We start from the raw sequence: 69822 nt of genomic DNA on the forward strand, positions 1-69822 counted from the left end.
TAGTGGTGTAGCTAAGGGGGTGCAGGGAGTAGCAGTTGCACCAGGCACCAAGCTTTGGGGGGGGGGCAACAAGCTGAGCTTGAAACTAGTGACCAAAATTGTGAAAATCTTGGTATGTATGAATAATACCATCATATTATATGTCATTGGAAAGGTAATTTGAGGCAGACTGCAATGAAACAAACTGCAGTGGAATATCTGTTTTCTATCAAAAGTTATGGCCAATTAATCAGAAAATAAAAAATACAACTGCTGTGGAACAAAAAGTGGATTTTCTTAACCCCAAACTGACCCATGAGACTGTTTGTTCTAAGTGCCAATGAGATGTTGTTATGATACAGCATGGAACCAATAACTTTTTATTTATTTACTTAATTAAATTTGATTTTTTTCATGCGGGGGGGGGTACAAAATCTTCTTTGACCCCACGTAGCAGATAGATGCTTTATCTGTGTCACTGACTGGGGGGAGGCAGCAGAGCAAGTTGGGGGTGAGCTGCTGGGGAGGAGTTGGGTTCCTCCCAATTTTCACTTTTTGAAAAGCCTGGGTGTGATGTCACTACCGGTGCAACATTTTGAACTGGGCACTGGGCTACACAATCATTAGCTACGCCACTGGCTCCAGGGGTCCTGGATGAGAAGGACTCTCGACCCCTCTCAGCCCGGCTCTGGCCCAGGTGGTGGGACAGACGCAGCTGTGCTCTGCTCCCTCTGCGAAGCAGAACAGGCACCACTGACTGTGTCTGTTGCACCGAAGTTGGTGCTCTTGCTGCGCTCTGCAGCTGCCGCTTCTTTCCTGCAGAAGGAGTTTCTCTCTGGGTTGGTGGCGTAGCTGGAGGGGGGCGGGGGAGCCATCCTGGCAGGGAGCCTCAGTGCGGAGGCCCTATGGCTCTGTTTTGCTCCGCCCCCTCCAGCTATGCCACCGCTCTGGGTGCCTGGCGTGGCCGCTCTCCCTGCGGGTCTGCAGTGCAGGTGACTTCGAGGTCTCCCATGTGCCCGTGGGCGGCTTCCTCCCTCTGGAGCCGGGTCCCCCAAGGGCGGGGGAGGCACAGGAGGCAGCTGCCTCACTTGGAGAAACGCCTGAGCGCTTGGAGCCCAAGCCTGTGCGTGTCTACTCAGAAGTAAGTCCCGTTAGAATGAATGGGGCTTGCTCCCGGGAAAGTGTGGACAGGATGGGGCTGTCAGACTCTGGGCGGGCGGCTCCCTCGAGGGGTCCCTCTGAGCTCTGCCTCCAGGGCTGCTCCAGGGAAAGAGGCGTGGCCGGGAGAAGCGGTCCGCCTCCCCCCGTGGCCAGGGGCGCTTCTGCTCTCGCGCGAGCCTTCCCGCGGAGGGGCGGAGCCTCGGACGACCACCGGCCAATGGGAGCGCGCCGTTCGCGGCCGGCCAATGAGGAGGCCCGGCTGAGCGGGACGGAATTTGGCGCGGAGGAGGCGGACGGAGGCTTGGAGATGAGGGGCGCGCGCGAGCGGGAGCTGCGCCGTGAGTGGCGGGGGCGCGGGCGCGGGCGCGGGCGGATCGGGGGTCCAGGGGCGGCTGGGCCGGGCCGAGCCGAGCCACGAGCGCAGGGTCGAGGTCAGCCCGGCCCGGCAGCTGTGGCTTGTGCGCTCCCTCAGGCCTCTGGTGGGCCCCCTTTGGCCTGATCCTATGTGATCGGCCTGTGGAACTCCCTGCCACTGGACGCGGCGTCTGGCCTGGGTGCCTTTGAGAGGGGACTGGACCAGGGGCCTGGGTGGGGAGGCAGAGCCTCCCACCGGAGCCCTTCGGAGAGCGCCGCCGCGTGGGAGGCCCCCAAGCACCCACCACCCTCGCGCAACGCAGAGAGAAGGCTGGCAAGGCGCGTGGCTGGTGGGTGCTTGGGGGCCTCCCACGGCAGCGGCGCTCTCCGAAGGGCTCCGGTGGGAGGCTCTGCCAAACCTGTCTCCCCACCCAACACAAGTCCCTGGACTGGGCAGATTTACCCAGCTTGTGGTTGGTCTGTGGAACTCCTTGCCACAGGATGTGGTGACAGCATCTGGCCTGGATGCCCTTAAAAGGGGATTGGACAAGTTTCTGGAGGAAACATCCATTACGGGTTACAAGCCATGATGTGTATGCGCAACCTCCTGATTTTAGAAATGGGTTATGTCAGAATGCCAGATGCAAGGGAGGGCACCAGGATGCAAGTCTCTTGTTATCTGGTGTGCTCCCTGGGGCATTTAGTGGGCCGCTGTGAGATACAGGAAGCAGGACTAAATGGTCCTATGGCCTGATCCAGCGGGGCTCTTATTATGTCCTCACGGGCAACCGAGGCAGTCCCTGCACCATTAAGCAAAGAGGCCCCCCCATCAGTGCTGACACACAGGGGGCACTTTGTCACTCGGAGTGCAGAATCCTCAGCATCTGTGATCTCGAGGTTCTGGCAACAGATCTGTAAGAGGAGGAAATGGAAACCTTCCCACTTGCATTTAGAGAAATGGAGCTATGCAACCCTCTCCCGTTCCTATGGTAAACCAAGAAAAGGTGCAGGGTGGCCAACCTGTCAGCTCTTGGGCTCCTAGGCCTTTAACAGCTGCACATAGGGAATTTCAGCAGGTGCTGCTTGGCATCTGCCATCTGTGCAACTTGACATCCATCTCACAGATGACCATCTGCTCCTGCTGAAATTCCCTCCTCTGCACAATTGTTAAAGGACCTTGAGCCCTAAAGTTGAAAGATTGATGAGCTAGGATTTTGTAGTGGTTTGGGACTTAGATCAAGGTTCAAATCCCCACTCAGTCATGAAGCTTCCTGGCTGAGCTTGGACCAGGCACTATCTCTCAGTCTCACCACTTTGAGCTCTTTGGAGGGAGGTTGGTATGAAAATGCAAAAAATAAAATTAAGTTGACAGGTGTGCCACCCCTGTATTGGGCTAGGCCTTTGTACAGGTTTTCATGAGTATATGAGAAACAGACTTGCAGAAAATCATCCAGTGGCACAAGTAAGGAAAGCCTGGGGTATCTGGTCTTCATCATGTTGGAGATGAACATGTGAAACACCTTGTTGGATCAGACCAGAGTGCCAACATCTTGCTTCTCACAGTGAGAAACCCATAAGCAGGACAGGAAAGTCAAGAACCTTGCTTCAGCACCTGGGAATCTGTAACGTGTTTCCTCTGAGCTTTGAGATTCCATATAGCTCTTAATAGCCTTGTCATCCAGGAACTTGGCTACTCCCCTTTAAAGTCACCCACACCTGTGGTCATTACAAGATCTTGTAACAAACTCTTACTTTTCAAGGATAAAGATGCCTGTTCTGTCAGCCAGTTCTTTTCCCCAGAACTGGGGAATTGGGGGCACACACGTGTTCTTTTGGGGTGTTGGCTAATGTACATGGCATCCTATCTTGTGCTGGAACAGGTAGGCCTGTGCTGTATCCAGCGCAAGATTGGGGCCAGAATTGGCTCAACTGGAGGCAAGAGGAAACTCTTCCCTTTACCCCGGGTAAGCAACCACAGCCCCAATGGGTCTCCTTGGACCTGTGCCACTTCAAGAAGTGATGCAAGTCTGAGGAGAATGGAGCAGCTTGGAGCTGCTCCATGGTGCTCAGGAAACGGCGTTGGGATCCAGCATAACTGCCAGGTCCCAGCCCTGCCTTCCTCTCCCCACCTGCCCACCTCCTGGAATGGCCCCTGCTCCCCAACCTGGAATGCCTCCCTCCTGCCTCCTCCCCGTCCTTCCCAGGCCCCTGCGTCGGCCAAGCTCGGCTGACACAGCCTTCCCTCCCTGCGTCAGCGCAGAGGCTGGATGCAACCTCCATGGGCCAGTGCACGTCCCTGCGCTGGCCCAGCCAACACAAGGAGGCGCAAATGTGCTTTACAGCATGCTTGCAATCCTCCTGGGGCAGCACAAGTGCCAACCTAACTGATAGTTAGGATTGCAGTCTTATTTATTTAAGAAATTTCTATCCTTCTTTTCCAGTCTGTATGTGCCACTAGGACAGGCTATAAGCAGGTTACTGATTTTAGAAGTGGGCTACATCAGAATGCCAGATGCACCAGGATGCAGGCCTCTTGTTTTGTGTGCTCCCTGAGGCGTTTGGTGGGTCACTGTGAGATACAGGAAGCTGAGCTAGATGGACCTTAGGCTTAATCCAGTGGGGCTCTTCTTCTGCATACCAGATACAAAAGCTCCAAAATGGTATGATGCTAAATCTTCCATATAAATAAAAAGCAACAATATCAAACCGTATAAGATCCCTGATACCCAACCAGATGCCCTTCATTGAGAGACAGGACCCAGAACCAGGAATGGTGCATGGGTATGTGTAGGAGAAAGTGCTGAGCTGTATGGGACTTTGAAAGCCTTTACCAGCACCTTGAGTTAGGCCCAGAAACACATTGGCAAGCAGTCCAAATGAGTTTAATCAGTGAAGCCCCGTAAGTTGGAAGATATGGTACCATTTGTGTGTTGAAGATCTTATGTGTATCACAGCTGTGAGCTCTAGAGTTGGAAGGGATCCCTCAGGGGAATCTAGTCCTACCCCCTGCTTGAATGACAAAACATCCCCACCATCATAAGTGACCTCCTTGTTCTTATCTGTTAGTTATTCTAAAAAATGTTTATAGCTACTTTTTGGTCCCAAGGAAGCTGTCACCAGGGTAGCATGCAGTTTAAAGTTCACAGCATTGAAAATAGGTAAATATAAACAATGTATGATAAAGCAAGTGCAGGGAATAGAATGAAAATCAAATTGGAGAACTTCTGACAATGATCATGGTGTGCAGGCAGGTTCATGCCAGAGAAGAGGATCCTGCAGGTACTTTGGTCCCAAGCCAAGTAGGACTTTATAGGTAATTAGCAGCGCCTTAAGCTGTGCCTAGAAACCAGCTGGGAGTCAATGCAGGTCAAAGAGCACAGATGTGATGTGCTCTTATCACCAGGAAGCACCCGAAAGCATCTTGGCTGCTGCTTCCATACTAGTTGAAGTTACTAGAAAATCTTCAAGAACAGTCTCAAGTTGAGTGTTTTGCAGCTGAATAAAAGTGCTCCTCTCCACAGCCACCACCTGTTCCTCCAGGAGCAAGGCTAGGCTTCAGAGACTCCCAGTCTGCAAACTTGTTCCATCAAGGGGAGCGTGACCCTGACCAGAACAGGTTGCAAACTCATTCCAGAAATAGTGTTACTTCTGAGTGCTGGCACCTCTGTTTGACCTAGATTAAACTTCAGCTTGTTAGCCCACATTTAGTCCTTCATAGAGCCATGTATGGTTCAGGATCTGCACAACCTTCTTGATGTCTGTGGAAATGAGAGGTAGAGTTGGGTGTCTGGCCCTGTGTCGTCTTCTTGGGGTCCTGGTGCTCTCCCGACACACACCTGCAATTGTGAGCTTCAGCCAGCTCACTGGAGAGGTGCTGCTAGCCTCTTGGAATGTTTATTTCTGGCTGTCATGTGTTTAGTAAAGGGGTGGCTTTGTACCCCTCTCCTGGGCTGCAATTAATTGTTCTGCTCCTCCTGCTCTACAGAGCTCCAGAGGGATAAGGAGAAAGCCCAGCAGAAGGGGGACCTGAAGGAGGAAGCTGCCATCTGCAACCAGCTGGGTGAGGTCTTGGCTCGCCATGGTGAGTGTTTACCTGAAGGTCTGAAGCTTCCAGTCACACATCCAGCTCAAGCATTTTGTGGGGAGGAAGCTGTGATGCAGGCTCCACAAGGACCCTGTTGCTGCAGGGTGAGCCACAGTTGTCTGACGCACGGGGCTTGCCATGTGAGAAAAGCCTCTCTGTGCGGCCCTTCCTCTGTGTGGGAAAGCTGATGAGAGCTGGCACCCAACTGGAGTCAGGGTCCTGTTGAGTGGCAGAGGCCAGTCCCACCATGTGACTTCAGCACGACTTTGGAAGTACTAAACTGGATGTTAGCCAGCCATTATGTGTCAGTCTCCTGGGGGTGGTTTGGTTTGGGGGGGTGTTTAAACTGACCGTGTGGTTGTGGTGGGAAACAGCCCGTGGGAAGAAGAGAAGTGGGGCCACTTGCTTTTCTTGCTGGCTTGTCCTCACTCAGAACTGTCCCTCTCCTTCAGGTCACTGATCCCCCAGCAGTCCTCTGCTTCTATTGATCGCTTTCTGCACTCAGTCATTCAAAAGCTAGACAGACAAAGTGCCTGGTGACTGTTGGCGCATCTATGATATTATGTTTTGTTTGGCCTGATTCTCACTCCCTAGGCCAGGGAGATTGTGACTTTTTGAAAGCCACCCAGAAATGCCACAGTCTAGCTGAGCTCTGCCCCCTGTCCAACTGGCATATCCTGTTTTTGGATGGAGAGTGCCTTGGCATCTTGGTTTGGTGCCTCCTGTTCAGTTTATTGGCTTCCTTGGCTGAGAATTCCCTAGTCAGCCAGAATCTGTCTGCGCTACAGGAAGCTCAAAAGTGAAATAAGATAAGTGGATGATTGTTTGAGAGGGAGTTGGCTTGCATATTGAAACCACCATGAGAAATGAGTCGGGCCAAACTTCAGTTTACTCTGATTAGCTGCAGCTTTCCACTAGTTCAAGCCTTTTCCAGCCCTCTTACTTGAGATCCTGCTAATTGGAGAAAGAGGGGGACGGACCAAAGTTGGGTCTTACAGATGCAAAGCATGTGCTCTACCATTGAGCAGTGACCCTGCTGTTATTGACCAAACTACCCACCCATAAGCTCTTATTGACCAATAAGCTGTTATTGACCAAACTACCCACCCATAAGCTCTTCAACCTCTCCAGACTGAGAGCAAAATCCAAAGTCCAGCTGAAATGTCTGCGTGACTTCCTCTTTGCCGACGATGCAGCTGTCACTACCCACTCTGCCAAAGATCTCCAGCAGCTCATGGATCATTTTAGCAAGGCCTGCCAAGATTTTGGACTGATAATCAGCCTGAAGAAAACACAGGTCATGGTTCAGGATGTGGACTCACCTCCCTGCATTACAATCTCTGAGCATGAACTGGAGGTTGTCCATGACTTTGTGTACCTTGGCTCAACGATCTCCGACACTCATTCTCTCGATACCGAGCTAAACAAGCGCATCGGTAAAGCAGCTACCACGTTTTCCAGACTCACAAAGAGAGTCTGGTCCAACAAGAAGCTGACGGAACATACCAAGATCCAGGTCTACAGAGCTTGCGTCCTGAGTACACTTCTGTACTGCAGCGAGTCATGGACTCTTCGCTCACAACAGGAGAGGAAACTGAGCGCTTTCCACATGCGCTGCCTCCGACGCATCCTCGGCATCACCTGGCAGGACAAAGTTCCAAACAACACAGTCCTGGAACGTGCTGGAATCCCTAGCATGTATTCACTGCTGAAACAGAGACGCCTGCGTTGGCTTGGTCATGTCGTGAGAATGGATGATGGCCGGATCCCAAAGGATCTCCTCTATGGAGAACTCGTGCAAGGAAAGCGCCCTACAGGTAGACCACAGCTGCGATACAAGGACATCTGCAAGAGGGATCTGAAGGCCTTAGGGATGGACCTCAACAAGTGGGAAACCCTGGCCTCTGAGCAGCCCGCTTGGAGGCAGGCTGTGCAGCATGGCCTTTCCCAGCTTGAAGAGACACTTTGCCAACAGTCTGAGGCTAAGAGGCAAAGAAGGAAGGCCCATAGCCAGGGAGACAGACCAGGGACAGACTGCACTTGCTCCCGGTGTGGAAGGGATTGTCACTCCCGGATTGGCCTTTTCAGCCACACTAGACGCTGTGCCAGAACCACCTTTCAGAGCGCAATACCATAGTCTTTCGAGACTGAAGGTTGCCAATACAAATACCCACCCATGGTTCTTCTCTCCATGACAAAGAAGGGAACTATTAGAAAATGCTGCATAAGCAGATATGGAGGTTGAAGCTATAGTTATAGATGGATGTTCATTGGATGAGGTTCTTCAGGGTGGGGTCTCTGACCTGTTTTGTCTTCAAGAAATGGTGAAGAATTTGGTTGGTACCAAAATGTGTGGTGCAGGAGGGTCAGCCTGAAACCTGGTAGGGTTGGAGGCTTTGTTTGGCGGCTGATGGCTCCCCACTCTGTCCCGAGCAGGCTGCTTCCAAGAGGCTTTGGAGGAGCACCGGCAGGAGCTGCGCCTCCTCGAGAGTGTCAATGATGTCATTGGCTGTGCTGTGGCCCACCGGAAAATTGGGGAGTGTCTGGCGGAGCTGGAGAGCTTTGAAGCAGCTCTGAAGGTATGAGGGCTGGGGGGTGCTTAGATCTTATGTCACACGGGAGTGGAAGGCGGCAGCTCTGTTGAGAGAGCATGAGCCTGCTCTGAGGCCCAAGTGGGTGATGCCTCCTCTCCTGTATCCCATCTCCAAGATCAGCAGTGCAACAAGAGTAGGTGGCCAAGCTCCCTCCCAATCAGAACTCCCCTCCTTTTGCTTTGTGTGTCAGCCTCCCTGGAGACAGTGTGAAACTTTAGAAACGGGATGAACATCTGAGAGCTGAGAATGTGCCTCAGTGTGCCTTGCTAGCATCCTGCAAGGGTTTCCCACGCTCATTCTCTTAGATTTATTCACTGGTTATAGATAGATGTTGATCCCAGAAAGTTCGTTAGCATAGAGGCAGCTTAGCAATGTAAATGAGTCCCCACAGATGTGGGGGGGGGAATAGGAGTGGGGGTGTAGATGAGGGAATGACAAGTGTGGGGCTTCTAAAGGTTCTGTTACAACATGAGGTCTGATGTCACTTATAGAATCTCATTTTTTTTTTGGAGTTTTTGTGTTTATGCAAAAGTTCAGGTGACTGGTTCTCAGTGTGAAATGTGTGCCTGGAAAAGGGGCCCCCTGTGATGGGACAGCACGTGTCCTTTGTCCATAGACTTGCCCCTCCCCCAAGAGAGCCTGCCCTTGATTCCTCTGCATGTGTGTGTCTCTTGCGCAGCACCAGCACCGCCATTTGGAGCTGGCTCAGTCCCTCTCCAATCACATCGAGCAGCAGAGAGCCTGGGCCACCATTGGCCGCACTCACATGTTCAGAGCTGAGAGCGACCAATCCAGGACAGCTCTGCAGGAGGCAGAAAAAGCCTTCATGAAGAGCCTGGCAATTTTGGAGGAAACACTGGAAGGTACAACTTGTGGCTGGGGTGTGTGGAGGGCAGGTGTGCCGTCTCCTCTTTCCCTCCCTGTACCCCTGTTTTCACCGTGGTTTGGGCTTTGCTCTATCTAAATATTCTGCTTCCTTCCCTGGAATGTTGCTTGTCATGCTTGCAAATGGGCTCATTTCTACAGAGTCCCAGGACCCCTTGGCCTTTTGAAACCAAGACCTCAAAGGCTGTCAGTGGTTTCTGACCAAGGGGATTTCCATGATTGGAAGACCTCCTTTTGATGGAGCACAAAGGCCTTCCCTGTTGGTTCCAGAGTTTGCCTCTCCCTACTGATGACCCCCCCTTCCTCCCTGCCATGTTCCAGGTGTCTGCTTGGCATTAAAACAAACAGAATTCCAGTCTCTGCCAAAAACTCAAATTTAAGACCCAATTTTAACACAGTTTACAGTCTCTGAGGTCTAAAATGACAGAGGCTGATTGGTTGCTGGGGAGGGAGGGCAACTGAGGGCCAAAATCTTGCATGAGCCATGAATCTTAATTCCTGAATCAACTTACCCAAGATCTCTCCTACCTCTTGCCTAATCCTCTGCTGCTTGAATCTCTTAGCAAGGGAGAGAGCAGGGAGGCGTGCACCTCTGTATGCTCTGTGTTTCTGAGCCAGGTCAGCATCATCTTGGGACCACTGAGGCATTGTCCTTGCCCAGTCTAATCCCACATGCAGCATTGTATGCTCCTTAACCATTTCTGCCCAGCCCACAAGTGTATGCCTTTGATCCTTGTTGCATATATGCAACATTGGCCAGAAATGGTTTCAGGTATGCTGGCTGTAATCTCAGGTGGGCAGCAGCATTTTACATTGCTTAAGCACATATGTTATGCAGGGCAGGCACAAAACCTGCCAGCACCCTTGCCACCTCAGTCCTGCCCCAAATGCTCGCATCTCCATGAATGTGGGAGAGGGCAGGCAAGCAAGTGGGCATTCCCCTGTTCCACCTCGAAGCCTTCCCTGCTCCACATTGCTGCTGTTTGGTGTGAATAGAAGCAGAGCAGTCTGGATTCCCAGCCTTCCATTCCTATGAAATGGAAGCAGCGTGGAATAGGGAGGTTGTGCTTCCGGAAACAAGATGAAAGTGAAAAGAGGGTGAGCTCCAGCTTGCTCAGAGGAACTGCTGCGCCCCAGATCACTTCTCCCTACCCATGCTGTAAGCACCAAGCAGGCAGTGCTCAGCAGTCTTCCCCACCCTTCCTCCTCCTCTGTGCTCTGTCCTCAGAAGGAATGTCAAAGGAATGCGTCCCTTTAAGTGCTGCCCAAGTATGGAGCAGGAGTGGGATAGCAGAGTGCTCCTTCCTTGCAAATTCCCTGTGGGGACAGAGTAGGGGGAGGGAGGGGGATGATCTGATTCCTGTTCATGTTTAGTGAGCAGGTCAATGTGGCTTGTGTCTGCAGTGGGTGGGAAGGAGGCATCCTGTATCTGCCACCCCTCCCACCACCCGCCCTGATACAAGCCTCCTCACCTTGCTCATAAGAACATAAGAACAGCCCCACTGGATCAGGCCATAGGCCCATCTAGTCCAGCTTCCTGTATCTCACAGCGGCCCACCAAATGCCCCAGGGAGCACACCAGATAACAAGAGACCTGCAAGGCTTCCTGGGAATTGTAGTTTAAGAACATAAGAACAGCCCCACTGGATCAGGCCATAGGCTCATCTAGTCCAACTTCCTGTATCTCACAGTGCCCCACCAAATGCCCCAGGGAGCACACCAGATAACAAGAGACCTCAGGCGTCTCTTTTCTAGGCTGAAGTGGCCCAAACGCCGTAGCCTTTCCTCATAAGGAAGGTGCCCCAGGCCCGTAATCATCTTCGTCGCTCTCTTTTGCACCTTTTCCATTTCCACTATGTCTTTTTTGAGATGCGGCGACCAGAACTGGACACAATACTCCAGGTGTGGCCTTACCATAGATTTGTACAACGGCATTATAATACTAACCGTTTTGTTCTCAATACCTTTCCTAATGATCCCAAGCATAGAATTGGCCTTCTTCACTGCCACCGCACATTGGGTCGACACTTTCATCGACCTGTCCACCACCACCCCAAGATCTCTCTCCTGATCTGTCACAGACAGCTCAGAACCCATCAGCCTATATCTAAAGTTTTGATTTTTTGCCCCAATGTGCATGACTTTACACTTACTGACATTGAAGCGCATCTGCCATTTTGCTGCCCATTCTGCCAGTCTGGAGAGATCCTTCTGGAGCTCCTCACAATCACTTCTGGTCTTTACCACTCGGAAAAGTTTGGTGTCGCCTGCAAGCTTAGCCACCTCACTGCTCAACCCTGTCTCCAGATCATTTATGAAGAGGTTGAAAAGCACCGGTCCCAGGACAGATCCTTGGGGCACACCGCTTTTCACCTCTCTCCATTGTGAAAATTGCCCATTGACACCCACTCTCTGCTTCCTGGCCTCCAACCAGTTCTCAATCCACGAGAGCTCACCACAGTTGGGCTCACCACAGTTGGGCTGCCCGTGACCTTAAGGTGTTCTCTGTGTGGGCATAGAACTGCCACAGCCTGGGGGCTTTGCATCCTGTCCTGCCGTGGAATTGGGTGGTCCTGCTGAAGCTAGGCCTGCAAGGACTGGGGCTGAGGCTTAGGTCTGAGAGGCGCTCCTTGAACTCCAGGCATTCATTCTTACCCAGACCTGTTCCGGCCCAGGCAAGGAGAGTGGGTTGGATGGAGGCACTCGTTCATCCTCTCTACCTGGGAGAGGTTTGGGTGTGGATCAGCACCCGCTGGGTGAGAGTGAACTGCCTGCTTCTCTCAGGGGAAGTGCCACTGCGGGAGCTGAGTGAGATGCGGGCGAGACTCTACCTGAACCTGGGCTTGGTTTATGACGGCTTGATGGACCCCGCCAAGCACAGCTACTACATCAAGAAGAGCATCTACATTTCTGAGTAAGTGCTGCACTACGCTTTGGGGGGGGAGTTCTCCTCAAGCCCTCCCTGCATGGACCTGCTTTCCTCCTCAGCTGGAGTTTGCAAAGCCAGCAGTTAGCCTCTGGCATGGTTCTTCTGTGCAACTCTCCTGGACTAGCTGCCTGGGACTGAGCCCCACGTGTTTCACAACTGCGGACAGAACTGCTGACCAGGCAACCCCACTTCTCTGTCCCTCCCTCCCCACCCCCCCCACATCCTCCTTTTAAAAGACTGGCTGTTCAAGCTAGAAGAAAGTATCACCTCTGGGGCCCTCTGCAAGGAACCGGTGCGCCGTATCCTGAGAGACAGGACTGACCCCTCTGCACAACTTCCATGGCTTAGCCCTGATTATGGTGCACAGGGAGAGGCTACAGGGTGCAGTGTAGGGAGGCCTTGTGGAGTGAGTTTCTGCCCTACCCACCCAGGATAAGCCCTCTCTCCCATCTTGCGCTGGGCAAGGGTCTCTGGACACGCTTTTCCTGTTGGTTGGGACAGACAGTGGTGTGCACAGAGTTAGGCCCCTATTTCCTGTCCTCCCCTTGAGGCTGCCCAGAATGCCTCAGCACGGTCTGCAGTGCCCGGGTGTCCAGTCTGTCTTGAGCCAGGAGAGATGGGAGATGGGTGGATGGAGGGTGACAGCTTCCCCCTGCTGGGCAAGTAGGTTGCTGGGGCAGAATTGCCAGTTAGTCTTGTGCTGGCTGCTTCTAACTGCCTTTGCTTCCTGTCCAGGACAAATGGCCGATTAGGTGGTGTCCTGCTCATATAGTCTGGTCCTTGGCAGCCGTCTGAGTCCCTAGAGCCCTGCTTACCAATTTCTGATGCTTGGCGATCCATTGTGGCCCCCCACTGTGTGCACTCAAGGCATCATTAAGCCAGCCTGCAAGGGTGGCGCAAGGACGTTAGTGGAATGTCCAACAGCTGTTGGTGATGGGAACTGCAAAGCGCAGCTCCACTTATTCCCTGACTGTCAGCGGGGAGAAGGTCCAGGTTTGTGAGGGGCAGCTGAGCTTGGATGGACCTACCAGGAAGTGCTTTGTGCTGATCCAAGGCTGCCTCTTCTCCCCTGCATCCAGGCAGACTCATCTGCACGAAGACCTCTACCGGGCCTATTTCAACTTGGGCCACATTCACCAGCGGGAGGGAGAGCATTCTCAGGCTATGCGCTGCTTTGAGAGGGCCCGGGAATGTGCCTGCAAGATGAAGGAGAAGTTCCTGGAGAGTGAGTGCTATGCAAGCATTGCCCAGGTGAGGAGACAGGCAGCCCCCAGCGCCTTTGTAGTGCAGCACGTGCCTGTGCCCCTTCTCAGCTGTTGCTGCCTGGGCAGAGGCTAGAGGTGGGGGTATGGGTCTGTGCATGCTTGCCTGGCTGAGGGGATGCTGTATGCTCCTACCCGTCCCTGAATAGAGGCACCTGGGTGTGGATTGCATCCTTGTGGTTCAGCTGTGGATTTTGCAGTCCAAAACCTGCCTGGGTTTTCCCAACACTTGAGTTAACTGGGTCCCCATTCAAGGCAGTATCTGGTATTTTCTTCAAGAACAGAGTCATGCCCAATTAAGGGCCCCTCCTCTTCTTTGTTGTTCGCTCCCCCCTCCCTCTTATTAACCACCTTGGGCAGCACACAAAGAGAAGCTGGAAGAGGGAAGAGCAGGTGTGGGAGAGAGCATCATAGCCTTTGCTGCCAGGCATGTGCCTGGGGAGGCCCAGAACACAACAGCTCTCTTTGCCACTAAGTGGGGGCTCCACAAAAGCTGCCATGGGCTCACTTCAGGCACTCCCCCCATCCTAGCAGCTCAAGTGGAACTTGAAGCAGCTTAGAAATTGAATTCCAGAAATCCAGAGCTGCGTGGAGTGTTAAGAACCCTGGTCTCCATGTCATGGAGTTTTTGAAACTCAGCTTCTGAACTGTCTGGAGTTCTGTGGTGCCCAAAAGGAGTCTCCCAGGAGGGCCCTGGATGCCACCCCCATTCATCTCTAGCTTCTTTTTTCCCTCAGGTGCCAGTATGGTGCTAGCCCACTCTGCCCAGAGGGTGGGGGGACGAGAGGAACCTGGGGTGGTTTGGGAGACAAGCAGGATTGCTTTCTGTACACCATAGAAAATGAGGCCAAGTCGAAGGAAAGAAGGATGACTTAGAGACTGCATTGTCCTGGCCATCAGGAGCTGCTTCCAGCCTCTCTAGGTGGTAAGGGGGCCCTGCTTTGTTGGGCCCCCCCTTTCTGATGCTTGGTGCATGTTCTCTCTTTAGGTGCTGCTGAACCTCGGGGATTTTGTGGCAGCCAAGCGATCTCTGAAGAAGGCCTACATTCTGGGTTCCCAGCAGCCTCGGCAGCGGGAGAGCATCCTTCACAGTCTGCGCTATGGTGAGCGGGGCAGCTTGTTTTGCTTGGCCCCGTGCTGGTGGCATGTGAGTAGTGCACCCCACACCTCCGAGCATTTCCAGGATGCCTCTTCTCTCTCTGGCAGCCACCAAGGTGAGTCGCCTGCAGCAGGCCTTGGATGAGGCAGAGACAGCTGGCAACCAGCAAGTGGCTTTGGGCCTGTGTGAGCAACTGGGAGACCTCTTCTCCAAGGGAGCAGATTACCAGCGGTCTGTGGAGGCCTACAAAAAGCAGGTGAGGTGAGATGGCAGGGCTGGGAGCACTGATCACTTTGGAAGAATTAAGGCTTGGAAATGAAGGTGGTGATGATGTCAGCTGAGTGGGCCTGGCTGTTTTGGCTGAAAGTTTGAGAAATCCACTTTTTAAAAAAAGATTTTCCTAACTCTGCTTTTGGAGCAAATTGTTCTGGGAACACCTAATCTTGTGTCTGGAGTGGAACTGATTGGCCCCACAGTGGGAGACACTGGAAGAAGCCAAGTTGGGCTTCATCACATCCCCCTGTTGGACAAGTCCCATCCAGCAATCCTTTCAGCTCCCTCAGCCAAGAAGCCAGGGCAGAGGCTGAGGTGAGGCTGAGTGTTCATGCTGAACTGAGTGCCAGGTGCAAGAGTAATGGCAGTGGGAGGTGGCAACCTTGCTTTCTAGTGTGCTCCCAGAGGCATCTGCTGGAGGTGGAAGAAGCTGGCCTGATCCAGCAGGACACTGTTCTGATGACTGTGGGCAGTCTGAGTGAGCTTGTGTTGGGTTCACCTGAACAGCAGTAGTTTGCCAGGGTCTCAGCTGGAGCATTTTCTTTGTGAAGTGGTAGCCAGGCTTGGTGAAATGACAGGCATGAGTCAGGGTCTGTGGATTGGCAGAATGTGTGCACTGAACTTTGAGTGCTCATCTAATGATGACAAAGGAGAAATCAGTTGGAGAGCGATGGCTGGGATTTTTAAGAAGGGCTTTGCTGAAAGAATGGGTCACCGTGAAAGGGCTGTGCCTACCCAGTGATGCAGGAAGATATGGGGGGGGACAGGCTCCCCCTTTAATTCCCCATTCTGTTTTGCTAAGCAGCCCAGTCAGCACATTCTCCATCCAAGCAGAGGTCTCTGCCCATCTTGCTGTAAGTTCCAGAGGCAGTAAGGCAGGTGTCTCTTTCTTACTGGTGGTCTTGTTCCAGTTGTGCCATGCAGAGTTCTTGAAGCGCCCCGAGCAAGAGCTGGCTGTGATCCATGTCTCTTTGGCTACCACTTTTGGGGACCTGAAGGACTATGCACAGGCAGTGCAGCACTATCGGGCAGAACTGGCCTTGCGGCAGGGCAACCCCTTGGAGGTGAGTGAGACCCTGGTGTGAGTGGCAAGGCGATGCACTTATGCCCACACCTGTGCTAAAGAGATGCATGTGTGCACTGAGCAATTCCAAATTATCCACAGTGAGGGGCTTGTGGGCCTCATGGTTGGGTGAAGGTGGGATGAGGACAAGCCCTTAAACTCTGCCTATCCTTTACTGAACAGGAGGGGAAGACATGGCTGAACATTGCCCTGGCCAAAGAGGAGGCCAGGGAGAGCTACGAGGATCTGCAGCAGTGCTTCCAGACCGCTCTGCAGTGTGCTGAGAGAGCCCACAGCCCCAAACTGCAGGTGAACAATGGAAAGAGATCAAGGGTGTGTGTGATAGGATGAGATGCCTAAAGGTAGATGAGCAGTGTTACCCCAAGATTGCAGTTTGCGAAGTCCAGGCCTCACACCACTCAATGAAGGTCATGGCTGAGGCAAAGCAGAGATTGGTTCAAACTCGCACTCTTTGCCACAATTCCAGCCTTGGTTTTAAATACCTGTTGGAACTTAAGAACATAGGCTGCAATGCATTGGGTGTTTCTGTACATGGAGATCTTCATTTTGCAAACGTTCTGTTTGTCATTTGGGTGAGACTTTGAGACGTCAAAGGAGCTCTCTTGTCTCTGTTGGTCTCTTAGAGCTTGCTGTTTAACTGCTGGCAGACATCTTTTTGTGCCATTTATGTCCGGAGGCCTGGACACAGTATGTCCCACAGCTACTCTGGGTATTGCCCTTTGACCTTTCCTGAAGGAATCTGACTCTCCTAAATAACCTCTTTGCTTCTTTTAAACTCATCCCTTTCCTCTGCTCTTTGAAATGAATGGTAACCACATTGGACATGAGCAGATGATGCACCCAGTCTAGTGGCTGTCCTTTATTTTGAAGCTTTTATCTGTTTGGACCATTAACAATAGCCAATAGATGCCATGTTATAAATCTGTGTGCTGTATGATAGCGAGTTGTGCCTTCCTTTGCTGAAAATTTAAAAAATGGGGTGATCACCAGGCAGCCTCCACAGTATATTGTGATTCTCAGCATCTCTACAACTATTTATACACTGAACTGTATCCAGGTACAATCGTCATCATTCCGTTCCTGGGCAGTTTTTCATGTGTTGCATTCAATGCCAGTACAGTCTGTGTGCAATGTACCTGAATTGCTCACCTGGTTATAGTCATTTGCATGGAAATGTGCACCTGGGTACGGATATTCTGTACCTGAGTGCAGCATAACATGCAAACAGCCCTTCTGGCTAGCAGGGATGCCTGTGCCTGCTCGTTTCAGGGAAGGAAATAATGCAAAGGCACTGGTCTGGCAGATAGTGTGGTGGGAGGGGGGCTCTACTTCTCCCCCAGGCATGTAGCACTTTCTAGCACAGGGGTTTTCCCTGTGTTGACCACCTGCTTTGACAGAACAGTCAGTGTTTTCCAGAGAGGATACTTGGCAAGGTCTTGGGGGAGTTCTCAGGCCTGGTGGTGTGTGGCTGGGCCAAAAAAATGGAGAGCAGGCAGAAATCGGGGCACAAATTTGCAGCATTCAGGAGGTGGGAGTTGAGCCAGTGAGGACAAGACGTCCAGTTCAGGGAAAGCGAGCAAGAGGAGGTGCAGGTCTTCTGATGTGTGAAGAGTAGGCTGAAATGTAAGCTAGGTCTTGGGGGTCTTCTGTCTGTCTAAACTGGACTGTTTGCCTCAGTGTCGGATTCTGCAGCACTTCCATGCCTCACAGAAGCGCTGTGGGCGCCCCGAGGCTGCGGATGTTCTGGCCAAGCTGCAGAGTCTCCGTCAATCCCAAGGCTGGTGTTCAGATGGGGAGATAAGCGAGGAGGAGGAAGAGGAGTCTCAGAGCACTGGGCCCTTAAACGAGAGCGACCTGGAGCTCTCCGAGAGCGGTGAGTGCAGGATGTTGGCAGTGCCTCAGGATCGTCCCCTGGGGGAGTGGCGCTGGGGTCTGGCTCAAGGGAGCTGGCCGGCAGATTGCTCTGGACCCTTCTGGGGGGTGGGAAGAGTTTGGGGTTGGCATGCGAGGCCCTGCTCTGTGCCCAGGACCTTCCTCACAGTCAGCCCAGAGCTGGCAGAAGTGCAGCACAGGGTGGAGACAACGACTGAGAATGGCAGTGTTTGTTTTATTTATGTACCATGTTTTCAGAGTGAGGATCTTCCTTGCAGAGGAAGCATGAAGCATTGCACTCTCAGTACTTTGACTCTAGAAGCATTTGGGGGCAGGAAGGAGTGGCGGGGGCTGGGGCGACAGGTTCCCATCCGGTGAGGGCCAAATGCATGCATGAACACAAGATGTGTGTGTGTGTGTTGCGGCAGCATTGAAATTATTTGTATAGTATGTGGCGTGGATGGTTCTGTTTTGTGCGTCTGGAGGGTGTGCGGTGGAGAACCACGGCAGGGAGGGATGAAGCGCAGTGTTGATTTGTGGAAGGGGCAGCTGACTTCCTTGGCGACTGTTTCTTTAGACTTAACCCAATGGGACAGTTTCACAGTTTGTCACTGGACATGGATAACATTTTCTTTAAGAGGTTAAAACTTGACAGAGTAAGTAGAGAAGGCTAGCAATTCAAAGGGTGTATTTCTGAGCATAGTTTTATTTTGCCCTGTCTGTCCCTGCTATAAGATGTCCCATAATTAGCCTCTTGTATTATAAAATCTGAGGTCATCCACTGAAATAAACATACAGCAGCTTAAAGGCTAGGAATGAATCTGTAGAACTCACTGCCACTGGATTTTATGGGGAGAAATTACTTTTATACAGCTTTGGATGACTGCATATATAAATAGGCGGTGGTTGGCCATGTCACAGAAATCAGTGGCTGTTCTGGCTGAGACAGTAGGCAGTGTTCCTTGTAATTTTGATAGAGCTTGCAGAGTCCATGTAGGTCTGTGCAGAGGCAGCTCTGGAATGTTCATCGATGACATCATCACCAACGCGGAGCTCCAAAATGCTGTAAATAGAAGCTATGTGGGACTCTGCTTTGAGTGGTGCAGCTGCGCAGCTTAGAGGGAACCCTGACAGTTGGCTTCTGCCTACCTGGGGTGTAGACTGTGTGCTGGACTTCTCTGGGGCCCTGCTGGTTGAAGGAACCCTTAGCTGCTGGGTGTATGGTCTGAAGTAGCCTAGCTGTCCTCACGTTGTTGTCTCTCTTCCAGATGGAGAGGACGCTGCAGAGGAGTATGGGAAAAGTGTCTCTGGTCGGCGCAGGCTCACCAAGGTAAGGCAAGCCTACGGTTTCCTCAGCTCTGCTGGGCTAGTGAGTTTGGTGCTTCCAGGTCAGGAAGCAGGAGTGATCTGTCAAGTACCTTAGCTGGAAGGTGTGGCTGCTGATCCAGAGGCATTTGGCTGTGGATGGGGGGCTGGTCTGGAAGGCAGGCAGGGCTCCATTGGCATCCCTGCACAGCATCCTGTTGTGTCATGGGAGAAACAGAGGCAAAGAGAATCTAGGGAGAGTTAAGCATGGGGATGGCCCATCCTCCACACCACCTGTGCTGCCTCTGGAGCATGCGTGTGCCCATAGGTGGGTAAAGTGGGAGGGAAGGGGGCAGGTGAATGCCCCCCATCGATAATGAGGAGAGAGGCATCCCATCTTCCCACCACTTCCCTGAAGTCTGGCACGCTCTCTCCCTCCAGTGCACTGCTCTGGTATTGAATGAGAGACTCGCAGCATGCTGACTTTCCCCATTCACCCTTCTTCCCCCAGCACTGCTTCTACTTCCTTCTTCTACTGCTGCACTGATCATCTTCTAACTCCCCTTAGAAAACCCAGACACGCACGAAATGCTGACCAGAGCAGCAGGTGGGAGGGCGGGCTGGGGACTTGTCGTTTGCCTCCTGACACTGAGGTTTGATGCCCATTCGTGGTGCTAGAATCAGAGTCATTGGCTGCAATGACCAAGCAGCTGTTTGGCAGCCAGAGTTGATCAGTTTCTGGTTGTCATGTGCTGGGGATCAACCAGGAGCTGCCCCCAGAGGGTTTGACTGGGGGCCACCGCCAATGGAATCTAAGCCCAGGGAGCCCTTGGGCTTTGGCGAGCAAGGCAGGGGGGCACTCTCAGCCTCGGGACTCAAGGGGAGCAAGGGGACGGCGGTGTTCCTTTGCCAGAGTTTGCAACCCTCTCCCCTCAGTGGAACCAGCGCAATGACCGGGGCGAGACACTGCTGCACCGAGCCTGCATCGAAGGGAACCTGCGCCGAGTGCAGTTTTTCGTGGAGAAGGTGAGTCGCCAAAGGGAGGGCCTTTGGGGCTTTGCAGGTGACAGCATGTCAACCCCCAAACAAAGTGGGCAGCAAGCCAATCTCTCCCTCGCCCTTCCTCTCTTGCTGCCCTTTCTGCTTGGAACGGCTGCATGGCACTTCTTGTCCTCAGATCCCTGCTTGAAGCCCACCTTTGCTGGGAAGCCCCTCTCTGGTCGTCTGTGGCAAAGCCCAGTTCTTGTGCATGTGGCCATGCCACGGTCTCCCCTTCTTCGCCAGGCCTTGTGGTCTCCCTTCTGTCTCTTTCTAGATGAATACATCCCAGCGTCCGTCTGCTATAGGAATAAAGAGCACTTGCTTTGAGATACTTGTCAGTTGCCTTCATGCTGCTTTAGAGCTGCACATGGCAATCCGCTTAGGTTAGTTAGCTGCTTGCCTGCAGCTGTCGTGCTTGCGCCCCCTCCCCCCCCACAACTGTGTGCTAGTCCCCAAGTGCAGGGCTTGCGTGAGGGACAGGCTCAAAGTGGTTGTTGCTGTGAAGCTGGTGCCCTAGGTGGATTCTAAGCTGTGTGAAGCAGAATCTCCTGAGTGTCGCCTCAGGGTTGGCCATCATTCCTGGACCAGGGTTGTTTTTTGGAGCCCACCCTGGTTAGTCTCCTGGGCACTGGGATGAGTTCAGTCATCGTACTAACCATGATTAAACCTTCATTACTAGCACAAGCCTCGGGCTGACGTGTCCCCCTTTCCTTTTGCATCTGCAGAGAGGAAGTCAGCAGCTTCAATTTGTGGCTTAGAACAAACCATGATTTGACACTGCATCTAAACCTGGCTAAGCTGCAGTTCATTAACAAATCAGGTTATGAGACCAGGGTCAGGCCCTGCTTCCAAAATGAGACAACTTACAATGGTCGGTGGGACTTTGCTTGGAGGACCACAGGTGCTGTCTCAACCATGCTAGGCCTAGAGAGGCAGCTGTTTGCTGCACCCCAGTTGGTACAAGGTGCTGGGCAGGGGAACCTTTTTCCTCCTTGCACTCCCCTCCTGACTATCACATCACTGTCTACTTACATTCCTTGTCCTTGCCTCAGGGTCACCCTCTGAACCCACGAGACTACTGTGGTTGGACCCCGCTGCATGAGGCTTGCAACCACGGGCATCTGGGTAAGTGCTGGTAAGTGAGGAGAGGGCAGGATTTTTCTGGGGAGCCTTAGAAGCTTGATCTCTGGCCAGAAGAAGAGAGTCGCCTCTCCAGGTGTGAGTTTGGGCTGTGTCAGACATGAACCCCTCAACTCTTCCTCCCTCCAGAGATTGTCCGTTTGCTCTTGGACCGCGGGGCTGCCATTGATGACCCTGGGGGGCCTGGGTGCGAGGGCATCACCCCCCTGCACGATGCCCTGAATTGCGGCCACTTTGATGTGGCTGAGCTTCTGGTCGAGAGGGGCGCGTCGGTGCTGCTGCGCAATGCCAAGGTGAGGGCCTGAGAGAGGTGGGAGCCAGAGGTGGTGACAGCCGGGCAGGGAGGGAGGCCTCTGTCCCCCAGGCTCCAGCCCAGGCGTGCTGAGGGGTTCCAGAACTTGAGTGGGCTGACATCCCCTGCAGTTGCTGTGCCCTCCCCGATGTGGCTTGCCGACTGATGTCCGTACTTGTCTGTGGTCACAGACCCCTCTTCCCATGCTTCTCCCTCTTCTCCCCCTTTTGCCATCTAGATAGAAGCCTCCTGGGGTTTAAAGCTGCAGCTGAGTGGACCACCAGTCCTTGGAACCCCTCCTGCTTTCCATACTGGCTTGTCAGCCCACCCCCCCCCCCAAGTTCCACTCGGACTGAGCCTGTAGCACATGGCCGGTCTCTTGAGCTGATTAACGCTCTCAGGTTTCCTCTTCATCTTTCTGCTGTCAGAGCTTCCGATGGATTCCTGCCTTGTCGTGTCTTCCCCTTTTCATTCGGTTTGCAGGCACAGCTTCCTTGGGGGAAAGGGTTCCTCTGATGGCAGCTTGGTGCCCTGGAAGCTCTGGTGCCCTGCTGTTTCAGCTAGTCTCTTTCCTAGAGGGAGCGTGAGGCGGGTCAGGTGCTTCTTCGTGTTGCAGGTGTGCACTGCCTACCGAGTAGCTCCAGTTGTGCTGTGGGCCCTCCTGGGCGGTCTGGCTGGACTTCTTGTTCTGCTGAGTGCCAACCCTGCCTGCATTTCCCTTGTGTAGGGCCTGAATCCCCTGGGCACCCTCCAGAACTGGGTGCAGCTCTATGGCAGGGATCTGGACCAGGAAACTCGTATGCGCTGCAGGGCCATGGAGGACCTGCTCCGGAAGGCCATGGCAAGCAGAGGTGAGCCAGCAAGGAGGCTGTGGCAGAGCTGTTGTGTTGCCTGGTGGTGGGGAGACAGTTCCTGGTTTTCTGGCAGCCCATGAACTGCCTTGTTCTTTTGGGATGGGTTGGTGGTAGCTTGCCCTAGTCCAACAGTTGTCAGCCTTTTTCATCTCGCAGCACACTGACAAAGCACTAAAATTGCCAGGGCACACCATTAGTTTTTTGACAACTAACAAGAAACACTGTGCTGCCAGCAGGGGGCTCCCATCTCCCAGTGGCCCTACTAATAAATGATCCTCCCCCTAATTCCTGAAGCACACCTGTGAACCATTTACAGCACACCAATGTGCCACGGCACACTGGTTCAAAATCACTGCCCTGGTATTTGCTTGTTCTGGGAGTCAGGAGTAGACTGAGAGCCCTCCCTGAGCACTGGGCCACCCCAATGACTGGAATAGCCCTTTGGTCCTGCAGGGGTGTGTGGCTGGGGCTTTTTCCTTCCTCTGACCCTTGCGTTCCAGAGAGAGGTCCTGCTCCAAATGATGTCTCCTGGGCTCTGCTGTCTGCCAGACCAGGGTCTCCGCGGTCATGCTTTGGTCTTCTGCTTGTGCCTGCTACCCTTAGGAGCCAGTCACGGGACAGGAGCGCTCGGTCAGGCTGTCCTGTTTGTACCCCTCCAGGCACCAGGCCTCCGAACCCACCAGCTGAGCAGGCCAGTCAACTGTTCGATGCAGAGCTCTCAGAAGCCCACGTCTTTGGCCCTCCAAACCCTGCCCTCCCATCTCCCAGGGTCCCAAGGCAGAACAGCAGAGAAGAGCGGGGCCTTGGCAAGACCTGCAGGGGCCAGCAGGAGCTGGAGGAGGACTGTGTGGCTCCGCTGAAGCCTGTCACAAAGAGGCAGCGGCTGCTTGGCCAGAAACTGCCGCAGGATGAGGGGAGGCCGGCCCCAGCACTGACAGAGCTGGCTGCTCCAGCTGAGTACCGGGCAGCCATGCGTGGCCTGGGCAGCGCCCAGTCACGTCATCTGCCCAGTACAGCACGCCGAAGGCCGCCAGAGGGACCAGCCCTGATTCCACCCGAGGAGTACGTGGGGGATGACTGGCTGGATGATGACTTGGGGCTGAACCAGGGGCCCCGCAAGAGAACCCGCCCAGGTCAGGAAGAAGAGTCAGGGTCTGAGTCAGAAGAGAGCACAGAGCCGGAGAACGACGAGGGAATCCCCTGCCGGCCCCCCGAGGCTTCCAGGAAGAGGCGGTGGCGAAGCAGGCAAAGTCGCCTCACTCAGATTGTGGACAGGATCCCCCTGGGAAGGACCCGCGAGGCCAACGCTGTGGGGAACCCGGAGCATGTAGTTGAGGCCAGCAGCCCTGCGGGGGCAGGCGACAGCACCCGGCTCAGTGAGGGGGCCAAGAGCAGGGAGAGTCCCCCACTGCGGGTGACCCAGGTGAGTTGCTGGTGGGAGTGAGTCAGGTCTGGCTGACTTCTGGCAAAGCGAGCGAGTTCCTTGACCTCCCCAGGGGAATGGTTGTGGCACCATCCAAGGCCTCAGCAGTTTGAGGCAAGGGGCAGCCTTTCACCGCTCACTCCCCCCCTTCCGCTAGTCCCATGATCACCTGACCCAAAACAGCTCTCCTTTCTCCTGGAGGGTGGGTGGGGCTGTCGCTCACTGGCAGTACTCAAGTCCCAGATTCCCTCTCTAGACTGAACTCAGGACAACTGGTGGGAACCCTGGAGAGCGGCTGCTCAGTGCAAGGCAGCCACATGTGCCCCTCTGGAAAGGGGGCAGCTGAGCAGTTCACATGGGCCTCATCGATTTTTCTCTCCCTGCAGCTCCCTGCTCCCCCACTGCCGATTCGGGTTCGTGTTCAGGTGCAGGATAACGTCTTCCTTATTCCTGTGCCACACAGGTAAGGAGACAGGCAGTTTCCCAGGACACCCATGATGCCTGGAGAGGTGCCTACTCCCCCCACACGCAGAGGGGTCCTCAAGATCTGCCACACATCACATATTCGTCCGACTTTGACTCAGTCTTTGGCTGCTCCACGGAGGTTCCCTCCCCTTATTTATTTGTTATCAAACATATGCCCTGCCTCATTTTCAGAGACTTGAGGCAGCTCACAACATAATTCTAAAGTATAAAGTAAAATCAAAAACATTCTGATAAGAACAGCCCAAGAAGGAGGAAACCCCTTAAGCATAATCATGAAAACCACCCCAGATAAATGTCTTTGAGGGCTGCTAATGGGGGGCAGAGCCCAGTGGGCTCCCAGGGGTGCAACTTCCCAAAGGCCGAGATTGCCAGTGAGCAGCTCTGCCCACCGGTCTCCACCAGCCTCGCACCCGACCATTGCAAGGGGGCCTGATTGAGACATACAAAATTATGCAGCGAATGGATAAAGTGGATAGGGGGATGTTCTTTTCCCTCTCGTACAACACCAGAACCAGGGGACATCCCTTAAAATTGAGTTTTGGGATAGTTAGGACAGACAAAAGAAAATATTTCTTTACCCAGTGTGAAACTTGTCTGTGGAACTCTTTGCCACAGGATGTGGTGATGGCATCACACCTAGTCACCTTTAGAAACAGGATTGGACAAATTTCTGGAGGAAAAGTCCATCAGGTTACAAGCCAGATGATTTTAGAGGTAGGCTACCGCAGAATGCCAGCTGCAAGGGAGGGCACCAGAATGCAGGTGTTTTGTTGTCTTGAGTGTTCCCCGAGGCATCTGAAGGACCACTGTGAGATACAGGAGGCTGGACTAGATGGGCTTTTGGCCTGATCAGGCTGGGGTTTTCTTTCTTAAGTTCTTATTGAGGGGCGTGCACGAAGGCCACTCCCAGCTGACACTGCCTGCTTTGGTCTAGCAATATTAACCAGAGAGAGAAAACATAACACAAGCAGAACCCTGCTGGGCCTTTGATTGGATCCCCCCAGTCCAGCTGCCTCGGGAAAGCCCATAAGCAGGAGAGAAGGCAGGCTGCTCTCTTACTATGGCTCCCTTCAGTGGGTGTTCAGGGGTAGGCTGGCAGTGATGCTGGAAGCAGCAGGTAGTCTTGGAGTCAGTGGCAGAAGGGATGCTGGTCTGGCTGAGAGTTCCGTGCTGCAGACCGAGCAGTCCTGCCAAAGAGCCAGGTCCAGTCCTCATGTGGACTGAGAATCGCTGCACACGCAGGCAGGTCTGCCTCTCACAGGCTGATCTTTCCTCTGCGCTGTTGAGTGTGGCCTGGTGGGGAGTGAGTGAGATCCGCTGCAGTTGGAGGAGCTGTGGTGGGGAGGTTGAGGCTGCTGCCAGGGCCAGGCGTGGCAGTTTTTCACACGTGGAGGGGACGGGCAAGAAGCCCTCCTGCTTGAGCCTCCTTCCCCTTCTCTGCAGCAGCAGCAGCAGCAGCAGCAGCGAGGGGCACCTTGTGTCATGGCTGGCAGAGCAGGCCTCCCAGCGCTACTACCAGACCTCTGGGCTGCTGCCCCGCCTGACCCTGAAGAAGGAAGGAGCCCTCCTGGCCCCCCAGGACCTCATTGTGGATGTCTTGCAAAGTAACGAGGAGGTGAGCAGCAGGGCAGGGGAGAGGGTGGGCAGCTCTTCTCTCAAAGACCCCAACCCTTGGCTGGGGGAAGGGCAGCTGCTTTGGAGGTGGAGCCCTAGGGAAACCAGGCCCCAGTGCTTGCAGGACGCACGTGAGCGGGGCAGCTTTCTTGGAACTGCATGCACCCAGAGTAGACCTGGCTTCCCCGATCACGCCAGTTGGCATCACTTACTGCTGACCAGCAGTTGGGCTGTGCTGCTGTTGCCACTGGCTCCTAATCCTTGAGGAGCTTCTGGGGGTCTGGAGGGGGCTATGGTGAGACTTCACAGGAAGGCAGGTTAGGATCGTCCAGCAGAGGGGAAGCCTAGTGTGGGAGGCAGAATTGTGCTCTTGGCAACCCGCTTCTGAGGCCTGTTCCCTTTCCCTTCAACAGGTGTTGGCCGAGGTGCAGTCCTGGGACCTGCCGCCCCTTGTGGAGAGGTACTGCAAGGCCTGCCAGAGCCTGGCTGTGGGTGAGCTGCCTTACTGCCCTAGAGCAGCGCTCTTCCTCTGGGGTGGGCAGCCAACTTGTTACCCTGGGCAAGTGGTGTGGGGGCAGTTAGTCCTCCTGAGTGGCCTTGGTTGACTATGGGGGGGGGGGCCTTGGTCTGTGTGGGATGTGATGGCGTGGCTGAGCTTTCTCCCTCTCTTTGGGCTGCTCACTGGTTGCCTTGCCTGTGCCATAGGGAGCTGCTTCCAACTGCTACCCCATAGAGGAAGCACAGAGGGCTTCTCCTCATGGGTGTTGCTGGGGCAACCGCCCCAGTGAGCAAAGCTCTTGCTCTGGATAACATATGGCGGACTCCCTCTTTCTCCCTCTCCTGGCTGGCAGAGGAGCACTGGCTGCTCCTGAAGATGTTGGAGCACCAGGAATCGGGCCCCTTGTTCAGCGCCTCTGGTGTGGCTCTGGGCAGCCTCCAACTGACCCCGCTCCTGAGGGCACTCAAGCTGCAGACCAACATTCAGCGGCTCTCTCTCTCTGGGACCAGTCTGGGCGATGACGTGACTGAGGAACTGCTGGCCTGCATTGGCACCCTGCCCCGCCTGAAGGGGCTCGACCTCTCAGCCAACCGGCTGGGCCCTGAAGGCCTGTGCAAGCTGGCAGCAGGACCCTCTGACTCCAGTCCCTGGCAGGTACATGGGAGAGGACACCTGGCACTCCAGATGATGGAGTTGAACCGCAGTGCCTTAGAGGTACTGGGAGTGGGTGCTGCACCTGTGTTTAAAATGTGGAACCAGTACACCTCGGGAGGGGGGTGGGCACTGTGTAGCAGCACTGTGAACAGGGCTGGAGTCAAGGTGTTCTGGGAAGTGAGAGGTGATGGAGAGGCTGAGTGAAGACATTATGGACAGGCCCAAGACAAGAAAGATGGTTGGGATTCAGGGTAGGCAGCTGGTTTCGCTCAGGGCTCCCAGTCCAGTCTCCATGCCGCCTTGCACTCTCAGTTCAGTGTAACCACATCTTGCAGGAGAGGAGTGTGCCTGCATGGAGACGGACCTTAAAGACCATCTCCACCCATGTGCCTCTGTCTTGCCCCCAACCTAACTGTTCCCCCCAACCACTTGTTGTTTTCAGCACCTGGAGGAGCTGGATCTCAGCTTGAACCCCTTGGGTGACAGTAGCTGTCAGGCCCTGGCCTCCCTGGTTCAGGCTTGTCCCATCCTGAGCACCCTGAAGCTGCAGGCCTGCAACCTCACTGCTGCCTTCCTGCGGCACCACCGCCTCCTGCTGGTCTCTGCCCTGAAAGGTAAGCGGCAAAGAGTTAGGCAGCTGTGGGGGGGGGGGAGGACAACTGGTGCTTGGCCCTGGAAGATAAAATACTGCCAACGCTGGTGAAACTCCAAAAGGCCCTCCCAAAGACTAATGAAAAAATAATATTACACTAAGCATTGGTACAACGCCATTTATATTTGCTTATATATTGCTATATTATAAACAACATTTATGTTTGCTTATTTTGCATTATTTTTTCTTCTTCTGTTAGTCATGGGGAGTTATTTGCAGGGAACTGAACTCCCCACCACCACCACCCAAAAGTCGGGGCTCCGAGAGCTGTGATTCCCACAAATGGCAATTCACAGCTCTGTTTCATGCAAAAATACCGGAAATCATCCCTCCTGGGAATGGAGATGAGGGCTCTTGATCAGGGCTAAGCAGCTATATTCTGAGGGTTGGGAATCATACAGGGAAATGCGTTGCTGCTGCTGCCCCACTTCATTCAAGATTCCTCTCGGAGCCAAGCCACACAAACCACTTTGCCTGCTGGACGTGTGCTGAAGGGGCTTGTGCCTGCTTTGCCAGGCTCCATCAGCACTGCAGCCCTGCCTGTGCCCTGCCTCTGTTCACTCTCAGCAGCTTTGCAATGGCCTGATGGGGAAACCGTGAAACACACACACTGCTGTCTCCACCCAGCTGGTGGTGAATTGAGAGCCTTGATTGCTCAGTGAGAAAAAATCGGGAGGGGGGTTGCCCAGGTTCAGTTGCTTACTGACTGCCTGTGCCCACCCCCAGGCAGGAAGCCTTGTGAGGCAACGCCCTTTCCCCACCTTCTCTTAGTGGTGGGTTCTTCCTGGCTGGATGCAGCCCTGTGAATTTCTGTTTCTGCCTGGTTTGGCTCGTGTCCTCTCCCTCCACCACCACTGGTGAGTGACTGACTGGCTGTTTTCTCTCAGGAGCTGTGCACCTCAAGAGGCTTGTGGTGTCCCACAATGCACTGGGCTCCTCAGGCCTTGAACTGCTTCTCAAGAGCCTGCCCTGCAAGAATCTCACCCACCTGGAGATTAGCTCCGTAGAGGCAAGGCCAAGGAACCAGCACCCTCTGCAGGAAGCAGTGGCCAGTTACCTAGCACAGGTATGGGGGAGGGGTGTGAATGTGGGAAACTGGCTGGATGCTTGCTTAATTTGGGGCGCCGGCCCTGTTGTCCTGCTCTGAGGCGGGAGGGAAAGCCTATATTTGCAAGTGTGCCAAAGAATGACAGGAGAGAGCTGCTTTTCATACGCGTCAGCAGTAGGGATAATAATGAGCAGTAGCAGAGCTGTTGGACATGCAAAGAATTTCCTGTTTTCCTGGGATGCCCAGGGTGGCCATCTCCTGCGGATGGGGAGGGGCTGAGTGGCTCACCTCACCCAGTTCATAGAAGAGGTGAGATGTGAACCAAGTCAGCCGTGTGTCTCTTAGTCACCACATTTGACCCTACCTCAGTAAGGTGAACAATTCTTGAAGAAGGTGCTGCTCCTCTCCCATTCACTCAATCCTGAATCCAGGTGTTTTTCCGGGCAGGAAGGCTGTGCTCTCACTCACCTGACTTTCTCGGGGAATCACCTGAACGATGCTGCTGCTGCAGAGCTGGCCAGGTAGGAGCCTGGGTGGTGGGCAGAAGCCTGCAGGCAAATGATGTGGAATTGCCTGTTTGGAATGTTGTGCACTGCCTGACCTTTCTGTTTCCAGATGTTAATCAAACTGAAAGGGCTAACCTCTTCCCCATGGAAGCAAAAGTGCCTGAAGTAGCCCTCCCTCTGCAAAGTGCGTGGAAGGCATCACCTGTCCCAGAACAGCCTCCTCTGGAGGAGGCACATCACCCTTGGTCCTAAATCCCACTCCTTCAGCCCTTCCCCATGTGACTGGTCTTTCAAGCCCCTCATCAGAGACGTAGTGCTCCCTGCGCTTGCTCTTCCGCCTCCTCTCTCCAGTGTCAGTCATACCGGCAGATTCTCCACCCAGGGTCCCTCCTGAACCTCATAGAGGATCACAGACCAGACAGTAACCGTTAGCTGCAGTAACAGGTGAAAAACTGAGTCAAAACAGTTGTGTGTTGTGAGCCTCTGCCTTGTTGGAGCTTCCAAAGACACCTGAAGGACAGCTGTTGCATTCAGAAACCCAGAATTGGCATTGGTTTGCATCAGCTAGGCAGTTCGTGTGGGCAGAATGTGACCAGGTCTATCCATGAACCTCCCCTGTGCAATTTGGGTCTGCTGTGGGAATGATCTGTGTGGTTATGAGGGTCACTACTTGTGAATGCAGCATTTTAAATAGAGAGAGGGCTATATAAGCATCTGTTGTTTCCTGGTTTGGGGTAACTCAAGTCAAATGTCCTAAGAAATGCCTGTCTGCATCAAGTTCTTTCGAGACTGAAGGTTGCCAACACGCACATCAAGTTCTTTGCTTTCAGGTAGGAGGCTGCTCCCCTGCACTGCTAATGGGGTGTCTGTCTCCTATAAGTACATTGCCCCCTGCTCAAATATATCCTCTCTGCAGGTGCTTGCCTGTTTGCCTCTCGTTAGTCTCACTGGACTTGTCAGCAAACCCTGAAATCAGCATCGTCGGCCTCCGGACATTGCTCCTGGCCCTTGAGGAGAGGAACAGCGGCCTCCAGTTCCTCAACTTAGCTGGTGAGTCCAGGAGTCTCTTTTTGCCTTTCTGGGGGCAGACCAAGCCCCTCTGCAGCAGGACGGGAAGGCCGCAGCATTGAATGTCGCTTGCCGTTGGCAAGAGCTACAATGGTAGTGCTTAGCGCTCCTTGAGTCTATTGGTACTCCCCGCCTCCAAGGTAATAAAAAGGAAGCAGTAGGGTGCGTTTGCCTTCTGTGGGTACCCCCCCACCCCCTCAAGAGAACTCTTCCCAGAAAATCCTTGGCAAAGGCACTGGGGGAGGAGGCTTTTCCAGGACCTTGTTTTGCTCCCTCGTTCCCTGTAGCAATGCGTATTGCAGCATCTAGACAATTGATCTTCTGCTCTGCTTTCTGGGGTTAGGGGTGTGGAAGGGTTGCACCTCTGGTCTAACCCTAGGCTAGACCACTTCCCTAGGAGTACCTAGCTTAAGTCTCTGCTTGAAGCAGGAAAACCCTCTCTAGCCCATCTCCAGAAGATGCATCACCCTCTGCTATCCCTTTCCCAAAGCCTGCATATGGTTTCCATCAGTTGGGGGTACAGGTTGTCTCATTATTTGCGAGGGTTCTGTTCTCACAGCTCATAGATGGCAAAAATTGCACTAAAGCAAACCATTTGAAAAACAATGTCCTTTTGCTGGGTGATATAAAAACAGCCTTGCTGACCTTTGTGATTCTAAGATAGTCATTAAGAAATCCATCAATCGTATACTCTCCAGGAGCTTAGAAAGGCTTCACTCAGAGTGCTCCCTTCACCCAGAGCAGCGATTATCTTTCTTTCATATGAGCAGGGGGAAGGGAGAAGTTGCTTGCCTAAGTGCCTGGAGAGAGAATCAATGATGGATTGTCAGCTGGCTGCCCTCACTCTTGTTAACTATTAATAACTGTTTTCCTTTAATTTAAAGGGCACTTCTCATCACTTTGAGATAGAAAAATCTGGATAATTAGGTTATACCCGTAATCCCTTGCATGACTGTCTCTAAAATAGTAAGAAAAGCAGTTTTTAAAATGATTTTAAAGGGATGTATTTTCCCCTTCTCCAGGGATCAGCTTTCCTTCTTAGGTGCAGTAGCCATTCGTGTTGAGTCAAATCCATGTATAAAAATATGTGTATAACAAGGTTGGACCTGTAATATAAGCAGCACCATTTCTGCTCACTTGCTGTGTTCCTTTTTGCTGAGGAAACTGCTTCTATTCCAAAATCTTCCAGGGGGATGAAGTTAGTGAGCAGAAGACCCACTGGCAGGTGCTTCTACAGCCTGCCTTGCCAGAGGGCGCTGCAGTCCTACCTCTATGCGCATCTCGGCAGGGGAGCCTCAGCTCTGAGCTTGACCTGCCATCTTTCTTCCTAGGCTGCTCAGTGAGAGGCCCCCTGGAGCACAGCACTTGGACTAAGCTCTCCTCCAGCGTGCATCAGCTGTGGCTCTGCAGTCACCACCTAAGCAGCAGTGACCAGCGTGATGTTGTGGGACTGTGGCACAGCCCTGCAGGCTCCTCCTTCCACTCAGTCACTCGGCATCACAAGCTGTTCTGCCAGTGCCTATAACAAGGCTAGTCTTGCTTGTACCCCAAGGTCCATGACATTCCCAAAATAGTGGCTCCAGCAGGCTCTGCAGCCAGGCCTTGACCTGCCATCTCTCAACTGAGGATCAGCTGGTGGGCGGGGCATATAATGCCAGTATCCCTGAGGTGCCCAAGGCTGAGGGTTGCCCTGGAAAGCAAGAGGCTGGGGGTAAGTATGAAGATGAGCTGTTTGGGCCAAAAGGTGCTGCAGCCACAGAACCAGCCTGTCTCCTGCAGCCAACAGGGAGGGTGGGAGAAAACGAAGGCTTCAGGTCATCCTCCTACACGTTCACTCTTTCCAATATTTATTGACTACCGTCTCTTTTTGTTACACAAGGCTATTGTGTTGCATGTTTTCCAATTGCTGCTAATCAAATAAAAAGTAAACAAAGCAGTGGTGCTGCAGAAGGTGAACAGGGCTGAGCTTGTGGCTTCTTTTAGCTAAAAGCTGGTGGTAACAACCAGCAGAGCACAAGCCTCAGCTACTGTGCTGAGAAATCAGGGAGGGATGGGGGGTAGGAATAAGCTCTACTGCAGGCCAGAAGCATCATAGAAAGGATTTTATTTGCCTTTGAAGGGGTAGAATCTGCCTCTGAGGCAAAAGCAAGACCCAAATAAATACCAGCCTCACTCAGGCAAGCAACTGTCACACACCTGTTCCTTCAGGGCTCCAGCAGGTAAGACCTCTGGGGGGAGGCAATTGGGAAGTAGTGCACCGATAAACACAATGGACAATACAAGGAAGGACTTGGTAGAACAGGTCCAGGCATCACAGAAGAACCTTCCTCCTTTCTCACAGAGGAAGGCCAGCATGCATGTGTTCTGAGGGACAACCTGCACATGTGCCTCATGTTATTCACTGGTGGGGGGAGGCGGAAGCAGCAGCTCAGGGGTTGCTCCAGCAGAACAGTGGCCCAGCGCTGTCTTCAGGAATGCAAGAAGCGGTTGAAGGCATTGTATGCTGACTCCAGATCAAAGAGCATCTGCCGCACCTGAGAATCATCCAGCTCATCGGATGCAGACATCCCACTCAACGTCTGTAGCCTGGACCATGAAGGACCTGAGAATCAGCAAGCTCCAAGGGGCAGAAGACCCTAGCCCCTTCCCTCCCCTGCTTCCTCCAGGCATCTCCTGCCAGGGGCTTAGTGAAGTTGCCCCCACTGGACCAGAAAGCGCCTCTGGGCAGGGTGCAGCTGGAAGGGGAGGACCCAAGATAAAAAAGCCCCCAGTCCACACACCATCCAGCCATTCATGAAGCTTCTGCTGCAAGAGGCCTAGCCCATCTCACCCATCTAAATGCTCCTGGAAGGGTTCCTCTTACCCCAAAAGGGACACTCACCACTGATTCACCTTCTGCCGTCCCTCAAAGTCTGGGGGGAGATGGCTCATGCGGTTCATGGTCTCCATCAATTCCCGGAGGTCAGGCTGGATCTGAGGAGGATACCAGAAAGCTCAAGACCTCCCTGGCTAGGCTCTCCCACCACGCACTGCCAGATACAGCTGCAATAACTGGTTTCAAGTAGGGTGGAGAAAATAAAAGGTTGATTTTTTTGAAAATTACATCAGATGTTGATTTAAATTTCCAGTTACAGTAAGAGTTTCTGTGAAAAAAGCCTGGCTTAAAATGCAAACTTAAAAGCAGAATCGCATATTGTCTACAAAGGGCTGCAAATCCCCAACTGCCCTTTTGAACCGAACTGGGGGTGCCAGATGATGTAGGATTTAATGTAGAGAATTGATTCCAAAACAGGACTCTTTCAGATAGTGGTAGTTTGCTGAAATATCCAGTAAAATTTCTTAATTGATCCTTGTTTAAATATTTTTTGCTGTAGCAATAAAGGAATAAATTCTCACCTCATGACTGTCTAATTTGGACAAGACACGGAATGACATTTTTGGACACCCTCTTATTTCCCACACAACTGTCACCTTCTCAGGGTAAAATTTATTCTGGTGTACCACTCAATTCCTGTTTGCTTTGGAAAATACTCTTGGGACACCATTTCATCCAGAACACAAATAGCACCTGCCCATAGCCTGCAGGGCCTGCCTGGGGCTCCACTGCTCACCTCATCCATGGCGCGGATTTCCAAGCGAAGCTTGTCCATCACAGTGATAAAGAGCTGAAAGGAGGAAGAAGAGGGCTCCTTCAGTTCAGGCAGGGCAAAGAGGGTAGGGGGGCATCAGAGAGGAAGCCCAGCACAGACCATTTCCCTCCTGCCTACCGAGACAATGTCCGCAATGCAGCGGTTTAGATTGCCCTTGTCATCCTTGATGGTGATTGGCCGGTCTTCCTTAATCCTCTCCATGGCCAGTGGGCAGTCGAGCTATAGGAGAGACCACATGACACTAAGAGGACTGGAAACTTGTGTGGAGATGCCCAAAGCTGCTGCCAGAGTTCCATTTTAGTCCCTCTCCACTATATCTGGTTTGGTGGACTTGAGGGCCCGCCCCCCAAAGGCCCCTCGTCCAGGAACTCTACATATCTACTGTATGTAGGAGACTGTATCAAGAGAAATCAGGGTGGCACGACTGGCGTTCTGCTTTCCCACAGGAGGACATTCTTCTGGAGAAGTGGAAGGTCCATGTGGCTCTCAGAAATGTGTTGCTTATTGAATTGGAATGACACAGTACAGTTGGCCTGCATTATCTGTGGTGGTTCTGCTTCTGGAACCCCCCCATGGATACTGAAATCGGTGGATGTTGGAATCTGTGGATTTCAGTAGCTGTTGAGTCTCCAAGAGTGACTGGGGTAGTGCTGCAGTCACCTCTGGAGGCTTTCTAAAGTCCACAGAGGTCGCAGGCATCTGCCCGGAGTATTTTAAAGGAATTTCTGGTTTGGGGCAAAAAGGGTGCAGGTTGGCCCTTCCCCACAGTTTCAGAACCTGCAGATGAAGAGATCTACGGGTTCCAAATTCATGGATAACATGGGCCCTAAATCCAGCACCTAGATTTCAAGATCATGCTAGAGAGCCTAGAAGAGGGGGAGGTGGATTGGAGTGGCTGGGGGCCAGAAGTCTCTTCCCTCAAGATGGTCTCAGGCCTTCCTTCCTGGTCCAGGAACTGGATGGGCAGACAAGAAAGTGGTGACAGCAAAGGAAGCTCTCGGTCCAGTTAGGGACAGAACTGTAAGAGGACAGGGAGGTGGGAACTCCAGGGGACATCCCAGTAATTTTCAAGGGCTTGGAGCCTTGGTTGAACCCAGGAATGAGGTTGGATAAGGCAGCAGAAGCCCACGTAGGGTGGTCAAGCGGGGAACCAACAACCCAGTTATTTGACAGATGGGAGTCTTCTCACAAACACTGCACAGCTCAAGCAGACTCCCCTTCATCTCCCCACACATACACTCACCACTACTGCTCACCCTAAACTTGCGGCAAAAGTCATCGATCGAGTTGATCTCCAAGCCCTGCACTTGCTTGAAAGCAGCCTTGTACTGGACCAGGAGGCGGGAGCAGGCAGCTGTGTACCTGAGGAAGGCAAGGTGCCAGGTAAGAAAGGTTTGCCAGAGCTAGAGGGTGCAAAGGCTACCAGGCCCAAACACATCCAGGAGAAGGAGGCTTAGCATGAACTCCACACACATCTTCTTCTGTGACTCCCTGCCTTCCCCCCTGCCTTCTTAGGATGCTGCAGCTGCACTAGGCAGTCAGAACTGGGGGCTGCCAGAACCAAGAGGCCCAGGATGGGCTGGGTTGGAGTAACTCGGCCCTCAAGGACAAGGATCAAACAACTGCCAATGCTGGTCTGCTTCTAACAGGGGCCAGTCAAGAACTGCAAGGAAAGAGGCTCCCTTCCGGTCTGGTCTTCAGACATTCATTTAATCAACTAGAGGGCTTCAACCTGGGGTTTCAGAAAGTCCATGAACCAGGTGCAAATTCTGTATGTATGCGTTTATGTCCATTTTTCTAGGGAGGAGGTTGATAGCTTTCATCAGATTCTGAAGGGTCTGTGACCAAACAAGGTTAAGAACCACCGTTAAACATTTATACAGGTCCAGCCTTGTTATACACGGATTTGACTCAACACGAATGGCCCCTGCAAATGAGAAAGAATGTGCTGATCCCTGGAGAAGGGGGAAAATGCTTTTCTTACTGTTGTAGAGATTTTTATCTAAACATGATGAGAAGGGCCCTTTAAATGAAAGAACAGTCCTTTACATTAAGTCAGAGAGAGGGCAGCCAGCTGACAATCCATCAATCATTCTCTCTCCAAGGGACCCCCTCCCTTCCCCCTGAACACATGAAAGAAAATTCTAAGTGCTTGGAGAGAGACTGATTGTTGGATTGTCACAAAGGACAGCAAGGCTGTTTTTAAATCACCTGAGCAAAGGCACTTTGTTTTTTTTAAATTGATTGGGAACCCAGACTCAATGAGATTCAAGGTGTATTCCGCTCCTTGCTGTTTTGTGCATTCAGGGCAGAACTCTCAACCAGGACTCAGGAGAAAACAAGAACACAACAAATACATCTACAAAGCCAGAAGCAACCAACAGAAATTACAACAAAAGACAAAGGCAAACAGCAAAGGAATCACTAACTATGCAAAACAACAAGTTATACAAAGCCTGTGAAGTCTGATTAAAAAGCATATAAAGAGGGCATCATACTTCTGGGGGAAAGGAGTTCCACCAGGGAGGAGCCTTCACTGAGAAGGCCCTCTCAAGAGCGAATCCTCTCTGGAACCATGAGGGCAGCAGAATGCACAAAACAGCCTCCTGGAAAGGTCTTAGTGGGTGGCAGTTCCACTGGGTAGGAGGAAGCAGTCCTACAGATACCCTAGCCCTAAGCCCTTTAAGGCTTTCAAGGCCATGACCAGCACTTTGCATTGGGCTGAGAAACAAGCTGGAACAGCCAGAACAATACAGGAGTAACTTGATTGTAAAGCTTGGCCCCCATCAAATCCCCACCTGGCAGTATTTTGTACCAGCTGATGTTTCAGAACAGACCTCAAACGGCGTTAAAGTTGTCTAACCAAGAAGTCACCAAGGCAGGGCTCACTGTAGCTAGGGCTACTGGAGGCAGAAATAGACACAGCTGCTTCACCAGCAGAAGCAAATGCTCTGCAGGCCGCAGTTGTCACTTGGACGTCCAAGGACAATGCTATGTCCGGCAATGCTCCAAAGCCAAAAAATCCTCCCCAGCAGCTCTTATTAGCCAGGAAGGGCTGGAGTGCGAATGCCAATCACCAGGTGCGAAAGCATCCAGAATCAACCAGCACCCAGGCCCCTCCCCAAGGCTAGTTATTTTGCCTGAAAGGGCTGAGCTAACTGGCCGCAGGGGACCACCGAGGCATTCACCATCATCTCCCACAGGCCAAGGTGCAACAGGTCCCTCACCCTTTGGAACAGATCTGAGTGGTGGCTCTCTATGGACCCAGTAGTGGTGGAGGAGACGTAAACATTCTTTGCTACCTTGATCACCTTGGGGCTGGCCTGTTGGGGTTCTGAGCTATGCATGGTCAGGTTTGGTATTCACTCTTCTCCACCGCCCAACTGTGTCATTGCCTGAAACTCCACAGACAACCCTGGAGCCTTCCTGGCTCTTCACATGACAAGAGAACACTTAGGAGTGACTGTGTCAATAGCCCTGAACGTTCCCCAACTCTTCAGGCCAACCAGGGCTTCAGCAGGATCTGCAGCCCTGCTGGCAGGAAACTCCGCCAGAGCTAGTGGTGAACCAGTTGAATCTCAAGCCCCCGAAACGGACCCTCCTACCAGCCTTCTCCCACTCCCTATGGAGATCAGGAGCCATAAGAACTCTAAACCCTGCCAGGCAGTGCTCTAACCATGACAAAGGAGCACCATTAATCCCCTCCACTACCAGATCACAGTCTTCCTACCCAGCAGAACATACAAAGTTCAGAGTGTGCTCTACAGCCTGTGACTGCAACAGCCTCCCAGAATTGTTCCTGAGTAGGTACAACGCAAGAAGCCTGAGCAGCACCACACTAAAGACTGCCCAAGCCAGCAGACTGGCAGAATGCCAAATAAAATCACAGGCCTTCCTGTAGCCCCCAGCTCCAACACTTGGGACCAGAAGACTGCCCGACAGGGCAACAGGCTGTTATGATCCTCCCCTCCCCAGCCCATTGCTGACAAGGACCTGTGATTTAGCTGTCAAGGCTAGGAGAGCTCCATGAGCCCATCACCTTACGGAGCATTTGCTGTGCACTCAGCAAGTGGGGTAAGTACAATACAGACTCCCACCCCAACAAGTCTCTCTGGCTTCTGGCCTTCGCTAGCTGCCCCCCCCTTCTGTCAAACACCTGAGAGAGAAAAGCCTGAAGGCAGGGCTATTCCGCTCTCCAAGTGCTGCTACTCACTCATTGGGGGTGACGCAGTCCTTGATGTAGGCCTTCTCAAGAGCTTGCATGGTCTTCACCACAGCAAACAGTTCGGCCATGTTGTCGTACCTGAAAGCAAGTTGAGGAACCCCATCAAGAAGCTTCACTTGCACCCCCACAAGTCTGCCTGAGCTACAAGGATCCAGGAAGTGGCAGGAATTATTCCGCAGGGCCTGCCACACACTCCGCCTCACAGGCACAGACCTGGCACTGGGTCAGCATTCAGCAACTCAAGAACCCCCCAGTCCTTTTCCAGAGCCCCACTGAGGACTCCTTCCAGAAGTCCCCCCTCCCCCGTTTCCACCTGCTCATCCAGAGCCGCTGGACTCCCCTTTCCGGCCCCCAGAGGCCACTGGGAGGACTCACTTCTCTCGCTCCCGGGCGTTCTTGTACAGCTTCACCTCCTGCAGGGACGAGAACAAGAGTTGCAGCCGCCGCAGAGAGCAGGCCGGGGGTTCAGGGAGGCCTGGCAAAGCCCTCCTGAGGGTGGCACAGGCAGCCCGCCCCCCACAGCACCCGGGCCACCCCACAGCTCTGGGCACAGCTCTGGGCATGGTCCGCCTCCCGCCTTCAGGCTCCGCACGCCCCGGAAGGAGCTGCAGGCCACGAAGTGCAAAGGAACGGTGCTGGTGCTACTTTCCTCGTACAGCTCCGGCTTGTTCCCTGGGGCTGGAAACAGGAGAGAGAGAGGCCGTGAGCAGCAGGCCCCCAGCAGGGGCCAGCCACCTCCAGCGCTGTGCTGCGGTGGCGCAGCCGGCCTGGTGGGCAAGCGGCCCCCTTCAGAGCCACTCCCGGCGGGGCAGGACGGCGCCGCGCGGCTCTCTCCCTCCTAGGTGCCTGCCCGCCCCGCGAGGGAGCGCTTGCCCCGCCACTGCCGTGCTTTGCTCCCGGAGGCCACGCGCACCGGAACGAGGCCCCTCGAAGGGAGCCTGGGGGGCCGCCCCGCCCGCCTCACCTGCCATCCCCGGAGCCGCCGGGAGTCCGTGGAACATGCTCGCCGCAGGGGGATCCCGCCGCGCAGGGCCTGCAAGAGACGGTACACCGCGAAGTCCCGACCCGCTCCCAGCCCCGCCTGCCCCCCGCCCCCGGCCTCAGTGGCGGAGCCTGCGCTGCGGGCCGGTCAGGCTCCTCCCGCCGCTGCCGCCTTCCGGCCAGGCGGGGCCTCCGCGAGCGCAGCCGGGACAGCCCGTTCGAGGCCCCCGCAGGAGGCGGAGGCGGAGGCGCCGCAGCCGCGGCTGAGTCGGCAGCTCGTCACCCCGCCCGAGGGCTCCAGGATCCGCAGGGCGAGCAGCCTCACCGCTCAGCCGTCCTCCTCGCGCCCTCCGCTGCGACGTCCGGCCGGAGACGGGCCGCTCTAGGAGAAGCGAAGGCTCCGCCCCGGAAGTCCCGCCCGCCGCAGGCCGGAAGTGCCCGGCCGCTCTCCCCTCGCGCCGCCCCGCCCCGCCCCTTCGCTCGCCCCCCGGGTCCTCACAGCGGCCTGCGCGGCGGGGGGTCTCCGGGGCTCCGCCTGGCGGCCTGCTGCGAGTTGAGGCAAACTTTGGGCTCCGGGACCCACTTCGGGAGTGTCCAGGACCGCCGGAAGTGACGTCATGGCTGGAGGCGGCCTCGCCCAGCGCAGTAACAGAATTACAAGTAATTGCGGGAAAGGGACCGGCAGCCGAGGCACGTCTGCCTACTCGCGAGTAAACGCGACGTGTGGCTCGCCTCCTTCCTGGGGGCCTTGGGGGCTGCTTTCGTTGGATCAGGACCATTCCGGCGCCACTGAATTCCTCCCAGCCTGCCCTTTCCGACGGACTGTGGGAGTTCGCCTGCTCGCGAGTAAACGTGCTGTGGCTCAGTCCCGTTTTCCAAAGGGCTCAATGCACGTTTGGTGCCTGGTTTCTTGGCCGCGAGGCTTGATGGGAAGGAGGTGCTGCACTCCAGCTGTTGGCGTCGCCTTCTGCTCGAAACTCCGCACCCGACAGTAGGCGGCAGGGCTTCGAACGGGGGCTTCGCAACACCCGCCTCTGCCCACCTGAGGGGTGGGGGCAGCCTGGAGGCAGCAGCAGTAAAGCACAAGCACCAATCGCCCCACCTCCACTTCCACCACTGCAGGGAGCCCTCCTGCAGGTCGCACCAGCCTCCCCGCACCCCCAGGAGACTGCAGGAGGCTTCAGTAAGTGCACCCAAACCCCTGCAGCCCCCTGAGTGCCACGATCCTGGAGATCACACTGCTGCCTGCCCCCCCCCCGCCCTCACAAACACAGTGGTTCAAACTCTCCATGAGAGCTTGAAAACCACTGGTGTATGGCCTGATGGGCCTATTCCTAACCTCTGCAATGTTAGCGATATTGGATCATTTGCGGTATCACCCCCCCAAAGCTGGTACCTGGGACACACCACATCCCTGTCGGATCCGGGGGCAAGATGGCAGAGGAGCAACAGTGTTTAGATTTAGCTCCTGCTTCTGTTAAGATAAATGAAGCCATAAAAAAAGATAAAAAAATGACTCCATACACACTAATGGGGGAATTGCTTGAAGAAAAGACGAAACAATATCAGTCCCGGTGAGGAGGAGGATGAAAGGGAGAGAAAAAAGAAGCAGCTCAGAATTGAAAGCTTTTTTCCTTCCAAGAGGGCTACTAACACTGTGAGTACTCCGATAGTAGTATCTAACAACAGCTCTATGTGTCAAGAAGCTGAGTCCTGTCTGCTAAATGCTAACGTAAATAAATCGACTTATCTCAAATCAGCAAGCATTTTGAAAGCAGAGAAAGTTAGAAAGAATAAATCTCCAAGACGGGACGCAAATAACCGAAAGGCAATAAATCCTCCTCCCCCACATCTAAATTGCTCCATAGTATGTCTGAGCGAAATGTGTTTCTTATCTGCAGAGACTCTGTTAGTGTTATTGGGGAAAATTAGTAAAATGGAAAGGCAGTTAGAAGCCTTAAGCCAAACGCGTGTTTATCAAAGAGGAGAGGAGGACGCCATTGCCCCACATCCTCCAGCTTGTAATCAAGAAAGAGTCCAAAGAGTACTGCAAACAAAGCAAGTTTTAATTTGTTTTCCCAAAAAAGACATTCAGCTTTGGACAACCAAGAAAAGAATTCTTTCCTCCCTGATAGAACTAATGAATAAAGATATTGCTCCAGCAGAGTTAATCCATTTTTATTTTTTGCCCTCGCAAAATTATCATAAAAGACTGCTTTTAGATTTTAAATCAGCAGATATTCCTTTGCAACTTTTGCATTTATCCCAACATCTAAGAAGATATTTTATATTTCCACAAAGAGTATTCAAAGAGCATGGGGTTAAAGTCCTTGCCAGAATTTAAAAAGTAAATTATGCCTACATTCCAACATCAACCGCAGGCACAGCTGCGAGGGAGTTTGGTCCTGATAAGGAAGATAAATGGCAAGTGAACAGCCCTTGTAAATTAGATAGAATTCATCCTGAGAAACAGGATGAATTTTCAGACCTCTCCTTACCCAGAGATAAATTGAATGATCTATTAATGCCGAAAAGGAAAAGAGTGCATGAGGAAATCCTGGCTCCCTTCCAAGACAAGAGGACTTTAGATCTTGAGTTCTCTGTCCAAGAAGGTTCAACCTTTTGAGTTGCTCGTTGCCTAAGGAAAAGCTGATAGCAAAAACGAATTCTTGTTTTGATTTGGAATTAACTTTAGATCCACAAGCAGAACTAAAGGCATCAACTCCAATTAGGTTACTCTCTGCTCTGGAACAGCCTGATAATCTCACTGAGATGAGAGAAATTTCCCTTCTAGAGCCGCAGTGGGGGTTGAAGGAGTTCCAGGGCTCACAGATTTTTATTGAGGGATTAAATGAAGGACTACATAACTCAACAAGAATACAGGCTACTCCAGATCATGAAGATGGATCAGTATTAGTACATCTAAATTCCTCATTAGTTTAGTATTAGTTTAGTATCTAAATTCCTCATTAGTATTAGTACATCTAAATTCCTCATTAGTACATCTAGATTCCTCATCTAAATTAGTACATCTAAATTCCAGCTGGGAGGTCCTGGAGGCCAAATTTAGGCTTTTAGGCAGGAAGCTGAAAGCCAGGACCTCAAAGGTAGCGTTCTCTGAAGTGCTACCTGTTCCACGCGCAGGGCCAGCTAGGCAGGCGGAGATCAGGGGTCTCAATGCGTGGATGAGACGGTGGTGTAGGGAGGAGGGGTTTAGATTCGTTAGGCACTGGGGAACTTTTTGGGACAAGCAGGGCCTGTACAAGAGGGACGGGCTCCACTTGAACCAGAATGGAACCAGACTGCTGGCGCATAACATTAAAAAGGTGGCAGAGCAGCTTTTAAACTGATCCCTGGGGGAAGGCTAACAGGAGCCGAGGGGCATCCGGTTCGGGACTCCTCATCCCTATGGGATGAGGATGGAGAGGTTAGAGAACAACAAGACAAAGGGAGAGTAGGAGAAGAAATTGGGAAAGGTAGTGTGATGGGATGTGATAGACGGTTTGGCACAATGAGAGGATGCGGGGACAAAGGAGCGAATAAGCAGCCCATCCTGGGGCATTCTGTGTATAAATGCTTTTATGCGAATGCCCGAAGTCTACGAGCAAAGGTGGGAGAACTGGAATGTCTGGTGACAAGGGAAAATATTGACATAGTGGGCATAACGGAAACCTGGTGGAATGCGGAGAATCAGTGGGATACCGCAATCCTGGGCTATAAACTCTACTGGAGGGACAGGCGGGGCGTGTTGGAGGTGGGTTGGCCCTTTATGTTAAGGAAGGGATAGAATCCAGCAAAGTAGAGATTGAAGGTGGGTCCGACTCCACCGTAGAATCTCTGTGGGTTAGATTACCAGGCTTGTGCAGCGATGTAATACTGGGGGCGTGCTATCGTCCTCCAGACCAGAAATCGGATGGGGACCTTGAAATGAGGAAACAGATCAGGGAGGTGACAAGGAGGGACAGGGTTGTAATCATGGGGGACTTCACTTATCCTCATATTGACTGGGTCAATTTGTGTTCTGGTCACGATAAGGAAACCGGATTTCTTGACGTACTAAATGACTGTGGCTTAGATCAGCTAGTCACAGAGCCCACCAGAGGACAGGTAACTCTGGATTTAATTTTGTGCGGTACGCAGGACCTGGTTAGAGATGTAAACATTACTGAGCCATTGGGGAGCAGTGATCATGCTGCGATCCGTTTTGACGTGCACGTTGGGGGAAGAATACCAGGCAAATCTCTAACAAAAACCCTTGACTTCCGACGGGCGGACTTCCCTCAAATGAGGAGGCTGGTTAGAAGGAGGTTGAAAGGGAGGGTAAAAAGAGTCCAATCTCTCCAGAGTGCATGGAGGCTGCTTAAAACAACAGTAATAGAGGCCCAGCAGAGGTGTATACCGCAAAGAAAGAAGGGTTCCACTAAATCCAGGAGGGTGCCCGCATGGCTAACCAGCCAAGTTAGAGAGGCTGTGAAGGGCAAGGAAGCTTCCTTCCGTAAATGGAAGTCTTGCCCTAATGAGGAGAATAAAAAGGAACATAAACTGTGGCAAAAGAAATGTAAGAAGGTGATACTGGAGGACAAGCGAGACTATGAGGAACGCATGGCCAGCAACATTAAGGGGAATAATAAAAGCTTCTTCAAATATGTTAGAAGCAGGAAACCCACCAGAGAAGCGGTTGGCCCTCTGGATGGTGGGGGAGGGAAAGGGGAGATAAAAGGAGACTTAGAGATGGCAGAGAAATTAAATGAGTTCTTTGCATCTGTCTTCACGGCAGAAGACCTTGGGCAGATACCGCTGCCTGAATGGCCCCTCCTGACCAAGGAGTTAAGTCAGATAGAGGTTAAAAGAGAAGATGTTTCAGACCTCATTGATAAATTAAAGATCAATAAGTCACCGGGCCCTGATGGCATCCACCCAAGAGTTATTAAGGAATTGAAGAATGAAGTTGCAGACCTCTTGACTAAGGTATGCAACTTGTCCCTCAAAACGGCCACGGTGCCAGAAGATTGGAGGATAGCAAATGTCACGCCTATTTTTAAAAAGGGAAAGAGGGGGGACCCGGGAAACTATAGGCCAGTCAGCCTAACATCCATACCGGGTAAGATGGTGGAATGCCTCATCAAAGATAGGATCTCAAAACACATAGACGAACAGGCCTTGCTGAGGGAGAGTCAGCATGGCTTCTGTAAGGGTAAGTCTTGCCTCACCAACCTTATAGAATTCTTTGAAAAGGTCAACAGGCATGTGGATGCGGGAGAACCCGTGGACATTATATATCTGGACTTTCAGAAAGCGTTTGACACGGTCCCTCACCAAAGACTACTGAAAAAACTCCACAGTCAGGGAATTAGAGGACAGGTCCTCTCGTGGATTGAGAACTGGTTGGAGGCCAGGAAGCAGAGAGTGGGTGTCAATGGGCAATTTTCACAATGGAGAGAGGTGAAAAGCGGTGTGCCCCAAGGATCTGTCCTGGGACCGGTGCTTTTCAACCTCTTCATAAATGACCTGGAGACAGGGTTGAGCAATGAAGTGGCTAAGTTTGCAGACGACACCAAACTTTTCCGAGTGGTGAAGACCAGAAGTGATTGTGAGGAGCTCCAGAAGGATCTCTCCAGACTGGCAGAATGGGCAGCAAAATGGCAGATGCGCTTCAATGTCAGTAAGTGTAAAGTCATGCACATTGGGGCAAAAAATCAAAACTTTAGATATAAGCTGATGGGTTCTGAGCTGTCTGTGACAGATCAGGAGAGAGATCTTGGGGTGGTGGTGGACAGGTCGATGAAAGTGTCGACCCAATGTGCGGCGGCAGTGAAGAAGGCCAATTCTATGCTTGGGATCATTAGGAAGGGTATTGAGAACAAAACGGCTAGTATTATAATGCCGTTGTACAAATCGATGGTAAGGCCACACCTGGAGTATTGTGTCCAGTTCTGGTCGCCGCATCTCAAAAAAGACATAGTGGAAATGGAAAAGGTGCAAAAGAGAGCGACTAAGATGATTATGGGGCTGGGGCACCTTCCTTATGAGGAAAGGCTACGGCGTTTGGGCCTCTTCAGCCTAGAAAAGAGACGCCTGAGGGGGGACATGATTGAGACATACAAAATTATGCAGGGGATGGACAGAGTGGATAGGGAGATGCTCTTTACACTCTCACATAAGACCAGAACCAGGGGACATCCACTCAAATTGAGTGTTGGGCGGGTTAGGACAGACAAAAGAAAATATTTCTTTACTCAGCGTGTGGTCGGTCTGTGGAACTCCTTGCCACAGGATGTGGTGCTGGCGTCTAGCCTAGACGCCTTTAAAAGGGGATTGGACGAGTTTGTGGAGGAAAAATCCATTATGGGGTACAAGCCATGATGTGTATGCGCAACCTGATTTTAGAAATGGGTTATGTCAGAATGCCAGATGCAAGGGAGGGCACCAGGATGAGGTCTCTTGTTATCTGGTGTGCTCCCTGGGGCATTTTGTGGGCCGCTGTGAGATACAGGAAGCTGGACTAGATGGGCCTATGGCCTGATCCAGTGGGGCTGTTCTTATGTTCTCAATCTCTCAAGCTGATATAAGGACATCAGAATACCATCTAAACCCTGTGATGATTCCCCCCCACGCGAATGTGCTAGAGAGTAAATATCTAGCAGATCCCCCTGCTTTTCAGGATGGTTTGAATTTAGATCTGACCATGAAGGAGGATGAAAATGAAGGGAATGCCCAGGAGATAATAAGTGTCTCCTCAGAGGCACAATGACGGGTATCTGACCAGCACACAAATAAAATTGCCCTCATTTCATGGAATATAAATGGATGGACCGGACTCTTCCAGGACCCTGAATCAAGAGAATATCTCTCTTCTAAGGATATTGTACTGATGCAAGAAACGGATTCAGGAAAAGGTGGCAATTAATGGTTTTCATTCATACTCTATAAGTGCAACTTCTGGGGCAGGTCGCGGAAGATGTAAGGGAGGCTTAGGTATGTTGATTGCCACATCATTGTGTGCAAACACAAGGATGCTTCCACCTTTTAAACAACATGCAATGGCCACTCTTGTCCATTTTGATCATTGGGACTTGTTGATAATAAATGTGTATTTACCCCAACAAAAAAAGAAATCACTGACTCTGGAAATATGGACAGTTTGAAGCCTATGTAGCACAGTTACTTCATAATTACCCCAATACTTATGCGATTTTGGGAGGGGATTTCAACGCTCGTATAGGCCCTAACGATCAAGCCCTATACTCTCAATATAAAGCATACCCTCCCACATTAGGTTCAAATGGACTCCCATTTAATCGGCAATCTAAAGATAAGAAAGCAAACTATGCTGGGCTCCTGTTACATCAAATGACCACCAGGCTTTATCTGCACATTTTAAATGGTGCATATGGGAATGATTACCCAGCTGAATTTACTTACTTGGCTGGAGCCAGAATGAGCCTAATAGATTATATAATCATCTCGCCAAATTTAATCCCATTATTGGAGAACTTGGAAGTAGCATCAAAATTTCAAAGTGACCATCTTCCTGTCTCACTGAGTATGAAAGCCCCTTTTCCTTATTTAAGAACTGTTAACCAATATCCATTTATGATATTCCCTGAGGGAGGAACATACTGTCGGGCCAAGTGGACTCCAAAGATGGATTCGAATTTACAAACTTTACTTGCATCTGATATCATGCAAAGCATTAGGATGTCTATAATGCATTCGAGTAATCCGGTGGAAATCTATGAGGAGCTGATTTGTGAGCTGAAACAGTTTGTTACTGATAAGGTAAAAGTGACCCATCAATGTCACTACCCTAATTCAAAGCCATGGTTTGACAAGGAATGTGTATTTGCAAAAAAAGTCTTACAGAGCACTTACCAAGCCTATAAATTAATTTCAGATTTGACAGTGGCTCAATCCCTTTTGAGAGAGAAAAAAACCTATAAAAAGTTACTACTGCAAAAGAAAAAGGAGGCCCAGAAAGAAAATTGAGAAAAACCGATTCAAGCAGCAAAAACTAAAGACTTGACACTCTTCTGGCGAATGATAAAAATATCTGCAACTTCTGGGCCAACACTCCCAGATTGCTATATCCATCCAGGAATATGGGAGGAACATTTTCGAGACTTATATAAAGACGCAGATGTGGCCCAGTTGAGATGGAATAGCACACTTGAAGATGTCCCACCATGGCCACCGGTGTCAGCTTCCGAAATTCATAGTCTAATAGCCCAGATGAAGACGGGAAAGGCTCCTGGAGAAGATTTGATACCGCCAGAGGCGGTCAAAAATAATTTAGAATTCTGGGCTCCGGTCTTAGCATCGTTATTTACGCATATTGACACAACTGGTAGAATTCCAGAAAACTGGGAATTTGCTATCATAGTCCCCATATTTAAGAAGGGAAATAGAGATGATCCTGCAAACTACCGGCCCATTAGTTTACTTAATATTATCTCTAAACTATATACCAGGCATTTGTATGAGAAATTTAAAGATTGGCTGGAGGAGGAGAAGATACTTGCAGAAGAGCAGGCAGGCTTTAGAGAAGGACGTTCTACCATTGACCATTGTCTAATATTACAATTCCTTGTTGAAAAATATGCCTCTGACAAAGCAACTTCTCTACATGTAGCTTTTATAGATCTTAAATCAGCCTTTGACTCAATATCAAGGAAAGCGCATGGCTCTCTATAGAAATACTTCACTTAAGGTAAGATGCAGTGTTCGTGGCCATCTTACGAAAGCCATCCCAACCCATAAAGGAGTCAAACAAGGCTGTCTTCTGGCTCCACTTTTGTTTAATTTTTTTATTAACTCTATGGTGGACCAGTTAAAAGATATTAACATTCATCCTCCAAAAATTGCAGGAAGACACACAACAACATTACTGTATGCTGCTGATGCAGCGATCATCTCTAGGACTCCAATTGGGCTTAGAAGAGCATTGCAAAGGTTGTTTCTATACTGTGAGCAAGAAGATCTGACAATTAACTTCCAAAAAACCAAAATCATGTCATTTGCTAAAAGGCCAATAATGAACATGGTTGATTAATCAGCATAGAATTGATCAGATCCATCAATTTAAATATTTAGGGGTTGTCTTTCAATCTAATGGCTCTAGGAAAGCGCATGGTGATTATGTTGCTTTAAATGCTTTAAAGTTCTGCTGCAATATTACAATTTATGAGAACAAAGGGGGGCATTATATCCCTTCAGCCATAAAATTGTTTCATGCTAAAGCAGTAGCTCGATTAATGTATGGCTCTCAATTGGGCCCCTTTCCTAATACTGTAACTCTAGAACATGTTCAATCAAAGTTCCTGAGAGCAATATTGGGAGTTCCCAGAGATGTTGCCAACGTAAAACTAAGATTAGAAACCGGCCAAATTAAAATTGAGGCCAGGATATGGATTGCAACTCTCATGTACTGGCTAAGAATGCTTTATCTTCCCACTGGTCTTGTACCATTGATTCTGCAAGATACTTTTAAGTAGAAATGGGCCCAGTTAATTGAGCAAAAAATTGCTTCGTTGGGGCTCTCTAGATCGATTTTGTTAATCATGGGAAAGGAACAGGCAAAGAAAATTATTAAGCAGCGCATTGAACATAAGAACATAAGAACAGCCCCACTGGATCAGGCCATAGGCCCATCTAGTCCAGCTTCCTGTATCTCACAGCGGCCCACCAAATGCCCCAGGGAGCACACCAGATAACAAGAGACCTCATCCTGGTGCTCTCCCCTACATCTGGCATTCTGACTTAACCCATTCCTAAAATCAGGAGGTTGCGCATACACATCATGGCTTGTACCCCATAATGGATTTTTCCTCCAGAAACTCGTCCAATCCCCTTTTAAAGGCGTCTAGGCTAGACGCCAGCACCACATCCTGTGGCAAGGAGTTCCACAGACCGACCACGCGCTGAGTAAAGAAATATTTTCTTTTGTCTGTCCTAACCCGCCCAACACTCAATTTGAGTGGATGTCCCCTGGTTCTGGTATTATGTGAGAGTGTAAAGAGCATCTCCCTATCCACTCTGTCCATCCCCTGCATAATTTTGTATGTCTCAATCATGTCCCCCCTCAAGCGTCTCTTTTCTAGGCTGAAGAGGCCCAAACGCTGTAGCCTTTCCTCATAAGGAAGGTGCCCCAGCCCCGTAATCATCTTAGTCGCTCTCTTTTGCACCATTTCCATTTCCACTATGTCTTTTTTGAGATGCGGCGACCAGAACTGGACACAATACTCCAGGTGTGGCCTTACCATCGATTTGTACAACGGCATTATAATACTAGCCGTTTTGTTCTCAATACCCTTCCTAATGATCCCAAGCATAGAATTGGCCTTCTTCACTGCCGCCGCACATTGGGTCGACACTTTCATCGACCTGTCCACCACCACCCCAAGATCTCTCTCCTGATCTGTCACAGACAGCTCAGAACCCATCAGCCTATATCTAAAGTTTTGATTTTTTGCCCCAATGTGCATGACTTTACATTTACTGACATTGAAGCGCATCTGCCATTTTGCTGCCCATTCTGCCAGTCTGGAGAGATCCTTCTGGAGCTCCTCACAATCACTTCTGGTCTTTACCACTCGGAAAAGTTTGGTGTCGTCTGCAAACTTAGCCACTTCACTGCTCAACCCTGTCTCCAGGTCATTTATGAAGAGGTTGAAAAGCACCGGTCCCAGGACAGATCCTTGGGGCACACCGCTTTTCACCTCTCTCCATTGTGAAAATTGCCCATTGACACCCACTCTCTGCTTCCTGGCCTCCAACCAGTTCTCAATCCACGAGAGGACCTGTCCTCTAATTCCCTGACTGTGGAGTTTTTTCAGTAGCCTTTGGTGAGGGACCGTGTCAAACGCCTTCTGAAAGTCCAGATATATAATGTCCACGGGTTCTCCCGCATCCACATGCCTGTTGACCTTTTCAAAGAATTCTATAAGGTTGGTGAGGCAAGACTTACCCTTACAGAAGCCATGCTGACTCTCCCTCAGCAAGGCCTGTTCGTCCTCTTTCATTGAGGATAATGAAAGACAATATGATTTAAGTAGTGCCCCAGAATTTTTTCTTAGCGAAGATAGATTATATAAGGTTGCAATAGCACCTTATTTTGTCCAGCTGGAACAGCCTAAACACAGAAGGGCATTTACTTTGGCCCGGCTTAATGCACTACCCTCAGCTGTGCAGGAGGGACGGTATAAAAGGATCCCCTGGGCAGAGCGTCTTTGCCCATGTGGAATGGAACAGATAGAAACAACTGAACATGTTCTGTTGCGGTGTATTTATTACAAGAAGATACATGAAGAACTTATTTCCCCTTAGATTAGCCAACTTTTTGGATGCACAGAGCAACAATATATGTATGTATTATTATCTGATTCCAATCCGATGTTTACATATAGTGTTGCTAAATTTTATACTGCTGCAATGGGTATTAGGAAATGGATTTTAAATATGGATGAACCTCTGTAGTTAGAGTTTAGTCTGCTAGATAGAATGGAATTGTTTTAGGGGAGATGGCTGGAAGTTGCTGCTGAGTATTTTAGAACAGTTTTAAACATAATTATAAAATGTTTTATTGTTTTAAACCTGGTCATAATATATTGCATATCTTTGTATATTTGTATATATGCTTATATATTTTGACATTCTATATGTGGCTGGTCTTATGACCGTAATAAAGATTTACTACTACTACTACTACACATCCCTGTCCCTTGCTCACTACACCACTGCTTCAAGCAGTACCACTGCCTGAACAGCCCCTCCTGACCAAGGAATTAAGTCAGATAGAGGTTGAAAGAGAAGATGTTTGAGACCTCATTGATAAATTAAAGGTCAATAAGTCACCGGGCCCGGATGGCATCCAACCAAGAGTTATTAAGGAATTGAAGAATGAAGTTGCTGATCTCTTGACTAAAATATGCAACTTGTCCCTCAAAACAGCCACAGTGCCAGAGGATGGGAGGATAGCAAATGCCACACCTATCTTTGAAAAGGGAAGGAGGGGGGACCCAGGAAACTATAGGCTGGTCAGCCTAACATCCATACCGGGTAAGATGGTGGAATGCCTCCTCAAAGAAAGAATCTCAAAACACATAGACAAACAGGCCTTGCTGAGGAAGAACATAAGAACAGCCCCGCTGGATCAGGCCATAGGCCCATCTAGTCCAGCTTCCTGTATCTCACAGCAGCCCACCAAATGCCCCAGGGAGCACACCAGATAACAAGAGACCTCATCCTGGTGCCCTCCCTTGCATCTGGCATTCTGACATAGCCCATTTCTAAAATCAGGAGGTTGTGCATACACATCATGGCTTGTAGCCCGTAATGGATTTTTCCTCCAGAAACTTGTCCAATCCCTTTTTAAAGGCGTCCAGGCCAGATGCCGTCACCACATCCTGTGGCAAAGAGTTCCACAGACCAACCACACGCTGAGTAAAGAAATATTTTCTTTTGTCTGTCCTAACTCTCCCAACACTCAATTTGAGTGGATGTCCCCTGGTTCTGGTGTTATGTGAGAGTGTAAAGAGCATCTTCCTATCCACTCTGTCCATCCCCTGCATAATTTTGTATGTCTCAATCATGTCCCCCCTCAGGCGTCTCTCTTCTAGGCTGAAGAGGCCCAAACGCCGTAGCCTTTCCTTGTAAGGAATGTGCCCCAGCCCAGTCATCATCTTAGTCGCTCTCTTTTGCACCTTTTCCATTTCCACTATGTCTTTTTTGAGATGCAGCGACCAGAACTGGATACAATACTCCAGGTGTGGCCTTACCATAGATTTGTACAACGGTATTATAATATTAGCCATTTTGTTCTCAATACCCTTCCTAATGATCCCAAGCATAGAATTGGCCCTCTTCACTGCCGCCGCACATTGGGTCGACACTTTCATCGACCTGTCCACCACCACCCCAAGATCTCTCTCCTGATCTGTCACAGACAGCTCAGAACCCATCAGCTTATATCTAAAGTTTTGATTTTTTGCCCCAATGTGCATGACCTTACACTTACTGACATTGAAGCGCATCTGCCATTTTGTTGCCCATTCTGCCAGTCTGGAGAGATCCTTCTGGAGCTCCTCACAATCACTTCTGGTCTTCACCACTCGGAAAAGTTTGGTGTCGTCTGCAAACTTTGCAACCTCACTGCTCACCCCTGTCTCCAGGTCATTTATGAAAAGGTTGAAAAGCTCTGGTCCCAGGACAGATCCTTGGGGCACACCACTTTTCACCTCTCTCCATTGTGAAAATTGCCCACTGACACCCACTCTCTGCTTCCTGGCCTCCAACCAGTTCTCAATCCATGAGAGGACCTGTCCTCTAATTCCCTGACTGGAGTTTTTTTCAGTAGCCTTTGGTGAGGGACTGTGTCAAACGCCTTCTGAAAGTCCAGATATATAATGTCCACGGGTTCTCCCGCATCCACATGCCTGTTGACCTTTTCAAAGAATTCTATAAGGTTTGTGAGGCAAGACTTACCCTTACAGAAGCCAGGCTGATTCTCCCTCAGCAAGGCCTGTTCGTCTATGTGTTTTGAGATCCTATCTTTGATGAGGCATTCCACCATCTTACCCGGTATAGATGTTAGGCTGACCGGCCTATACCGTGTTTCCCCGATAATAAGACACTGTCTTATTATTTTTTTTGGACAGAAAAACACCAGAAGGCTTATTTTCAGGGGAGGGCTTATTTTAATGAACATTGACAGCAATTTTAATAAACAGGTAAATGTGAACAAATCATGCCCCCTGAGTTCTTCTTTTATCCTCCATCATGCCCCCTGAGTGCTTCTTTTATCCTCCATCATGCCCCCTGAGTTCTTCTTTTATCCTCCATCATGCCCCCTGAGTGCTTATTTTATCCTCCATCATGCCTCCTGAGTTCTTCTTTTATCCTCCATCATGCCCCCTCACTCCCGCTTACATACCGGGTTTTTATGTTGTCCTGCCTCAGTTCTCCTCCGCGGCACTGCTCTCAATGGCGCCAGCAAGCAAATCACTGGGGAAGAACAGGATGACGCGCTCACTGCTGCAGCTCTGATTGGATGCAGCTCGGAGCGCGGCGTGCGTTTCACCCGGGGGGGGGACGGTGCATACAGAGGGTACCGTAATGTAGCGTGTAGCGCAGGGGATCACCTTCACTACAGTAGCAATCTCAATAGGGCTTATTTTCGGGGGAGGGCTTATTTTAGAGGAATCTTACACAGTAAGGGGAGGGCTTATTTTCGGGATAGGTCTTATTATCGGGGAAACACGGTAGTTTCCCGGGTCCCCCCTCTTTCCCCTTTTAAAGATAGGCGTGACATTTGCTATCCTCCAATCTTCTGGCACCGTGGCCGTTTTGAGGGACAAGTTGCATATCTTAGTCAAGAGATCTGCAACTTCATTCTTCAATTCCTTAATAACTCTTGGGTGGATGCCATCAGGGCCCGGTGACGCAGGTTGTGTCTGTTGTCTTGTGTGCTCCCTGGGGCATTTGGTGGGCCACTGTGAGATACAGGAAGCTGGACTAGATGGGCCTATGGCCTGATCCAGCGGGGCTATTCTTATGTTCTTAACATAATGAGACAAGCCCTTCTCATGATAGAAAAAAGAGGAATGCGAGAAGGAATAGGTCAACGACTTGTGCACTGGAGAGAACTAAGAACTTGGTGCTGTGAGGATCTGCATGGGAAACGAACCGTTCATTCCCTTTCTCACAACCAGAGACCCAGGTTCATCCAGCAGAACCGATATCGGTGTATGTGCTGTCTCCAGGTTCAGCCACAGAAGTGGGCACTTTGCAAAATGTGACCCTGCACTGGCTGGCTTTTGATCTGATCCAGCAGGTTATGTTCTGAAGAGGCTTGACCCCTGTGCTGTGGTGTGATGAAAGTCTCTCAAGGACTAGTGCCTCATCTCTTTCTCCCATATGCATATCTCAGGGGAGGGAGCTCTTCCACAACTTTTAATTAGCGTTATGAAATACTGGACTGGCTGAATGTGAAATGCAGAGTTTATGCAGACAGCTGGGAAGCACCACTTCTGCTGAAGAACAAGCTGGGATGTTGTTGTGTGAGGTTCAGGAGGCGGTGATTTGACATAGTAAAAGGGAGCAGAGTGACACTGGTGTGAATCGGTGGAGTCTGCTCCCCCCCACCCCCGTGACAGCAGAGCATCCTGAAGCATTTTTGCAGGCCCGAAGGCTGTTCCTCTGGAGCTGGTCAAGATGGAGATGCCTTCTCCAGTGGCATAGCTAGAAGGGGTGCAAAGCACTAAGTTTTGCAGGGAGCCTCAGCATGGTGTGCAAGCTGCCCCTACCCTTCCCCTTCAGAGCCATTCCAGGCAAAGGGAGCAAAATGGAGACGAATGCAGGGAGGTTTTGCTTCCCCTGCCCAGTTTGTTGTGACCTGAAACAGAAACCGCCCAATGAATTTCAACAGCTGTTTTGCAACTGAATGGATTAGGAACTTGTCTTTGGGATGGTGGTATTGGGAAGGGTCCTGATTCCATCAGTGACACCCTATTACCAAGGCAGTCTAGATACAGCTATGAATGCTTGCAGTAGACCTGAAATAAAGTCTTGCACTGACATCTAATTTGGACTCCTGTCAATATGCATATAGGTGTACCAGGTCAACTGATTACGCCATCTCTCTTGCATTGCACCATTTGGAGCAGTGGGCAACAGATGCCCGGTTGTTGTTCGTGGATTACAGTTCTGCTTTTAATACTATTTTACCAAAGAGGTTGTTTTTATACAGCATAACATCTGCCTGTGGATAAAAGATTTTTTGATGAACAGGCCACAGGGCACAATCCTATCCTGCGCTGGAACAGGCAAGCCAGGAGGCTTGCGCTGTATCCAGCGCAGGATAGTGGCCAGAAGAAGTTCAGCCAGAGGTAAGGGGAAACATTTCCCCTTACCTCTGGGTAAGGGCTGCTGGCTCCTATGGGTTTCCTTGGACTTGCACCACCTCTTGAGGTGGTGCACGTCCGAGGAGAGCGGAGTGGCTTGAAGCCACTCCATTCTCCCCAGGAATGGGGGTTGGGATCCAGCATAACTGCTGGATCCCAGCCCTCCCTCTCCCTGCCTGCCCATCCCCAGGGCCACCCACTGCTTGCGCTCGCCCTGCCCGGGAACACCTCCCTCTGCCTCCCTTTGTGCTTGCTTCGGCCCAGCTGGGCCAACACAAGCATCCGACAGGAAGCCAGCATGGAGATTTGCATCAGCCTCTGCAGGCCAGCACTTCTCGGAGCACCAGCCTGGCTTCCTCTCGAGGAGGCACAAATGTTCCTTATGGCACGTTTGCAACCCTCCTGGGCCGGGACAAGGGACTTGTGCTAGCCCAAATACGGGTCAGGATTGCATCCACAGCCAGTTTGGATGGGCTGCTATTATTCTTCTACCTTGATATTGAATATTGGTGCTCCCTAGGGTATACACGTATGATGGTGTTTCATCACATAATTCTAATGTGATTATTACATTTGCAGATGACCCAACAGTGGTGGGGCTGATCAGTGGGCATAATGAGTCTGCCTAATACTCCCTAATAATAGGGAGGAAGTAAAGGGGCTGCTGGGGTGATGCAAAGAGAATAATCTCTCATTAAATGTTAAAAAAACCTAAGGAGTCGATAATTGACTTCAGGAAAAAGAAGGAAGTGCATCCAAGGTTGCCCATAAATGGCGAGGAGGTAGAGAGGGTTGCAAGTTTTAGATTTTGGGGGACTTACATTGCAGAAGATCTTTCATGGACTGTTAACACCAATATGTTGGTAAAAAAGGCACACAAGCAGTTATACTTCCTGAGGATACTTGGGAAGTTAAACTTGCCACAGCGTGTCTTATGATCACAGCACTATTGAAAGTGTCTTAACATATGGCATTCTGGCGTGGTATGGAAGTAGCTCTGCAATGAATAAAAGATTATAAAGGCTGCACAAACCATCTCTAAGACCCATTTAGCAGCCCTGGATGACATCTTCATGTCCCGCTGTTTGCAGAAGTCATATGGTATTCTTAAAGAACTTTCTCATCCAGCTTATAAGCTTTTTGAATTGTTGCCTTCTGGCATATAGATCTATTAGGACACACACCACATGATTTATGAACAGTTTTTATCCTAGAGCTGTAACCATATTGAACAATGAATGTAAAAATCATTAGGTGATTTTTATAGGTGAATGTGATTTTCATGAGGTGAATGTGATAACACAGCATTTTCAAATGTTTACTGGGTTTTATTATCTATTTATTACATCTCTGAGTGAAATAGGAGTATTATTTTTTATTTTGACATATTTATATAAATAGATGTATATGTAGTATTGAATGTGGGATGGATCTAAATGTGTTGTATGATTGTTGTATAAATGTTTTGTCCACGTCTTGCAGTGCATTGAAATTCTGTTGTACCTTGTACAATGACAATAAAGTATTTATCTACCTTTAAGATTTGGCACTTAAAATTGAAGTACCTGTTTTTTCTTGATTAACAGCCCAATCCTATACACACTTTCCTGGGATTAAGCCCCATTGACACGAATGGGACTTACTTCTGAGAAGACATGCATAGGATTGGGCTGTTAGTCTACTGGATGGCATCCAGCATAACCCTTCATCTGCATGTGTGAGTGGAAAGCTCCATTCACAAAGTTCTGTTCTCCAAAGTGTTGCTCTGCATTCTGCCCCCAGGCTTTAATTTGATTGAGAGCAATGTGTGTGCTCTTGAAATGGGCACTTGGAAAACAGCAGCTCCCTTCTGGAATCTGAAACCTCTCAGCTGGAAACTGGACATTCCTTTGAAATTAGAAATCCTGTTCACAGATTTGACTTTTAACTCCTTGTGCTTAACAAACTGCAAGGGAATGAGCTTGCAGGTTCTTGCTTCACATGAGTCTCAGCCAGGCCTGGCCCAGCCATGAAACAGGGGAAGGCAGATTCTGGGTACCTGTCCTCCTGAGTTAGCCAACACAGACACAAGCTGCATTGATCCCTTTAAAACCTCCTGCTTCCTTGCCATGCTCTGTTGCAAAGAAGGTCCTGTTTTATTGAAAGAGACCGTGCAAGAAAGGAACCCCTTTGGTGTGTGTCTCCTCTAACGTCCCCCAATTCCTGGTTTGGGAAAACTGTGCAGTGGCGCATGGTACAGAGATATTTCTTAATGTGCTGCTGCAGAGGCTTTCATGAAGGGAGAGGGAGGGCAACAGGCAGTGTACCAGGTTGTGCCATCCCTGATGTCAGCACTAATGTCTGATACCCAAAACATAGATACGATTCTTTTGCCTTCATCTCTGTTATGTTTGCTTGCAGGTGGAGTCCCCTGAACTGCTTGAAGAGATCCAACACCGGATAAAATGCAACAAACTCAGCAGCCAGAGGCTGAGAGCAGAGAGTTATATCTGAAACAACGGCAAAGTCCACTAACTCCAAGTTCCTGATTTCCTGCTTGATCCATGGTGGACCAGACCTGCACTGCAGCAGAATGGCTAAGAGTTACAGAGCGGTTTCTTCCCTGCAGTTGTGGGATTGAGGACACTGCCCAACAGTCTTGAGCAAAGCAGGAACAAAGCAAGCCAAACAGAGGGAAACATACTGGTACTGGTGCATTAGTAAGTTGAATTACGGTGTCCTGATCAAAGGCGTTTCTGGCATCTGAGTGTTTGTTTTGGGGAACATCCTGGTCACTTGCATCCCAATTTAACTGGGCAAGAAGGAAACCCCGTGCTATATATCCAGAGCCTCTTCTCCTAACCCTACCACTGCATTTTAGAAATAAAAAGTGCATCTAATATAAAGATACATACCGCAGATAGTCGCCTATAAGGCGAAAAATTTCTTCCCAGAAACCCAGCCTGAATCATTGCCTCGCCTTATCTCCGGGCAGGCAAGCAGCGAGGGGGGGGGAGGCATGTGAGCCAGCCAGCCAGCCAATCACTATTGTGGGTGGGAGGGAGCTAGAAAGAAAGACAGAAAGAAAGCGATCTTCTTCGGAGAGGAGGCGTTGTGCAGGCTGGGGCTCCACCTGCTCCTTCAGGCTGTTGCTGCAGGAGCTCCATGCGTTGGGCAGGGCAGGGCAGGGACATCTGCCACTGAAGCCATCAGCAGTCCCCCTTGCTCAGCACCAGCGCCCAGGGAGGCATCGCTGGACTGCACCCAAGACGGAGCAGGACGGGCAGGAGACAATGAGCTGTGTGTGGGGGCGGGGGCATCTGAGCAAGGGCTAAGCAGCTGAGTCCATCTCCTCTTTTCCCCTTCCTACTGTATATAAACTTCAAGCACTCCATTGGAAAGCCCAGCTTGCTAACCCCCTCTCCATCTCCCCACAGATGAAGCTGGACAGGGTGGGGGAGGGGGGAGAGTGATATTTTTAAAAAATAGAAGAGAGAGAGAGAGAGGCAGCCTGCAGAAGGCTGTACCTTTGTTTCTCAAGCCATTGAAAGGGTTAAGTCCATCTCCTCTTTCCTCCTTGTTTCTGCCCCCTCCCTCTTATTGAATCCAAACTTCAAACTCTGTTGCAAAGTTGAGGCTTGCTAACCCTTCTCCCCATAATCATTCACCACTGATGAAGTTGGACTGGGGGGAGAGGAAGAGTTAACTTTAATAAAAAGAAAAGTGCATGTGCATGTGCATGTGTGTGTGTGAGAGAGAGAGATCAAGAGCAAGAGCGAACTTAATACAGTTAAGGCTACAATCCTATCCTCACTTTCATGGGAGTAAGCCCCACTGACTATTAAGGGTCTTGCTTCTGAGTGCCTAGGATTGGGCTCCCAGTCTATTCTCTCTTCTTGTTTTCCTCTCCACCTCCCCCCCTTACTATATACAGTCACACTTCAGTCTCTCCCTTGCAAAGCTTTTTGCAAACCTCCTTGCTGACCACATTTGCCCCTACCCTCACCAATGAAGTTGGACTGGAGGGGAAAAGTCCCTGCATTTGTGGGGGGGGAGCATCTGTGAAAGAGAGAGCGAGAGAGAGCAAGAGAAAAGCAGTCTCCCTGTGTGTGTGTGTTCTTTTCACTGGAAGGCCTTGCAAAGATGCAAACACAGGAAAAGCAGAGAGTAGAATTTAAAGTAGAATTATTCTGCAGCAACAGGTATTTTAGCCAGAGATCTTTGCTGTATGCTGGCAGGGCCTCTGAAGCACTTGCAACTGCTGCTTAGGTTGTAAACTTTGAGGAGAGCTTGCTTGCTTCTGCAGTATCCCCAGGCAATCAGGCATTTATGCAGCAAAGTTTAGCTGCCTAAACTAAATTCCATTGCAATGTTCCCATTGCAATGTTCTGCAATGCAATCCCATTGCAATGTTCTGTGCCCACGCAGGAGCCACTGAAACCCTCCTGGGGGAGAAGTAAGATTAATTGCCATCCCCAAGGTCCCCACCTCCCACTTGGGGTTGTGTGTGAATAATCTTATTATTATTATTATTATTATTATTATTATTATTATTATTATTATTATTATTATTAACAGTATTTATATACCGCTTTTCAACTAAAAGTTCACAAAGTGGTTTACAAAGAAAAATCAACTAACTAAATGGCTCCCTGTCCCAAAAGGGCTCACAATCTAAAAAGATGCAAATGAATACCAGCAGACAGCCACTAGAACAGACACTGCTGGGGTGAGGTGGACCAGTTACTCTCCCCCTGCTAAAAAAAGGAGCATCCACTTGAAAAAGTGCCTCTTACCCAATTAGCAGGGGTTATTTGTTTTTATTTGTTTTAAATTATGTTTTTAATCTGTTTTAACCTATTGTAAGCCGATTTGAGTCCCTTCGGGGAGAAAGGCAGGGTAAAAATAAAGTTGTTGTTGTTGTTGTTGTTGTTGTTGTTGGCTTGCTCTGTTGTACTTCACACTTGGGCTTTTTCCTAGTTGTGGTCTTGCAGCCTTGCTAGTTGTCTGTTGTTTATTATAATATGGATATTTTAAATTAAATTCTTTTATATGTGTTCCTAGAGGCTTTTGATGCTACATTGGGGGAGGGGGTAATCTTATGCTTGAGAAATTATCTCTGAGTATTTTCTTGATCCTTACTAGTAATATATTAAATTTTGAAAGGGTCAAGAGAGAGAATAATTCCTTTAGGTGGAAGAGGTGCTTTGATGGCTGCTAATTCTTGCCTTCTTTCCAGTGGTCTTCCTTCACCTCACCCTCTTTCGATAGTCAAAAGTGAAGATAAATTGTTAGGTCGGAGCATGCTGGATTTCAAAGCAAGAGATTGACAATGTATTAATGCTTCTTAATAATATATTTGAATTAATTGTATAATGTTTTAGGGCTTTTTTGTTATTTTTTATTGTTTATTTAACAATAAAATTATTGTTTGTAAGTTTTTTTTGGGATTGCATAGTCAAAAGATGAGATAGAAATAATTGAATATGCACTTCAAAATTATGCCTAATTTAAACCAATGTAGGGCTAAAATCTCAGGATGTCTAGACATAGAAGAAATATATATCCTCTTCACCAAATGCAAGCTCATTTGCTACAGTTTTGAATATAACATTTTGATGTCAGATTTTGATATGAAAATTAATAGGTTATAGTAACATTAAATGAGATCTAAATGAGTCATTATTTTCTGGATTGGGTGGTTGATGCCACCAATTCCAGGGGCTGGTATAACCAATTTAATGTCAGATTTCATTGTTAAAAAATGATCCTGAACCTGATAGTAGGATTTTGATCTGGGAAATTTGGCATTTTATATTCAATTATAAAGTCAAAGCATGATAGTTGTTCATTCAACTCTGTAGTTGTATGTAGGGCTCAATCCTATCCAACTTTCCAGTTGTACCAAGGGGATGTGTGCTGCATCCAGCTTTTTTTTGGGGGGGGGGCGTCACAGAGGCCTCCGCAAGGTAAGGGAATGTTTGTTCCTTTACCTCGGGGCTGCACTGCAACTGCTGGAAAGTTGGATAGGATTGGGCCCTTAGTTAGCTGAATGCAGAATTCATTTCAGTGTGATCCGGACAGCAAAAGAATATGTAGATCCAGTTGCTTAGCAAGAAATCTAGGCAGGTGGAAGGTGGCTACACAGCAGCAAATCAGGAGGGAAGTTTTAGACAACTGACCTAGGTGGAAATGTAAACATTCTCTGGCTGCGTATCATCCCTAGATATTTGACCAGCTGCCTCTTGTGATCCTTGTGTTTGCTTTTAAACAATTTCTAAGTGGATGCTTTAAATGATTTTTGCGAGCTGCAATGAGACTTAGTGGCTAGGGAATGGGGAACAAATTCTAGAAATAAATTAATTAAATGAAACCCTGCACCTAAGCTCTATTTGGCTTGCCTTGCTGACTTTCCAGAATCCTAGACTCCTTAGCAGACAGTCTTGCTCTTGATCTTGAAAGTCCTTTCTTAGTAAGCTCATCCTAATATTCTTCTGTGCATGCTCAGACTGCAGTATTAGGGTGTATAATATAACCAGGAGGTGCACCCCACTTCTTCACTAAGCTTAGCCTTGCAACTGAGTAGTCTCTGAACAGAAAAGCAGCTCTACTAAATGACTCTCTCAAACCCAGGTCAACAAAACAACAACAAGAAGAACATTCTTTTCAGTTGCAGTTTCACATCTCTTTGTTCTATTCACAGCAACAGATTTCCAATGAAAGAAAAACAACCCCTTTCTAGTCTGATACAAGATACAGGCAATTTCATCTATGCAGATTTTTTTTAAAAAGAGATTCACACTGGATAACTGTTCCCCAACCCTCTGTCTGCCTGATTCTCAATATACATATATATTTTTGCTCCAGTGATATTCATGGACCAATGTACTTGTGAAGAAAATCAGATCTTGTATCTAAAAGACAGCACTCTTTCATTTTCCATGTATCCACTTTATTTTAGAGCCTGCCTGGCCAGCCTTTTGCTCAGTAGCATGCTTTAAAAATCAAGGGAAAAGCACTCTGCTGTGTGAATTGAGAAGCCTAAATTGCACGATGGCTTTAGCAAAGAATAAAATACATAGAAAGAGGTGAGTGGCAGTAGTGGACAACTTTAAATTCCGGAATACAGGACATTAAGAAAAAAAAACAAACATGTTAGGCTAGAGAGTTGTTGGCAGAATAGCCATGGGATACCTTTTCAAACTTGTACCTGCCAGAAATGGGAGCACCATGATGGTGGGTATTAAGTGCTGCACGATGTGGGGTGTGTTTATGTGATGCCTGCAATAATAGCATACAGCTGTAGCCTATATTCTGACCAGGGTTGTTTTTTTTTTTTAAAAAAGTGCATAATTTGGAACGAATATTCAGCTACATATAGTGAATATAGTGGGGGAAGGCCTGCCCCGGGTGCCACCCTCAGGGGAGGTGATACCACTAGTGACCAAAATCGCTAAAATCACAGTTTGTAGGAATAATACCGTCTTGTTATATACCATTTGATGTGTAATTTATAGCAGAATGCGGTGAGAAAAATAGAGTTAAATATCTCAATTCTATCAAAAGTAATTCTATCAAAAGTATATTTCCTTAACTCAAAATGAACCAATGAGACTGACTGTTCAAAGAGCCAATGGGAGGTTATTATGACACAGCATGAAACCAATAAGGAGTTAGTAAGGTGACACTACTTACTTGGGGGTGGTGGTTTACACTACTAGTGACCAAAGTGTGGAAATCATGGTTTTTAGGAAGAATAACATCATATTATATACCTTTCGATGTATGATCTACAACAGAAAGCAATGAAACAAACTACAATGAAATAACTGTGTTCTATCAAAAGCTATAGCCAAATCGTCAGAAAAGGAAAACACAACTGCCTTATGTCACAAAAAGTAGATTTCCGTAACTCAAAACTGACCAATGAGTCTGAGTGTTCTGAGAGCTAACAAGGTGTTATTATGACACAACATGGAATCAATAAGATGTTGTTGTGGGTCAACTCTCTTTTCCATGTATCAGAACTAATACTTGAACTTCTATTCAGTTGTGTGAGTGTAATCAAAGTTGGTCATTGTTTCTTTGTTGGTTACAGGTTGGTTGGGTAACCTGTACTATTCTATAGTAAAATAAATAAAGTTAATGGGGGTGACACCATGAGTTACCAAACCAGGTGACACCAACCCTAGTGATGCCACTAGTGGGAAGGTTTGGTGTTGTTGTACACTGGCTTAGATGACTTTTAAAGTGGTTTCTAAACATTCGTGGTAGACTATAGTCTATAAGTGGTAATTAATCATGATGGCTACATTGAACCTCCAGATGCAGGGGCAGTATGTCACTGAGTACTATGTGCAGGGAAGGGCACTGACATTCATCCATTGCTTGTGGGGCAATATTAACTGCATTTATTTTCTGGCCATTATTATTATTCATTTCATGTCATGACTATTACTATCTCTGAGCCTCACCTACCTCACAGGGTTGTTGTGAGGACAAAAGAAGGGGAGGAACCATGCACATCACCCTGAGCTCCTTAGAAGAGTGGCATAAAAATGTGATTGATTATGTTGTGTGGGGGTGACAAAAATTTATGGGTCCCAGGCGTCAAATGACCTAGCTACACCACTGCTCCTCAGCTCTCCATGCTTTGCAATATAGCCAAACTAATTACATTAAACACATTAGAAGACAGGCATAGAACAGACGAGGACAGGCAGAAGTCTTTTTATCTCCAACAATTAGCCAGGAGAAGACCAATCTGGTCCAGGAGTGTAACATCCACTTCTGTCCCATGCCTGTCTTCAATGTGTTTAATGTAATGTACTTTGGGAGACGTATTCTCGGCATCACCTGGCAGGACAAAGTTTCAAACAACACAGTCCTGGAACGTGCTGGAATCCCTAGCATGTATGCACTACTGAAACAGAGACGCCTGCGTTGGCTCGGTCATGTTGTGAGAATGGATGATGGCTGGATCCCAAAGGATCTCCTCTATGGAGAACTCGTGCAAGGAAAGCGCCCTACAGGTAGACCACAGCTGCGATACAAGGACATCTGCAAGAGGGATCTGAAGGCCTTAGGAGTGGACCTCAACAGGTGGGAAACCCTGGCCTCTGAGCAGCCCGCTTGGAGGCAGGCTGTGCAGCATGGCCTTTCCCAGTTTGAAGAGACACTTGGCCAACAGTCTGAGGCTAAGAGGCAAAGAAGGAAGGCCCATAGCCAGGGAGACAGGCCAGGGACAGACTGCACTTGCTCCCAGTGTGGAAGGGATTGTCACTCCCGAATCGGCCTTTTCAGCCACACTAGACGCTGCTCCAGAACCACCTTTCAGAGTGCGATACCATAGTCTTTCGAGACTGAAGGTTGCCAACTAGTACTTTGGGAGAGGAGGCTAACATCACACACCTCCCCCCCCCAGTGCCTTTTTTCTCACTGCAAATTCCCCTCCCACAGCAGCAGTTTGTCACAAAAGTGAAACAGCCACTTTGGGAGGCAGACTTCTGCTTGCGGGGAGGGCATTTCTCCCAATTAATTTCCACATTAAGCCTACCTTCTAATGATGGCTTTAAATGTCATAGCCCACTTACCAGAGGCACTGGGTGCAAATGAAGATGGCTCCATCCATCCTTGAAATTGTTCTCAGCCCAGATAGCCTTTGGGTGCTGCAATGCATGTGAAGCAACTACAGTCTAAGAAGCTCAAGTCCCACCGTCTTTTCCCCCACATTCAGAGATGGTAGTGAAGAAAGTGGGGTTCCATTAACTACCTAACTTCCCATGCGTGATGCACCTGCTGCATCCCATAGGGGAGTTTTTGCCTCCAGAGGCCTCAGGGGAAGGACACATTTGTTACCCTCTCTTGAAGTAAGCCCCTGCTGGACTGGTGGGACAACTGGAACCTGTGCCAGTGATATAACTGGCACAAGTCCGCATGGACCCATGATGGCAGATCACGTCCAGGAGGAGAGTGAGGCCTCTGCTGCCAAACCTTCCCCCTTACCAGGCCTGATCTGTCCTACTCCTGTCCTGTCACCTGCCTATTCTGCACTTCCCGCCTATAATATATTATTTAATTTTTATTTCATTGTATGGGATGTGCCAAAAATTTATGGGCTCCGGGTGCCAAATGACCTTCACATGCCACTGAGTCAGACACCCCCTAAGTTTAACCCCCAACTTATCCGGGGGTCATAGAAAATTCCATGATTTATGGCTCAAACTCTGCCCTCAACTTATCTGTGAGATCAACTTATGCTTGGGTGTCTGGGGTGTATTCAGACAGAAATGTCTGGGAGGCAGAAAGAAGGGATGCAAATGTGCCATATGGGGACGTAGTTGCCCACGACCCAGTAGCTCTGTCACTAAATATACTGAGTTGAGATCTCACAGAATGTCTACAATGGTTGCATACTGACCAGGTGACCTGGTGACCAGGTGACCTGTATACTCACAGCGCCATCTTATCTTGCGCTGGAACAGGCAGGCCAGGAGGTCTGCACTGTATCCAGTGCAAGATTGGGGCCAGAATTGGCTCAGCCAGAGGCAAGGGGAAACTCTTCCCCTTACCCCCTGGTAAGCCACCACAGCCCCAATGGGATTCCTCGGACCTGCACCACCTCAGGAGGTGATGAAAGGTTGAGGAGAACGGAGTGGCTTGGAGCTGCTCCATGCTGCTCAGGGAACAGTGTTGAGATCCAGCATAGCTCCACCTCCTGCTGCCTGCCTGCCTGCCTCCTGGAATGCCTTCTGCCTGCCCTCCCCCTGCCCCGGAACGCCTCCCTCCTGCCTCCTCCCCACCCTTCCCATAACCTCTGTGGGCCGGCACACGTCCCTGCGCCAGCCCTGCTGACACACATGGAAGCACAAATATGCTTTACGGCACATTTGCTGTAAGAAAGTAAGAAATTCTTTCTTTTTCTTTGTTTGACTTGCTGGAGGGTTTCTTTTGAGACGCCTGGGTGCTTGTAGGACGTTAGTCGTCCAGCATCCCGACCACATCATTGATAACGCTGTCGGGCAATGCGAGCCGTTCTTCAGTAGCTGAAGGGCCTGCGCTTTTATGCTGTGTATGCAAAAAAACACTGACACACTTCCGCTTATTGTCTGAAAATCATTTGGAAGTGCAGGCAGGACTTTGGGGGCCCTGCACCCACCAGAGGGCTGGTGCAGCCCCAGGTAAGTAGAAAAAAGGCCCGTTTTTGTGGCGGTGATGCAGTTGTGCAGGACCCACCAACACCATTGCCCAGCCCCACCCCAACTTACCGAGGTTTCCAGCTCTCCTGGAGAGTTTTGGATCCTCTGATATAGCACTTTGAGAGTAGGACTTGGACCTGGAAGATCCAGATTCAAACCCCTACTCAGCCACGAAGCCTCCTGGGTGACTTTGAGCCAGTCAATATCTCCCAGCTTCACCTCTCTCACAGGGTTGTTGTGAGGATGAAAGGGACCCTGTGCACTGCTCTGAGCTCTCAGGAGGAAGGGTGGTATAAAAATGGGATACATTTGTTAGACTGTTAGGCAACAGTGGCTTGTCCAACATTACCCATGATTTCCATGGCTGAGGGGGGAGGAGACTTCCTCCTCCAAGTCTGACACTGTAACACTGTGGCTGCAATCCTAACCACATTTTCCTGAGAGTAAGCCCCATTGAACAAAATAGTACTTACTTCTGAGTAGACCTGGTTAGGATTGTGCCCTGTGCCATCCTGGCTCTTAAAATAGAAGACTTTTGTCTCAATTCTACCTGGGCCTCCTGCTGTCAGAAGTTGCAAACTCCAAGAGGCTCCACCAGTCTTGTAAGTTGGGGTGGGGAGGAAAGGGGGAGTTTCAGGAGCATTCTAGAGCACAGAAGGGGAGCAGGGGGGAGGGGTGGATCTAAGTGGTACATGCACATGTCCCACCCTCTCCTCCATTTTCAGCCTGTCCCACACTCTTTCTCTCCTTCACTCCACCAGTCTTGGCATGCAAGCCCTGCTCCTGAAAGGTAAAGAAGGGGAAACAGAGAAGGAAGAAACGAACCATTTGCACAGTGGAGAGAACTAAGAAGTCGGCTGCTATGAGGATCTGCATGGGAAGAAGGGAATTGTTCTGTTCCTCTCTCCCAACCAGAGAACAGAGGTTCATCCAGCAAAACCAATTTTGGATGGACAAAGGAATTCTTCTCCACACAGCGCATTAATAACCTGCAGCATCCGTGGCCACAAGTTCTGACTCTGGTGGCTCACTTGGATGACTGGAAAGGGGCTTGGAGGACAGATCCATCACTGGGCACTGTGACAGTCACTGGGACAGATATGCACGGCCTCCCGGCTCAGCCACAGTTTGCTGCTGAATACTGGGAACAGAGGCAAGGGAGAGGTTTGTCTCTCTTTCCTGGTAGCTTCCCAGAAGTGGGCCACTTTGCCAAATCTGATCTGATCTGATCCAGAGGGCTCTTAACGTCTTAAGAAACTCGGCAAGAAACTTTCCTGTGTTGAAAGTCTCTCAACGACTAGTGCCTCACCTTTCTCCCATAGGCTTATCACATGGGAGGGAATTCTTCCACAACTTTTAATTAGCGTTATAAAATACTGGACTGGCTGAATCCAAAATGCAGTGTTTATGCAGACAGCTGGGAAGCTCCACTTGAAGTGAAGAACAAGCTGGAACATTGTTGTGTGAGGTTCAGGAGGAGGTCAAGGGGAGCCGAGTGGCACTGCCCTGAGTCGGAGGAGTCAACTCAAAGCACCTTTGCAGACCTACAGGCTATTTCTCTGGAGCTGGTCAAGATGATCCTCTGGTTCATTCTCCTCCTCCTAATTTGGAGCTTCGATTCATGGTTTTTCTTGAGAATTTCAATTATGTACATCGATATTGTATGCATAAAAAAGGCCCTTAAAGACATACTCAAAACTCATACCTTTCGCAGCATTGTGTTGCCTGCTGACTTGGACTTCCAGGGGCACATGAGCAATGCCCGCTACCTGCGTGAGGCCGATATTGCTCGTTGCTGCTTTCTTCTCCACTACAGGATACCTGAGGTGCTCCGTACCTTCGGAGGCTATTTGGTGATGACTTCCAACTGCTGCCACTTCTTTCAACCACTGAAAGTTTTTCAGCGCTTTGACATCCACACGCGCCTCCTGGGCTGGGAAGACCGTTTCGTCTATCTGGAGCAGCGCTTTGTTCAACCCTCTAAAGGCTTCATTGTTGCCACAGTAATTGGCCGGTACAATGTGATTGGCACAACCCCTGCAGTGCTGATGGAGTGCCTCGCTGGGACAAAGGTAAGAAGTCAGGCATGGAGTGTGTGGTGCAGTGTCTGGAGAACTGCCAAATGCTGAAATCTTTGCTCCTGACTGAAGCCAGTTTAACCAATTCTTTCTATGCATCCTCTCTTTACTTCCCCCCCCTCCCAAAAAAAAGTTATTGGTCCCTTCTCTCTTTCCCTAATCCTCTTTCTTTTCCCCTTTCAACTGTCAGGAGCAGCTTTCCCATTTTGCTCTGTGAACATGGAAATCTGGTTCCTTTTGCTGCTCTTGTCATTCTCTTGGAGACTAGCAACATATCTCTGACTTTATTGGCATCTCCCGTTTTGCCTTGCAAACAGGAGCTCAGCTAATGTTTCTATGAGTCAGACATTATAGTCAGAGAGCTACATGTGACTTACAAGCTGCAGTTTGGCCACCCCTGGTCTATAAGGAAAAACAAGGCTGCCCTGAAAACTGTCGGATTGCACATGGGCAGTATACTGTCACAAATTGCTGTCACCGTTTCTGTGGATCCTTCTTCACAGGCACTTCATGGGAGTTCCCAGAGCTGTCCGTTTTCCAGGGTTCGAGCCCTGCTGGGGCTTCTAGAACTCAAAGTGCAAGTGAGGCAGTGCTTCCTGTTCCTTCACTGCTCCTGTCATCAGTGCACGTGCCTGAACATCCAGGTGGTGCGCAACCTGTTGTTTCAAAGGTTGTTGAGGGCCACTATGAGTGCCTAGCAGATGGTAGACAGTTTGTTCTTTCGGTTAAATATGGCTTCTAATTGTACAGGACAGGCAGTTGCAAATGAATGTAGCAGGCAGCAATGAAGGAATGCTTCATGTGGGGGGATTTTCGTAATAACTCCTCAGGGAGGGGATACAGCTTGGTAGCAGAGCTCCTGATTTGTGTGTCGATAGTCCCAGGGTCAATCCCTGAAATCTCCAGGTAGGGCTGGGAAAGACTCCTGCTTAAAAGGCTGGAGAACCTCTGTTGGTGAAATTATGGAGCTAGATGGACCAGTGATTTAGCTCTGTATAAGGGATAATGGTATATAAATGTTTTGTATGAGATTAGGGCTGCAATCCTAACCACACATTCCTGAGAGTAAGCCCCATTGAATAAAATAGGACTTACTTCTGAGTAGACCTGGTTTGGATTGTGCCCTAGAAGTGTGATGCAGTCCCTGGCTGTAGTCAAGACTGGAGGTTCTTTGGGATCCAAGGAAGAAGCAAGTCTAGTCCAATGTTGTCACAAAAGAGCTTTATTCATCTAAAATCTAAGAGCATCAACTTTCAAGAGCTCCTGCAGGCATCCAGAGGCTTCTTGAGGCATAAACTTACAATGTTTCCAAGCATAACACATATATAGGCATCTCCATAGGACTTACAGTGTCTCCAGGCAACTCAACGGGAAAGCAAGGGCCAAGAGCCAAACAGTGTCTAAATACAGAGACTTAGGGTGGAATCCAGCCCTTGACTTGGACTGGCACAAGTCCCTTGAGCAGGCCCAGAACCTCCTCAGGAGGAAGCTGGGCTGGTGCTCAGAGAACCGCCAGCCTGCGGAGGCCAATGAAAGCCTGCATGCCGGCTTCCTCTGCGTGGGTGGCGATGGCCCAGCTGGGTCGACACAAGGAGCAAAGGCAGGCGGGGGAGGGAAGGTGGGAGGGAGGCATTCCTGGGCGGGAGAGGGCGGAAGG

The 69822-nt window shown here is 50.2% G+C and overlaps 3 protein-coding genes across 3 annotated transcripts in view; 2 read left to right on the top strand and 1 right to left on the bottom strand.

Annotated features, from left to right (window-relative positions):
• The first annotated feature begins 1429 nt into the window (after positions 1–1429).
• TONSL (tonsoku like, DNA repair protein) lies at positions 1430–33534 on the top strand. Its single transcript, XM_066623950.1, has 26 exons — positions 1430–1478; positions 5480–5575; positions 8015–8157; positions 8852–9035; positions 11842–11971; positions 13066–13237; positions 14237–14351; positions 14455–14603; positions 15532–15684; positions 15867–15992; positions 17382–17577; positions 18845–18906; positions 19818–19907; positions 20975–21047; positions 21192–21355; positions 22082–22205; positions 22868–23631; positions 24018–24094; positions 25561–25732; positions 26145–26223; positions 26583–26884; positions 27327–27498; positions 28424–28602; positions 29032–29105; positions 30007–30140; positions 31490–33534. Exons 1-26 carry the CDS (start codon positions 1448–1450, stop codon positions 31681–31683), a joined length of 4155 nt encoding a protein of 1384 aa, XP_066480047.1. The 5' UTR covers positions 1430–1447; the 3' UTR covers positions 31684–33534.
• Positions 32246–39432, bottom strand: VPS28 (VPS28 subunit of ESCRT-I). Its single transcript, XM_066623949.1, has 10 exons — positions 39340–39432; positions 38998–39066; positions 38681–38711; positions 38409–38444; positions 38022–38111; positions 35065–35170; positions 33926–34027; positions 33770–33823; positions 33040–33131; positions 32246–32744 (listed from the first exon to the last, which is right to left on the bottom strand). The coding sequence occupies exons 2-10, from the start codon at positions 39032–39034 to the stop codon at positions 32627–32629; spliced, it is 666 nt and encodes a 221-aa protein (XP_066480046.1). The 5' UTR covers positions 39035–39066; positions 39340–39432; the 3' UTR covers positions 32246–32626.
• Positions 39433–67733: 28301 nt separating this feature from the next.
• LOC136647518 (protein THEM6-like) overlaps positions 67734–69822 on the top strand; it is a 6904-nt gene continuing 4815 nt past the window's right edge. Inside the window, exons 1-2 of the mRNA XM_066623109.1 lie at positions 67734–68159; positions 68669–68746. Of these exons, the coding sequence (XP_066479206.1) occupies positions 67734–68159; positions 68669–68746 (504 nt within the window). The remainder of the gene's footprint in view (positions 68160–68668; positions 68747–69822) is intronic.

This window comes from Tiliqua scincoides, chromosome 4, assembly GCF_035046505.1.
Source record: "Tiliqua scincoides isolate rTilSci1 chromosome 4, rTilSci1.hap2, whole genome shotgun sequence".
Classification (NCBI taxonomy): domain Eukaryota; kingdom Metazoa; phylum Chordata; class Lepidosauria; order Squamata; family Scincidae; genus Tiliqua; species Tiliqua scincoides.

Coding starts and splice junctions, on each gene's coding strand:
- TONSL (XM_066623950.1), top strand. CDS start 1,448: ATGAGGGGCGCGCGCGAGCGGGAGCTGCGCC. Junction 14,604..15,531: donor TGGAGGCCTACAAAAAGCAG/GTGAGGTGAGAT, acceptor GTCTTGTTCCAG/TTGTGCCATGCAGAGTTCTT. Junction 19,908..20,974: donor TGCAGTTTTTCGTGGAGAAG/GTGAGTCGCCAA, acceptor TCCTTGCCTCAG/GGTCACCCTCTGAACCCACG.
- VPS28 (XM_066623949.1), bottom strand. CDS start 39,034: ATGTTCCACGGACTCCCGGCGGCTCCGGGGATGGCAG. Junction 33,132..33,769: donor AAATCCGCGCCATGGATGAG/GTGAGCAGTGGA, acceptor TATCCTCCTCAG/ATCCAGCCTGACCTCCGGGA. Junction 32,745..33,039: donor CGGCAGAAGGTGAATCAGTG/GTGAGTGTCCCT, acceptor TTCATGGTCCAG/GCTACAGACGTTGAGTGGGA.